The 72089-nt window shown below is 37.1% G+C and overlaps 1 long non-coding RNA gene across 1 annotated transcript; it reads right to left on the bottom strand.

Annotated features, from left to right (window-relative positions):
- Nucleotides 1–59182: 59182 nt before the first annotated feature.
- LOC149193533 (uncharacterized) lies at nucleotides 59183–59506 on the bottom strand. Its single transcript, XR_016254965.1, has 2 exons — nucleotides 59447–59506; nucleotides 59183–59233 (listed from the first exon to the last, which is right to left on the bottom strand). It is a non-coding gene; the product is annotated as an uncharacterized LOC149193533 (long non-coding RNA).
- Between the last annotated feature and the right edge of the window lie 12583 nt (nucleotides 59507–72089).

Genomic DNA, 72089 nt, shown 5'->3' with positions numbered 1-72089 from the left:
TTTCAACTTCCTCGTGAGTTAAGAAATGTCGAAAAACAAAGTCCGCCCCACGGCGATAAAGAGTATCTCCAATAATTCTGAATTGTTGGGACTGGAATCGAATTTTCCGACGTTCTGACCTTGAAATTTATGGTCGAAAGGATTGGGTCTGGAGATAAACGATGATATCCCCATACCAAGGATCTAAAGTGCTGATTAGAAACAAGTATTCGTCCGCAATGGGCTCCTCCGCCACAGTTTCTGTGTCAGCACGCGGGAAGTCACACATTAACTCCGCAAAAACTAAAGATTTCTTAGACTTAGATTTTTCAAATTCCAAGTCGAACTCTTGCAGGATGACGATCAATTTAGAGTACTTGCCCCCTAGCAATTGCTTGGTCAAAATGTAGATCATAGGGTTGCAATCTGAAATTACCGTAGTTTTACGTAGTAAAATGTAGTGACGAAAACGTTGGACAGCTTGAACGGCTGCCAATGCCAATTTCTCCACATGTGAGTATTTTAGCTTAGTTGGATTTAACGTTCGACTAAGGTAATATATCACATGTTCAGTTCCTGATTCATCTTCCTGAACTAAGACCATTCTAATGGTGGAATGAGAGGCGGTGAGATACAAGAAGTAATCCTGGTTGTAATTGGGAGGATGCAATAACGGTGCATGGGTCAACGCGTGTTTGAGTGCATCAAAAGATTTCTGAGCTATCTCATCCCAATATAATTGAGTGTTTTGCTTCAAAAACCGGGTAAAACCCTTTGTAACCTTGGCGTAGTTAGGAATGAATCGTCGTAAAAAGTTTGCTTTCCCCTGCAAACTTTGGAGTTGGCGAAGACTCGAAGGAGGAGGCAATTTGATGATAGCTTTGACCTTCGAGGGATCAACACGAATGCCGGCTTTCGAAACTACAAATCCCAGCAATCGACCCATTTCTATACAGAAAACACATTTGTGTGGGTTCAACCGAATCCGATAATGCCTACACCTCATAAAGATTGCTCGTAAATGGACGAGGTGATCAGCTCGATGTAAGGAATGAGCAGGCAAATCATCGAGGTATGGTTGCACAATGTGCTTGATGTCATGAAAGCATAAGACATCGCCCTTTGAAAAGCTGCTCCGACATTATTAAACCCAAAAGGTAATTTGCAATAAGAAAATGTCCCCCATGGACAAATGAAAGCCGTTTTTGGTTGATCGGCAGGTAGAATGTTGATTTGATTGTATCCGGAAAAACCGTCCATAAAGGAAAATATTTCGCTGCCGGCACAATCATCAATGATTTGATCGATATAGGGGGTTGGGTAATTTTCCTTTGGACAGGCTCGATTAATGTCCCTATAGTCGATGCATATTCTTATTATTCCCTGCTTTTTGTTAACCGGAACAATATTTGATACCCAATACATTAACGGGATCGGATAAATGAAACCTGCTTTCAACAATTTTTCAACTTCTGCTTTAATTGCAGCAGCTTTTCGTGGGTGAATCTGACGCAAACGTTGCCGGACGGGTTTAGCGTCTGGGTAAGTCTTGATCTCATGAACAACAATCGCGGGATCATTTCCTGGCATTTCCTCATAGGACCAGGCAAACACATCGCAGAATTCTTGAAATAGGACCTTATATATTTGAATTTCGTCATCTGTACATGAGGCACCTATATGAATGTTCTCAACAGTTCCGGGCTTAACCGAAATGTCAATAGGAATAGTTCGAGAGATGTTCCCCAAATTTAACTCTGAATCGGGATGTTTCAATGGATTATGAGGTTCCTTGACATATTCAGTTGTAAAAATTGATGAGAAATCAGTTTCAAAACGATCATCCTCAGGTAAAAACGAAGATCTGTGATGGAGATCTTCCCATGGTAAATCATCTACACATAGGATTTCACGAATTTGCTCATCAGAGTGAAAAAGTTCAGAAAACGTGGTTAAATCCGAGGTTGATGTGAAAAGTGATTCCTCACATACCACATTCATTAAGTCATTTTTGGTTGAACACGGGTCAGCAAAAGACTGCACGGCTTCATAGGCAATTTCATATGGACTCAAAGGCATGGAATTGACAAATGAGTCTATCTCAGATTCAGAAGGGACGATCCAAGGATCATCATAAACAATGGTGTCTGATGTAATCATATGAATGGTTGCGAATGACGATGATGCATTGATTGGAGGAAAAGGAAAAGTTCCCAGTAAACCAGCATATTTAACTAGTCCTACTCCAACATCCTTATATGGGATAGTCGTTTTACCAACATGCTGTATACTCTCCAAAGAGGCTGGGTCGGATGAAAAGTAAGCCAGCTGGTCTATTGTTACGATCTTTCCGTTATGTGGAAACTTTATTACTCGAAAGACCGATGAAACGACCGCTGTCATAGCGTAAGACCAACTTCAACCCAAGAGAAGGTTCTAATATAGAGGGGCATCAACCACCTCCACATCTAGACTAACAGTTTTTCCTTCAACCCCTATAGGCAAATCCTGTAGAATGCCAAAAGGATGAAACCCACTGCCATCAAAGGCCTTTAGAATCATCGGGGATTGATTTAGTGAAGGAGAACCAAGCGATCTCCAACATTGTATCGACATAATACACGTTGAGGCTCCCTCATCAATTACAGTCCGATGAATAGACCTGTTTTTGACTATCACTGGAATCTGGAAAGCCATTTGATGAAGCAAACGCGGTGTAATATTTTCTATATCGAAAATTATTAGGTTTGGGTCCTGAACATCAACAGCTCCTATAGTTGACAAAAGTAATTTACATTGTGCTGGGCATGATTGCAGCACTTCCCAAGCCGGTATAGCCGAGGGTGAAACAGCTAAATCCTCAACAATGTTATAATTCTGAGCCACTCTCGCATGTGGATTGAAAGCTGACTTCCGAAGTATACCCTTGGCGGGCGGTTTGATTACCAAGTCTGGATTAGGTTTCTCGATCTGTAGTGGATTGGAACTGGGAGTTGAGGTTGATGGATTAGAATGAGAAGATTCTGCTTCTTTACCATCAACAGGACTCTTACTACCATAATATTGCGATCGAGTCGCAATCCTAACATGGGACATCATCAATATGGGTTCTTCATTGGCACTCGAGGATGAACCTATCATCTTACTGTCTTGAGCCGGAAAAGGATCCTCCAAAACAGCAGGAGTTTGGGAACCCTTGACAATTTTTGCAACCTCTACACAATGAGGGCAGTCTCTTGTAAAATTTTCATCGTCACAAATGAGACGAGGATAACGAGGTTTGCGCTTTTCGTCATTGGATTCCGCCTTTTAAGGTTTCTCCTTTGAACTTTTGTCCGTTTTATTCTTCTTCTTTCCTTTCTTCTTCCCACCGAATTTTGATTTGGCTGTAGATGACTCTACAACGTGAATATCAGCACAAATCTCTACAGAAGAATCTCCTGTTGGGGAATCAGGCAAGGTTATGATAGGGGAAGAATTCTTGGAAGACTTTTTCTTACTTTTAGTGTTAACCGTGCCAATCATACCATCGACGGCATGAGATCCCGAAGGAGCTGCAGCGATTTGATTTTGCTTGGGAAGATCGGGGATTTTTTCGTGTAACGTACCCGACTGAGTATACACCAAGTCAAGGTACTGTGCTTGAGCAATGACTTGCTCCTCAGTAACCACTCCGGCTTTAGCAACATCTTCAGTGATCTTTGGCAACAAAGATTTTACAAACCACTCAGCCAAGATCTGATCCGGAATAAATACCTTCACTAAACGACGTCAACGTCTCCACTCATGAATATGATCTGAAATGTACGTGGATGTCGATTGTTTTAGCGAAGTTAACAATTCCGTGCCATTGTCATATCAGACTGGCAACTGAAAATGAGTTAAAAACGAGGTAGCTAACTGACTAAAATTATAAAAAGTGCCTCGCGGTAACTCAATGTACCACTTGGCCGCGAGACCAATTAGAGTGCGCTGGAAAAGTCTAAGACGGATTGAATCATCTGTGATGGAGTTAGATGCACACCAGAGGTGGTAAGTCATCACATGGTTCGACGGGTCCTCTCCTGATTTACCTTCGAACTTGGGAATGTCACTGGGCAACTTATTCGGCATTGGTGGCCAAAACGGAAGATAATTAATGGGATCGTTCGTTAGGCGCGACAAGTCAGGCAAGTCCAAAGTTGCGATAAACGGTAACTGCCGATTAGGATCCCTAAAACTCTGGGTCATGAGACCAGCCCCAGGAGGAGGATATCCAGGATAACTAGGAATAGGAATCGCGTTCGGGATATTGTATCCTCCCGGAAAACCAGGATTAACCGGACCGTACTGGGGTTGTTGAGGTTGTTGATAAGTGTACCCAGGATACGGTTGATACTGATAAACTGGCTGCTGGACAGCAGGACCGAATTGGTACTGTCCCTGGTACGGTTGATAGGTGAATTGTGGTTGACTTGTGACAACCGTACCTAAACCAGGTTGTCCTACAGGCATCTGAACTGAAGTTTGAATCATAGATCCAGATGGTGGTAAAGATGTCTGAGGAGTAGATACAGGAACAGTAGAAACCGGAGTTGTCGATACTCCAGAAGTAGGTGGGGTAGATTGAACAGATGTAATGGTAGTTGTAGCAGTCGTTTGAGGCGGAGTACGAGGTGTACTGGGCCCAGGCTAAGAAACTACCAAAGGTACAAAAGTTTGAATGTTAGACTAGACTGGTTGCTGGGGTGTACCAGAAACTAGGGGTTGTCCAGTTTGGGATGACAACTGTACACTTGGCTGCAACATCTGTTGGGTTTGCGATGGATCCCACACTATATTCATTCTGGGGTACTGACCCATAACAGGTTGAGAATACTGAGGACCATAATCGGGTTGAGGGTAGGATTGATAATTGAAAGGTACATTTCCCATTCCTTGAACAGACGTTTGACCTTGGGGTGGTTGGAAACCTTGGTTCGAGTATTGACCTTGGGGTTGATACCCTTGACGCACATACTGATACTGGGGTTGACCTTGAGGTATAAATTGATACTGGGGTTGACCTTGGGGTACATATTGAGTCTGGGGTTGACCTTGAGGAACGTATTGTCCCGTAGGTATGTACTGTCCTTGAGGTTGCCCCCAGGCGTTAATTGAGGCTGCCCCACAGGCGGTAACTGGCCACCTTGAGGTTGAGGATTGGGAATAGAACCTGACATCATAAGAATGTCTTCTACGCTCAACGACTTTGTACCATTGTTTCCAGTTAATAACCCTTTCTCAATGGGTTGAGGAGATGCTCCCAAAAAAGTACCAGAAAGAGACTGATACCCGGAGGGAACAGAAGGACCGTCGTACAAAAAGGATTTGGGCGATTGAGTAAACATGGACGACTGTCCTTCCATATTGACGGGAGTATAAAAACCTCTAGGTGTTGAGTGATAAGGAGCACGAGGTGGTGAAAAACTTAACCCTGAGTTTTCTAAATAATTAGTCAAAAAAAGATACCAAGAACTACTCCTAGGTGGACTGTAAAAAATTGATTCACGCTCCCTTAGTTCAATGACAAGTTGATTTTCAGGGATAGGGATGCCTACTTCTTCTTCTTCCGGAGCAAGTTCTTCAATAGAAATAAGTCCAGAAGGAAGATCTTGAGTGATTACTCTTTCTACCCTAGGTGAACCAGTACGACTAAAAGTTCGAGAAACAAACCCCGATGTCGGAGTAGCAGCAAATTCACTTTCACGCTCAGATATTTTGGGTTCTTCACCTATATCACTAGTAGATGAAAAGCTACCAGCGATTTCGGAGACAGACACTGACTGTGGATTATATTCTGCTACTGGCGTTTGAAAATCAGGATGTACTATCAAAGAAGATTCTCCTTCTTCTGGTGACCCTACTCTACTATCTCTAGGAGTTACGAGGAATTTTAAGCCTACAAGTTGGCTTGGTACTTCCTCAGGAGGTTGGCCCCGAAGTCTACGGGACTTCCTCAATAACTCAGCCACATTTATAATCTCAGGAGACTGGCCCCGAAGTCTACGGGACTGTCTTGGTAATTCAGCCACAATTAAAGACTTTTAACTATTTCACACACAAACAAAGTAAAATCTCAATAAAAAGCACCTAAAGTCTCTAAAGAACCAAACAAATTTGAATCACACACCTAAAGAATCTAGGAGATCAAACACACACAAACAATAACTTTCCGGACCGAAAACACTAGTTGGTGATGAAATCCAACGTCGCAGAGTTCAGTACAGAAATGGCGGTTGGAACAGTTACCCCAGTAACCTGCTTAATGAATAGATTGGCACAAGTTCTTCCACTTAACTGTCTCGAGTGAAGTGAACCCCCCAAAAAATCCAAGTGAGTCTAGCTGACGTCTGCTCCAGGTACAGTGGGATCTTCCCACCACTGTCACCTCAGGAAGAGTCCTAAAGAATATGGCCACTAGGGTTACAAACTGAGACAAACACACGTGGGGGAACAGTCTACGATCCGATACACACGCAAGGGCAGAGTAGCAAGCTCAATCCCCTTGAAGGCTCCTTGACATAATCCAAGGTTTACCAACAAGTGACCCCAGGCTCCTCGACAATGGTTAATCCGAGGTTTACCGTTTTTAATACGTGAATATCTAGCGTCGTTCCCAATGAGGAAGGATTGATTCCGACACTGGTTCGGACACGATCTCGTGCTTCTCCTTTAAGAGGAGCTTTCCCAGAGCATAAATGCAACAATTGGATTTCTTCCCTACCACAAGATACAGCTACTTGTTTGTTTTTACTGTCTTGGAGATTTAATTACTCTCCTACTCCAAGACACTAGCCTAAGCTAAGTTGGTGTATCAGAGCCCTAGAAATAAAAATGTTACTAGGTGAATTTTACTTTAAGCGTTAATTTTAGTGGTTTTTGTTTAAGTCCAAAGGTGCGGAGATGAAACTCGTAGTATGAAGACTCGACTCAAAATCACTAAAAATGCACCTAAGATTATCTAAACAATCTTTTTCTCTTCGATGAACTTCTATACTAAGAAAGAGTTTGAGAATGCAAATACTTTGTAAACACAAATCTTTCTCAATTAAACAAATTAAAAGAAGAGCTTTTCCTTTCCAAAGCACTCAAAACGATACAACTAATTATTTCACAAAAATTTCCCTTTTTTGTTTCAAAGCATTCAAACACTACAAAAAAAAAACTTTTTTCAAAAGAGATTTTTTTTTTTTTTTTTTTTAGTTTGTAAATAAAACACTCAAAACTAATGAAAATAACTAACCTTGAGAGCTACAAACTATAAAAACCTATTTGAAGTCAAAGCCTACTAAAAGTCCTTTTTAAGGATGTTTTACTCAGCTAGATGCAAGCTAAGGACTAATTTATGCAGAATCACAAATCAGTCAAGAACAACCAATTTTGTTTTCTTTTTAAAAATGAAAATTCAAACTCTCAAACACAAGCTTTTCGAAGTTTTGTAAAGAGAAAACTCAAAGCGGATTCCTCAAACAAGGGGAGATTTCATTAATGGTCAGACTCATAAGAAAGCTGGTAGACACTAAGGTGATCTGAAGTCCCTACAGCCTCTAAGCTCAGAGCCACTACACAACCAAAACGAAAAACAAACCCAACAAGCAAAACTCCTAGGAATTTCACCTAAAACCCTAACACTAACGAAATCAATCCAAGGAAAGCTTCTGACAAGTTATATGTAGGTCTGGGCAGTGGATAACAATTTCTAAAGACAAACTAAGCTGACTGACAGAGGAAATTTTAAGGTTTTCAAAATTTTGAGAGGGTCCGCAGGCCCACAGTTGGCACAGGTGCGGTCCCACTCTGTGCTAAAAGCCAAGCTGCGGGTAAGTACGCACTGTGTCAAACGGATAGGGTGCGGTCCTCTCCCAAAGCTATGAAAAACGAAAAATAACCCTGGATCTACAAACTCTACCCAATTTTACACACAACAATCCAAAAACAGAAACAAAAATAGAGTTTCTCAGGTCAAAGTAAAAACAAGGAAAACAATCAAGTCCCCAGCGGAGTTGCCATTTTGTCGCACGGAATAAGTCGATCTTGCGGACAAGATAGACCTTCCTAGAATCTAAAGAAGACCTAATGACAAGCAAACCAACCAGACACTATCTTTCTCTAAATATGCTTTAATAAACAATAGCAAACAAGTGTTTTTAGGGCCTACCTTAGGTCCAACGCTAGCTTGTGGATGCCCTCGCTCCTTCGATCCAAATGAGCTCCTTTTCGCGAATCTGCAAACACAAACAAGGCAAACAAATTAAATAGCATCTGAAAAGCCAATTGCATAAAACATATTTAACATGAAAGTCAAGGAGTCCATGAAACAAATAACATAAGATACTTTTTGAGAAAAATGAATTTGATTGTATTAATTCAAAAGAAGAAGAACCTTACAACCTTTGCCTTGACGCTGTACAAGCTCCTCCCAGGGTCCAGCAAGAAGTCTCCTCTACTTTGACAAGTTTCACTCACTCCCCAATGAAGCCAAAAAGATGTGTGATCTCTCCTCTTAAGCTCAAAACAATGTAAACTTTGAAATGGGAACTGATACTGTTACCCGTTTCGTAGAGATAGCAAAAAAATGACCCGATTTTCAAAAGTGGTGATGCAGAATACACATGTTTTTTTTAGAACATGGTTTTTGGAACTTTAATTTTTTTCATGTTCAAGGATGAAATCAAGTTTTAGAATGGTAGTGATTTTCATGCTGATTTTAAAAAGTGAGTATTCTGCATCACACCCTTTTTTTAAAAGACCTATTTTTTTACTTTTAATTTTCTAGTGTGTGAAATGTAAAAAATTATTTTCTAAATTTGATAGTTTTTGAAGCCGTCATTTTATTCATATTTTCTTGTTCTCTATCTTAATTTATTTATTTTTTTTAGGGGGGTTTTTATTGTTTTGCGTTTTTAAATTAGAAAGTCGATAGTTTGAATTTTAGATAATCTACATATTTATACATCCTTAATTAATTTTTCAATCCACATGAAATAATTGTTTCTAAAAAACAACATTTTTTAACAATGGACATAAAAATAACCATTTTTAACATAAATATAACAAAAAAACTAAACGTTTTGATAATTTTTTGCTAGAATTAACATGTCAAAATCACAATTTTTATACAAAAATATTAACTAAAAATGGTCAAATAATAGTTTTTTTTATGAATTTCATGTCAAAAAAATAATAATAACAACTTTTTTTTTCAAAAAATAATAATTAACTTAAAAATCAATGCGAAAATCACAAATTACAAATATTGAACACATAACAACTTTAATTCATTGATTATTCTTTTCATGAAATGTCAGAGTCAAAACATTGCAAAGTTCGATTTCCAGGTATAACTTAAATTTAATCAACAATGTCACGTAATCCAAACTCTTCGTCCTCTAGAGTTTCATCATTGTCATCCTCCACAATATTTTTAGCTTCCTTTTGCGCAATTTCCTCTTCTAATGGGTCTTTGATGTCTGCAAATCTCCCAATATATGTCTTTCCAAACATTCCATGTAATGGTGGTTGGGGTTCCTTTGCCTTTTTTGCCACACGTGATTCACTAAAGTCCCCTTTCCTCAACCCAATTTCTTGCATTTCATCTGGAAGAAATTGAAGAGCATTAATTCTTTGCTGAATGAAATTGCATTGTAATGGATCTTTCTCAATTGCAATGCAATTTCTTCCTTTTTGAAGGTAGCATGCTAGTGTTGTACCTAATTATCAAGCACAGAAAAATAATGAAGTAAATTAGTACAATGACATATTAATTAAAAAAAAGAACATATTGAAATTCAATTCCATGTGGCAAAACCTACCTGAGCCAGAAAATAAATCCAGAACCCAATCTCCTTCATTTGGCGGGAGGTCAGGTGAGGGATAATGAGGCTAAGTAGACATTTAGGCAAGTATGGGCGAGCCCCTACCCACGCGCCCCCCACAACCCCCCTCCCTACCCCCCCTCCCCTTCCCTCACCCTACCCCCTACCGTCCCCACACACCCCCGCCCCCAAAACCCCCTGCCCCCCCATCCCCCACCCCCAAACCCCCTACACCCCCAACACCTCCCCGCGGCCACCCCTCCCCACTGCGCCCACCACTCCCCACACCACGCGCCCCCGCTACCCCATCCCCCCCCCCGCCATCCCCGCGCCCTACCCCTTACCCCCCCCCCCCCCACCCAACCCTTATCCCCCCCCCCCTACACCCTACCCGCGCCCTACCCTTACCCCCCCTCCCCACACCCTATTCCCCACCCGCACCCTACCCCATTCCCCCCCACCTCCGCCCCCTACCCTACCCCTACACCCCCCCCCCCCCCCCTTTTTTTTAGTTTGTAAATAAAACACTCAAAACTAATGAAAATAACTAACCTTGAGAGCTACAAACTATAAAAACCTATTTGAAGTCAAAGCCTACTAAAAGTCCTTTTTAAGGATGTTTTACTCAGCTAGATGCAAGCTAAGGACTAATTTATGCAGAATCAAAAATCAGTCAAGAACAACCAATTTCGTTTTCTTTTTAAAAATGAAAATTCAAACTCTCAAACACAAGCTTTTCGAAGTTTTGTAAAGAGAAAACTCAAAGCGGATTCCTCAAACAAGGGGAGATTTCATTAATGGTCAGACTCATAAGAAAGCTGGTAGACACTAAGGTGATCTGAAGTCCCTACAGCCTCTAAGCTCAGAGCCACTACACAACCAAAACGAAAAACAAACCCAACAAGCAAAACTCCTAGGAATTTCACCTAAAACCCTAACACTAACGAAATCAATCCAAGGAAAGCTTCTGACAAGTTATATGCAGGTCTGGGCAGTGGATAACAATTTCTAAAGACAAACTAAGCTGACTGACAGAGGAAATTTTAAGGTTTTCAAAATTTTGAGAGGGTCCGCAGGCCCACAGTTGGCACAGGTGCGGTCCCGCTCTGTGCTAAAAGCCAAGCTGCGGGTAAGTACGCACTGTGTCAAACGGATAGGGTGCGGTCCTCTCCCAAAGCTATGAAAAACGAAAAATAACCCTGGATCTACAAACTCTACCCAATTTTACACACAACAAGCCAAAAACAGAAACAAAAATAGAGTTTCTCAGGTCAAAGTAAAAACAAGGAAAACAATCAAGTCCCCAGCGGAGTTGCCATTTTGTCGCACGGAATAAGTCGATCTTGCGGACAAGATAGACCTTCCTAGAATCTAAAGAAGACCTAATGACAAGCAAACCAACCAGACACTATCTTTCTCTAAATATGCTTTAATAAACAATAGCAAACAAGTGTTTTTAGGGCCTACCTTAGGTCCAACGCTAGCTTGTGGATGCCCTCGCTCCTTCGATCCAAATGAGCTCCTTTTCGCGAATCTGCAAACACAAACAAGGCAAACAAATTAAATAGCATCTGAAAAGCCAATTGCATAAAACATATTTAACATGAAAGTCAAGGAGTCCATGAAACAAATATCATAAGATACTTTTTGAGAAAAATGAGTTTGATTGTATTAATTCAAAAGAAGAAGAACCTTACAACCTTTGCCTTGACATTGTACAAGCTCCTCCCAGGGTCCAGCAAAAAGTCTCCTCTACTTTGACAAGTTTCACTCACTCCCCAATGAAGCCAAAAAGATGTGTGATCTCTCCTCTTAAGCTCAAAACAATGTAAACTTTGAAACGGGAACTGATACTGTTACCCGTTTCGTAGAGATAGCAAAAAAATGACCCGATTTTCAAAAGTGGTGATGCAGAATACACATGTTTTTTTTAGAACATGGTTTTTGGAACTTTAATTTTTTTCATGTTCAAGGATGAAATCAAGTTTTAGAATGGTAGTGATTTTCATGCTGATTTTAAAAAGTGAGTATTCTGCATCACACCCTTTTTTTAAAAGACCTATTTTTTGACTTATAATTTTCTAGTGTGTGAAATGTAAAAAATTATTTTCTAAATTTGATAGTTTTTGAAGTCGTCATTTTATTCATATTTTCTTGTTCTCTATCTTAATTTATTTATTTATTTTTAGGGGGGTTTTTATTGTTTTGCGTTTTTAAATTAGAAAGTTGATAGTTTGAATTTTAGATAATCTACATATTTATACATCCTTAATTAATTTTTCAATCCACATGAAATAATTGTTTCTAAAAAACAACATTTTTTAACAATGGACATAAAAATAACCATTTTTAACATAAATATAACAAAAAAACTAAACGTTTTGATAATTTTTCGCTAGAATTAACATGTCAAAATCACAATTTTTATACAAAAATATTAACTAAAAATGGTCAAATAATAGTTTTTTTTATGAATTTCATGTCAAAAAAATAATAATAACTTTTTTTTCAAAAAATAATAATTAACTTAAAAATCAATGCGAAAATCACAAATTACAAATATTGAACACATAACAACTTTAATTCATTGATTATTCTTTTCATGAAATGTCAGAGTCAAAACATTGCAAAGTTCGATTTCCAGGTATAACTTAAATTTAATCAACAATGTCACGTAATCCAAACTCTTCGTCCTCTAGAGTTTCATCATTGTCATCCTCCACAATATTTTCTGCTTCCTTTTGCGCAATTTCCTCTTCTAATGGGTCTTTGATGTCTGCAAATCTCCCAATATATGTCTTTCCAAACATTCCATGTAATGGTGGTTGGGGTTCCTTTGCCTTTTTTGCCACACGTGATTCACTAAAGTCCCCTTTCCTCAACCCAATTTCTTGCATTTCATCTGGAAGAAATTGAAGAGCATTAATTCTTTGCTGAATGAAATTGCATTGTAATGGATCTTTCTCAATTCCAATGCAATTTCTTCCTTTTTGAAGGCAGCATGCTAGTGTTGTACCTAATTATCAAGCACAAAAAAATAATGAAGTAAATTAGTACAATGACATATTAATTAAAAAAAAGAACATATTGAAATTCAATTCCATGTGGCAAAACCTACCTGACCCAGAAAATAAATCCAGAACCCAATCTCCTTCATTTGGCGGGAGGTCAGGTGAGGGATAATGAGGCTAAGTAGACATTTAGGCAAGTATGGGCGAGCCCCTACCCACGCGCCCCCCACAACCCCCCTCCCTGCCCCCCCTCCCCTTCCCTCACCCTACCCCCTACCGTCCCCCCACACCCCCGCCCCCAAAACCCCCTCCCCCCCCATCCCCCACCCCCAAACCCCCTACACCCCCAACACCTCCCCGCGACCACCCCTCCCCACTGCGCCCACCACTCCCCACACCACGCGCCCCCCCTACCCCATCCCCCCCCCGCCATCCCCGTGCCCTACCCCTCCCCCCCCCATCTCCGCGCCCTACCCCTCCCCCCCCCATCTCCGCGCCCTACCCCTTACCCCCCCCCCCCCAACCCTTATCCCCCCCCCCCCTACACCCTACCCGCGCCCTACCCTTATCCCCCCCCCCACACCCTACCCGCACCCTACCCTTACCCCCCCTCCCCACACCCTATTCCCCAACCGCACCCTACCCCATTCCCCCCCCCTCCGCCCCCTACCCTACCCCTACCCCCCCCCTACCCCCGCCATTCCCCCCCCACGCCCCCTATCCTACCCCTAACCCCCCATCCCCGCACCCTACCCCTAACCCCCCCACCCTACACCTACCCCTACCCCCCCGATTCCCCCCCCCCCCCCCCACGCCCCCTATCCTACCCCCCCATCCCCCCACCCTACCCCTAACCCCCCCATTCCCCCCCCACGCCCCCTACCCTACCCCCCCTGCCCTACCCCATTGCCCCCCCCCGCCCCCTATCCTACCCCATTCCCCCCCCCCCCCCCGCCCCTATCCTACCCCATCCCCACCCCGCCCACCCGGCCCACCCCGCTCACCCCCTACCCGGCCCACCCCGCTCACCCCCTACCCGGCCCACCCTGCCGCCCCTCCCCCTCCGCCTCCCCCTCTGCCGCCCCTCCCCCTCCGCCTCCCCCTCCCCCGCGCCTCCCCCTCCCCCTCCCCCGCCCCTCCCCGGCCCCCTCCGCCTCCCCCTCCGCCCGCGCAGGGCCACCCCCGGGCCGCCCCGCCCCGCCTGACCGGCGGCGGGTCGATTCCGGGAATCATTTTTCAATATCATAACTTCATCCATTCAATATCATTTTCTATGTATAAATGTAGTACATCCTACACTGGACTACACATATGAAAAATAAAAAATCATCAACAATTAGGAACCATGGTAAAGATTATTAATGAATGGAATAGTACATATTAAATAGGTATGATGTAGACAACAATGAATAATCAAAAGTATTATAGATCTATACCATCTACTTACCTTTCACTTTCCTCATTCTAGCCTTCCCCAACAACACCTCCTTTCGAATCTACTGATGGAGTTGACATCTAAAATGGGAGGCAAATTAATATATGCTACTAATTTATCAAGATACATACTAATATACACCAAGGATTGGTATACCATATACCCCTCCACCGTAGAACCCTTAGGATGTGCTCTTTGTTTAAAAAGATCGTTCAATAATTTCAAATGCTTTTCCCCTGTCCATATTGAATTTCTGTGTATAGGTCCAAACATTTCAATATCCTCAACTTGGTCTATGAGTTAGTGTACTTAAAAATGATGGTGGTAGATACCTTCACATTTACACATTAGCCTAGCAATTTATTTACTCCAATACTTCGTATCATTTTTTTAGGATTCTTTTAGATGTCAACCACGTAGACATTATGCAAGTAAATTAAAAGTTTGAACAATTATGTATATAAATTGCAAGTAAAACAACATATCATGAAGTTCTTCAGCTAACATTTTTCATAAAAATCATTGCTCACCTCATGTAATTGCTAAGATCATATATAACTTGTTTTATGTTGTTTCAAAGAGTTAGAGGTAGAAAATACTATTGAAAAAAAAGGGGATCATTACAACGATTAGAGGTGGAATATACCATAATAATATAGTTAAAAAGAAATAATAAAAATATGTATACCAATATAAAAATACAACAAAACAATTACCTTAGTGAAGGTATGCTAGTCATGAGCTTTTACTCTCCCAAGCTCACCCTTTTTTGTCAAGATATTATTTATGTTCGAAGAAAATCTTGTGGGGAATTTAATTTTCCAAATGAACTATTTTAAAATGTTGGTTTATTGCTCTATAAATGACCATGGAATACTCTCTCAATGTCCATCAATATTTGAATGAATCACATTTTGCATTGTATATTTTCCTTCATTAATGGCACTACATGTTTTGATAAACTTTTCCTTGTCACTCCTTCCATCTAAGATTTATCACAATGTTTCTATTAGATTCCTCCCAATAGAATTGTATCGAACCAATGTGTTATTTGTAGGTGCTCATAGTGGGACAACATACTAAATTTTATACGGTAAATTTCTATTCCTTATGGAAACCCATTAATGCCTTCACAATGTGTATGAAAAATTTATGAAATTACAAAAATAATTGTTAGATACCAAAAAACAACTAAACACAAATAAACATTATAAAATATTATATATCATAATTTCCTCAACATTACGTGGCATATCTAGTTAATGTAAATTCTATTATTAATGTACTCTGAATCAACTGATATCAAGAAACATTTTTCTCAAGAATTAGTTACAAAATAATTTTAATGCCCATGAAACTGAATGTATTTTGAGGAAAAAGAATATTTGGTGACTCTGCTTATGCGAACTGTGGACACATAGTGCTACAATGTAGTTGTCACAGAATCATAAACATTAATGGTATTGAAACAATGATTTTCGTAAATCTTATTTTTTATGACGAAGTCATTTTCAAGGGATGGATTTTTCTTAGATATCATCGTCTCAAACAAACACTTCTTTGTATGCCTTTTTATGGGTTATTAGACAAAGGTGTGATCGTAAATTAAACCCATGAACCATTCACCGGCCATGATCAATGTATTACTTCAAAGCTCTAAAGTTGCATTTTCAAGCTTGATTCAAACTAAAAAGTTTGAAAGATCGATCTTGCCAACTTATTCTTTAATCAGGCAGTATGACAATAAGGCCAATGGGAGTAGCTCATGGAAATTTGTGTCTTGGAATTTTAAGAGGGATGCACTCGGCCAAAGCATAAGCTCAAGTCGCCAGGAAGATTAGGCGCAGCGCCACCCCCGGGCCGCCCCGCCCCGCCCGACCGGCGGCGGGTCAATTCCGGGAATCGACCCGCCGCCGGTCGGGAGGGGCGGGGTGGCCCGGGGGTGGCCCTGCGCGCGGCAGTGCCACCCCCGGGCCGCCCCGCCCCGCCCGACCGGTGGCGGGTCGATTCCGGGAATCGACCCACTGCCGGTCGGGCGGGGCGGGGCGGCCCGGGGGTGGCCCTGCACGGGCAGAGGGGGAGGCGGAGGGGGCTGGGGAGGGGAGGGGGAGGGGGAGGCGGAGGGGGAGGGGCTGGGGAGGGGGAGGCGAAGGGGGAGGGGCGGCGGGGTGGGCTGGGGGAGGGGGAGGCGGAGGGGGAGGGGCGGCGGGGTGGGCCGGGTAGGGGCGGGTCCAGGTGGGCTGGGTGGGCCGGGTAGGGCGGGTGGGCCGGGTGCGCGGGGTGGGTCGGGTGGGGGAGGGGGAGGGGGAGGGGGAGGGGTGGGCAGAGGGGTCGGGGAGGGGGCGGGGGAGGGGGAGGTGTAGGGGAGGGGCCGGCTGGGGAGGGGTTGGGTTGTTGTTTAAATAATAGTTTCTTCTCTGCAGTTGCAGAAGAAGAGGCGACATGAATCCTGGATCTGCCGATGAAGCTCTCAATTCTCTTACTAATGTCGATATCGGCTGGAAGCAACAGATTTACGCCGCCCAGACAACACCGCCGGACCCCGGTCGATCAAGCAGCACGACGGGGATGGAGGTGATAAACATCGTGAACAACGCCGCCAAAACGAAACCGCCGGAACCCGGTCGGTCAAGCGGCAAAATAGAGATGGATGCGATAATTACCATGAACACCGCTATCAAGAGCAGTCGCAGGATCGCTACCACAGGCATAGATATCGGGGCAATGGGAGTTTGTGGTTCAGGGTTGGGAACGAAATCTGAACTAGAAATGCAGCGGGTCGCAGATTCGCTGGTTAATCGAGTACACGCCACGCCTGTCACAACCACGACGGTTCCGAGGAGCACCTGCAACCTGATCATCAGCAATTTTTCTGAATCTGCAAATACCTCCACGTTACACAAATTTTCCTCGGCGTTCGGCAGCGGTAACAAAGCGGTGGCTGCACCCGGTGGTTTGTGCCGTGCGGCAGGCGTGGTTAAAGTGAAGAAGAAGCGCGTGAGACCATCGAGGCGCTTACCGACTACGATGGTGAAGACAGATACCACCAATTTCAAGGCCATGGTTGAACAGTTCACTGGAATTTCCCCCACCTGTAACGCTAGTCAAGAATCCACTGCATCTCCATCTGCCGCTGCCTCTTCCCGTCAGACAATTAGGTTTCCATTCCTCACCAAACCCCTCCCTCACCCCGTCCTCTTCAAACTTTCAAACCCCAGCGCTCTAGCTCCTACTTCTGCTCATCCGAAAGAATAGACCACGCATCTCTTGGACGCAGCTTCCATTGACAAACTTTGTAACAAACAAAGTATGGGGATTAGGTTATAAAAACTGAACGAATATACGGAGAGGTAGGTGCTGAAAGCAAGGTAATGTTACTGCCGCTGTATTGTATATATTTATAGGTTCCTTAGCTTCATCATTGTATATCCATTTTTAATGTGGGATCACTTGGAAGTGGACTCCCCCATTGTTAAATGTGCAGTTGAAGTGGATACAATATAGCTCAATTCATATAGCTAGCGTTACTGGCTTTTTGTTTTCTTTTCTCTTCTTTTTTTTTAATTATTAAATTTTGAATATAGTTAAGTTAGAGTAAAAAATAATAAAGATATATATGAATGGAGAATAATGTGTTTCTTAGTAGCTATACAATACTGCTACATTTCTATTCTGTTGGTTGGTGTTTTCTCTTCACAGTTGCTACAGGTTTTATGCGTATTCCATTTTGAAACTAAAACAATAATTTTGTTAGGATTGATTTTAGATGCTTCTATGTACATCATATGCAAAGCAACATTTTTGTCAATATATCAATGTTAAAGAATCCTTGATGGGAATAAATATTGGTAATGGATTTAGGAGGTCTCGCACAAATGGTGGGCATGTAGGGCCAATATTCTCAAAGAATATTGGAATTCTTGGAATGCGTAAGCAACTGAATTGTGCATGCATAGTCACGAACTTGGTGTGCATTATGAAAAATAATGAATGAAAAGTTGTAGAGGCTCTACAAAGGTTGGGAGTATTTCCCCACGCCCCCTTATATTAGCAATGTCAACTATAGTGTCATTTACAAGTGAATTGTTGAAAGCAAATGTTCACAGTGGTTTTTGGTGTTGATGAAATCTCAACTAATGGTGTTGTTATTCACAATGAGAAAATGCTTGTATAAACACCATATGGACTAAGACAAATGTTATGTGTAAAAAGTACAACAATTTATTAAATACTAACCTATTATATTTTTATAACAAACATGATGTTTGAAATTCAAAACAATTAAAGTGCAAATTATGAATGCTTAATGGGGATTACATCTAGTAAGTTGTTTTGTTGGTTAGGTAAACCAAATTCCAACAACTTACAATCTATATATCAAGCCTCTAAAATTACTCTTTTGCATACCTATTTTATAAAAGGAAAATGTTGCTTTTTGTTCTACCAAATTTCTAAGTCTAAGAAACAATGTACAATGTAATTTTTCTTCACATCTTAAGTTTTGAAGAATTTCTATTAAGTTCAAATCATAAATAAATAGTATCACCACATCACTTATATATATATATATATATATATATATATATATATATATATATATATATATATATATATATATATATATATATATATATATATATATATATATATATATATATATATATATATATATATATATCTTATGGTATTGATATTTATATTTTGATTATCTATATGAGTTGAATTTGTAAAAATTTAGAACTATTTTCCTTATATATATCTTTACTCAAATCCAAAAAAATAAAATAAAACAATATAATTAGAAATTAATAAAACTTATCTTACAAAATATAAGATGACATTCATAACTTCTTGCCTAAAATATTTATGCATAACAAAAAAAATATTATTATAAAACCATGTTTTTTTGAATTAATACATATTTCAGAATAAAATTTTATTATACTAATAATAATTGAATTTAAAATCACATATTAACTAAATATGAAATCTAAAATATATAAAACTTATATTTATATAAAAGAAAAAGTATCCGTGTACCGATTTTTATTCACTTTAATTTAAAAAAAAACCTCAACTAATACAGCCTCCAAATTCTAATATTTCAGAATGTTTCAAATATTAAAAAAAACAACATATCTTAATCAATTCCTATTCAATTTATTTAAAATAAACCTTTTAACTATAAATTAAATTATAAATACAGCCTCCAAATTCTAATAGACACCTGTCCAATCATGCTTCTTGAACCGTTCAAAAACTCAATGTCGTCTATATCGGCAGGCTGGTCCTCGTAATCATTACCTCGATTTTGGTGAGAAAAATTTGGACTCAGTGTACCTATTGTTAAAGCCCCCCAACTTACGATGTGTTAAGAGTTGAATGGTGTCACATGTCCATATATTAAACACAACATTATATAAATAAAATAAAAATTTGTTTACATCTCCAATCCTAATTTTGTCTCTTTAACTCCTTTTGGCATACTTATATCATTGATGATTATAAATCAAAATAATGAGTTTATTATTAACACAAGCGACAGTAAGTGCCTTAATAATTCATAACAACTGGGATTTGATTGATATCCACATCGATTATATGTGTTCTCAAAATTTACTTTGGATTTCTTTTAAAAAATTTACATTTATATGCCAGTGCTATGTTGGACTTTATATTTAATGAGAAGCTCGACCTTAGTCTTGAAAACCAGCGCCAAATTTAATGATTCTGGCCTTTTGGCTTAGGTGCCAGTTCTTCGTGCTCCAGGTTGTCACTTCCTGCACTGCCCTCGGGATCCGTATTCTCATCAACGACTCTTGGCTACTTGCTGCATCGGGCGGCTGCTGGTGAAGTTGTTTCTACATTTCCTGGGAATAGCATCTCTGTCAAGTCTTTGTGTCATTCCAGAGCGAGACCAACTCTATTCAGGGTTTCATGGTTGTGCTCAGTGCCTTCTGGTTTGTTCGACCATGGATGTATTATGTTTGCTTATCCTCTTCGTCTTCCATCGCTATGGTTTTGTCTGGGTTGGTCGGACATAAAGCATTTGATTCTTCTTAATGTTGTCAGAGTTCCATTCCTCAGCAATGGGGTTCTCACCATGCTTTGCGAGGATAAGTACTTCTGAAATCATTTTTGGTCTTTCTATTCTTACAAATGACTACAATTTTGTTCGTACGAGGGTTTCTAATGTTGTTTCCATCCTCCGTGGTAGATTTCCTTTACAGGTTCAGGGGTTTCTGCTGCGCTGTGGAGAAACTCTCAATCCGGCTTCGATTGTGGCTGAACCTACCTTGCACCGAGTACTTACTCCTTTTGCTTTTAGTTCTAAAGAAGGTTTTGCAGCCAAAGTGTTAGAGTTTCTAAATTGTAGAGATTAATTTCTTGTAGGGTTTGTCCATCGTTTGGAGCTATGGTGAAGCAATTTTTATAACTTAAACATCTATATCTAGGGTTGCCTTATGTGGCTTCGACCCATCGCTTTGTAAATTTGGGCGTATTTAGGCCATTGCTCTGTGTAATAGGGGTTTCGAAATAGAGGCATAGTTTGAACTTTATGTAACATTTATTTACATGTAAGATCTATGGTTGACTGCTATAGACTCTTATTTCTAAAGAGCGTATAATTTTACTTAGACTTTTTATGTCCATAGGTGATGAACTTATGATTGTTTTGTTTGTTTATTGCGTTGAACCTCAGAACATATTTTAATACATGTTTGAGCTGTCAATTCAAAAGTATTGAGCCTTCGCAGATCAGCTTTTTCTCTCTGGTTGATATTTAGCTAAAATGAGTGTTGTTTTTCTCTATTTATGCTCAGAAATCTAATTCTCAGTATCTTTGGCTGAGGTTGTAGTCTTTTGTAACCTCCAGAAGTCATGGTTTCCTATAATACATTTTAATCCTAAAGCTTAAGCTTCCATGTTACTCTTTGTGTGAATATGTGGTAATTTTCGTAGTTATTATGCATATTCGACATGCATTTATTTGACTAGGGTTTAAGAATTGAAATGTATATGGAACAGAGTTGTGAGGGTTCTGATTTCGAAAGCTTTAGATGTGTTCATCCTTAACCATATTTAATGAAGCATTTTTATGTTGTTGGATTATGTCTTAAGTATGATAAATTTTATTGTTTAAATATCTACAATGCAATATCAAATTAGAGATATAATGTCTGTTTTATTCAATATACAAATAAAGACTTTTGATTTCATTCAGTGATATACTTTGTTCATAATGTCATGGTTTTTTAATTTTATAGTTGAAAAAATTTCAATTTCTTTTGTATCTAGCATGGTGTGGTTGAAAACATGTTAAATTTATACTTAGGAAAGAAAAATGATATTCTACCAGAAACATTAATGTGTTTTTTCCTTAAAAATTAACTTTGTTTGAGACATAAAAAATTGGTTTTATTAGCATTTTTTAAAAAGTTTGAAAATTGACCCTAAAAAAAAAAACGTTATTCCAGTAGCATCACTTTCGTTTTGAAGCTATATTTTGCACGAAAATTTCGTAGTAAATTTCGTAGTCACCGCCATTTTTAAAACACGTTCAAAATTCACACCTAAAAAAAAAACATCATTCCAGTATACACACTTTTCTTTTTTAGCACTGTTTTTTATGTTTTTTTGGGGTTTTTTGGCCAGAGTTCCCGTTTTGAGTTTATAGTTCCCGTTTCAAAGTTTACATTGTTTCAACTAGGAAGTCTTGATTTCACCAGCATTTACCCTAAAAAATGTTCAGCTTCTAACCTCCCTAGCAACCAGCCCAATGCCTGTATTTATAGTGCAATGGAGGGAGGTTACTAGGTCCTCCTTCAAAGGGATAAATCCCTCCTTCAAAGGGATAGCTCCTCTCATCAAGGGATTAGCTCCTTCTCTTTTGGGATGCATGAACCACCTCAGAGCGAACAATCCACATCAAAATTCCTTCTAGAAACCTCTAGAATTAACCCAAAGTGAGTTTTTTAAGATAAAACTTGCACCTTTTGACTTTCACAGGGGTCCGCACCTACACCGTTAGGGATAGAGCGGGCAGGTCCGCAGTTTTTGTACACAGAAGGTGCGGGACCGCAGGTGACCATGAGAGAAAGTGCAAAACCAGAGTTACATTGATTTTTAATGTTTTTCTCTCATTTCCAAAGCTTGATTTGAAGAGCTGAGGTCTAAGACTTGCTTAGGAGGACAGTACAAGTGATGATAGACCCATACTGACTGCAAATAATCATGGTGACGATATTTTTGTGTAACAGGCGTATAGGACGACAATAAAAAGACTCCATAAGCAAACTCTATTTCAACTTGTATATGGAAGGGAAGCGGTAGTATCAACAGAATCTATACTACCCAGCATGTTCATCTCAGAGGCAACGGGAATGACAGACAATAATGCCTTAAGAGAGTGATTAAACCAGCTGATGGAACTTGACAAAACTCGGTTTTTAGCATAATTCCATCAATCAGTAGAGCAGCGAAGGCAGAAATCTTGGCACGATATGCATATCAAGAGGAATTCGTTTGGAGTAGGGGAACAAGTTCTCCTTTATGACAGCAAGTTCCAGAAGTTCCCATGGAAATTGAAGATGCACTGGCTAGGTCCATTCATAGTAAAAAAAAAAAAAAAAAATAGCAATAATAATAAATAAATAAGTAAATAAAAAATAAATAAATTTAAAAAAAAATTAAAAAAATATAATAAATAAATAAAATAAAAATAAAAATATGGGTGGCAGAGACTAATAAGGTTGCGGCACAGTTTTCTCTTACCGCAACTCATTTATGGTCGGGGGGAGAAGTAGCTCAATAGACACACATGTAGTCCCCGTCAACAAAGTCAGCGGGGGGGGTAGCGTCAGTGGATACACATAAAATCCCATTTAGTAGAGTCAGTGGCCACATACATAATCCTAATCAGCAGAATACACCTAGGCATGCACTTTTTCCAACATTCAGGAAGTACCCACAATTTTATTCATTGTAAGGTAGCAAAAGAATTGAATTGCTACCTATATCCAGCACTAGAGTGTCAAGTGATGGTTGCAAAAGGAGGAACAATAAATTTCTCTGGAAAGTGCCATAATATCAAGCTACCCATGGGAGAATATGTATTGACTAGCCCAATGCTTTCCATTCCAATGGGAGGTGCTGATGTTGTACTAGGAGTCCAATGGCTACAATCCTTGGGTGCAATAGCTTTTAATTTTCAAGAACTTTTCATGAAATTTTCTGTGGAAGGAAAGGAAGTTGAATTAAGGGGTATTGCAAGGAAACCAAGAAAGATAATCAGCTCTAACAGTATGACAAAGCTTCTAAAAAAGGAACAAAGAGGTGTAATTGCACAATTATGTTCTCTAGATGTTTCCACATCGAAATCATCTATTTCTCAAGATCTCCAAAAAGTCTTGGACAATCATTCCAAGGTATTTGAGACTCCCAAAGGTCTCCCACCTATTCGTGATCATGATCATGCTATTCATCTGATTCCAGAAAGTGTTCCTCCAAATATCAGGCCGTACAAATATCCCTATGCCCAAAAGAGTGAAATTGAACGTATTATTGCAGAAATTCTAGAAGCTGGGATAATTCAACCAAGTCAAAGTTCTTTCTCTGCTCTAGTAGTATTGGTGCACAAGAAGGATGGATCATGGTGCATGTGTCCAGATTATAGGGAGCTCAACAAGCTCACTATTAAAGATAAGTTTCCCATCCCTGTCATTAATGAATTACTGGATGAATTGCATGGATCAATTTACTTCACCAAGTTGGATCTTCGTTATGGATATCGAAAAATCAAAATAAAGGCTGAAGACATTCCGAAAACAACATTTAGAACTCATGAGGGTCATTATGAATTTTTGGTCATGCCTTTTGGCCTTACCAATGCACCTTCTACATTTCAAGGTTTGATGAATTCCATTTTCAAACCCTTCCTTAGAAAATTTGTGTTAGTATTTTTTGATGATATACTAATCTACAGCAAGTCTTGGAAGGATCATGTTGAACATGTTGAAAGGGTGCTACAACTATTGGAGAAGAAACAATCATATGCAAAAAGATCCAAATGTTTCTTTGGAATACAAGAGGTTGAATATCTGGGTCATATTGTATCTCATGAAGGAGTTAAGGTAGACCCTAGTAAAATTAAAGCCATTAAGGAATGGAAAATCCCCACATCCATAAAGCATCTGCGAGGATTTCTCGGGTTGACAGGGTATTATCACAATTTTGTTAAGAATTATGGCAGAATAACAGCACCTCTAACCACATTATTGAAGAAAGATTCACTTTCATGGACTCTAGAAGCAACAAAGGCCTTCGAACGTCTTAAAGAGGCAATGTGCCAAGCACAGGTCTTAGCTACACTGGACTTCACAAAAACCTTTATTGTGGAATGTGATGCTTCAGGAAATGGAATTGGTGCTATTTTAATGCAAGATGAAAGACCCATTTCGTTTGAAAGTCGTCCAATCAAGGGAAAGTTTTTACACAAAGCTATTTATGAAAGGAAATGTTGGCAATACTACATGCAATTAAGAAATGGCGACCCTACCTAATGGGAAGACACTTCAAGGTAAAAACCGATCATGATAGCCTTAAATACTTTTTAGAACAAAGATTATCCTCTAAAGAGCAACAAAAGTGGGTCACAAAGATGTTGGGTTATGACTTTGAAATCATCTACAAAAAAGGAAAGAAAAATGTGGTGGCAGATGCACTCTTAAGAGAGGATGAGGATGTGGAAGCATTGTTGTGCGCCATTTCTATTATCCAACGAGATTGGATAAACGAAGCAAGGGAGGAATGGAAGAATGATGAAGAAGTGTGGATGCTTATTCAAAAGTTACAAGAAGATTCTAGTACATCTGATACATTTAGTTGGAAAAGTGATTCGTTATGGTACAAAGATCGCTTATACCTCTGTAAGAATTCCCAACTCAAACAAAAGATTCTTATGGAATTGCACACTTCTCCCTTAGGTGGGCACTCGGGATTTTTAAAAACTTACCACAGGGTTAAGAAAGAATTTTTTTTGGGATGGCCTTAAATCGAATATTCAAAAGTTTGTGGCAGAATGTTTGGTTTGCCAACAAAATAAAGTTGAAACAATTAAGACTCCGGGTCTATTACAACCTTTATCCATTCCAATCCAACTTTGGGAGGAGGTTTCAATGGATTTTATCACAGGTTTACCCAAGTCTAAGGGAAAGAGTGTTATCATGGTGGTAGTTGACAGACTTACCAAGTATGCACACTTTTGTGCATTATCACATCCATTTAAAGCTAGTACAGTTTCTACTACATTTATGGAAACAATTCAAAAGCTACATGGAAACCCAAAGATTATTGTAAGTGACAAAGATCCCATTTTCACTGGAAATTTTTGGTCAGAATTATTTTCTTGTCTCGGTACTCAGTTAGCTCATAACTCATCTTATTATCCTCAATCTGATGGGCAAACTGAGATAGTAAACAAATGTTTGGAAGGATATCTTCGTTGCTTTGTATCTGATAAACAAACACAATGGATCAAATGGTTGCCTCTGACTGAATGGTGGTATAACACTTCCTTCCATACAACAACAAAAATGACCCCATTTATGGCACTTTATGGATATCAGCCACCATCCATCTCATCATATTTAAGAGAAAATTCTAAGGTTCAAGCAGTGGAACATCACATCGAGCATCAAAAACAAGTCCTCCAACTCTTAAAGGACAACCTCGTGTTGGCGCAAAATAGAATGAAACAACATGCAGATCAACATTGCAGTGAAAGAAGTTTTTATGTAGGTGATTGGGTATTCCTACGGCTACAACCATATAAACAAATGTCCCTCAAGCAAGCTAAGAAGGATAATAAATTATCACCAAAGTATTATGGTTCGTACAAGGTGTTGCAAAAGATTGGTACTATGGTATACAAATTGGAGCTTCCTGTAGCTTCTCGAGTGCACCCAGTTTTCCATGTTTCATGTTTAAAGAAGGTTATAGGCGAAAAGCTCCCAGTTCAAAAAATATTGCCAGAACTTGACGAGGAAGGAAACATTATATTGGAACCAGAAGCAGTCATAGAAACAAGAACTTGACAGCTATGAAATCGATCAATTTCGGAGTATCTCATCAAGTGGAAGAACTTATCCGCTGAAGATTCCACATGGGAGGATGAGAATTTTATCAGAAGCATCCAGAACTACTCAAGCGTTGAGGACAACACTTTTTTGAAGGAGAGGGGCATGTTAGGTCCCTATAATACTAGTGATTACCCCATTACTATTGTAGTTATATCCCTTATTAATATTTTTGTGCCCCTGTTGTCCCCATATTGTTATTACTGTGCCCCATAGAATCCCTCTATTGTTATTTTTGTGCCTTTATATTATTATTGTTCGGTCGGCTAGGTTATATTGAGACTCCTTAGACTCCTATATATAGAAAGGAGGTTTTTTCATTTGAATCATCCAAGAATCATTCATTTTTGTAATGTAAAGGAGGTTGCCCCCTCGAAGAGGCTGAATTCTAAGGCGTTGATCTATCTTTTCTATCTTTTTGTGAGCTGGTTTCATAACAACTTATTCTATTCTAGCCTCCTATCACACCTCCTATAGTTGCTTCTATTTCTCCAGAATGAGATGCTTCTCCTACTTCATTATTTCATAACTCTAGGCTAGTCATTCCTTCCTTCTATGCACAACCTTGGACTACCCAAAGCTTCACATATATATTACAACTCTCTCCTCCTCCTATTCTCTTGCAAATTATTTTCCTACAACATGTCAATTATCCATGCCCTTTTTAGTGCCCTAAAATATCAAGCTCTCCACAACATGTATGCATCCATCACAACTTCCCCTCATCTTCCACAACTGAGTAATATCTCTCCCCTAAACCTTACCCCGAGTACCTAGGGTTTTAAACTGCCATGTTGGTTTCTTGAAACGGTAACAATCTCTCTTCAACCATAAGGACCTTGATCCACATGGGGATTTATTTTAACAATCTTCCCCATAAATTGTACTTGAATAATCCTTTAGCTTTGGAAAAGGACTGATGGTTTTCTATAGTGAATTCAATAATATAACCTTCAAATCTTGCTTGGACCCAAAAGTCAACAACTATGGTTAACTCAATGTCTAAAAATTCAATTTGACCAAGTCAATTGTGGTCCAATTTCTAATTATGCAACCACAACATCCAATTCTAGCTTTATGCTACCATCTACTCATCCAATTGTACAAATTTTGAGGAAACTTACACCAGAAAATTTCGTATTGGTTGTTGGCGGGTTCTGCAAACAAGATCTCTTCCTTAATCTGCTCTAAGTTCTTATGTCTTAGCTAATCTTTTTGTAGGATAAACGAATCAAGCTTCTTGTACCACAACTCTTGAATATCACCTTTGAGAATCCTCAACACCGTGATCTAGATCCCCTCAAAATGCTTAGGTCTCAGTAACAAAAGCATTTGTTGGAAACAATTTTTACTTTATAGACCCTAGCTTTTACCTCAAGTTTCCAACAAAGATCCCATTGTAGTCTAGTGCAACGTTGGCATTTTGATTCCTTCACAAGGGAGAAATGTCTCACCCAAGGTGTGCCGAGATTTCTAAAGATAATGGGAAATGCTAAATAGTGGAAAAGTTCGAATTATCACATACATTGATCATTATTAACTTATGTAGATAGGGAATTGAATAGATTGTGCACAATAAACAAAACCATAATATATGCAGAGAAGAGTATCATAAAAATATTTAAAAGTTAGCATAACAAATCAACATACATTCCATGGAACACAAAATAATACCCCATAACACCTTCTTCATATTATCAGCAATGGGTCATTACATTACATATCTGTGTATTGAAAAATGTAGCAAGAAAGTCACAATTTGATTTTTCCTTACTCAAGTTGAGGAAATTTAAAATTCCACATCAACAGACAACTTGGAGGAGTTAACAGAGGTGAGATGCCTCTTGTCACTCAGTTAAGAACACTCAATTCGAGTTAATGAGTTGAAGTTTAGCTTTCATGTGATGGTTCTTGTTTTATAGGATTATAGCTCAGTTAATTAGAGTTAGGGGCATGAAGTTCAGTTGTATGTAGTGATTCCTAAATTTTAGGAGTCTGGGTTGAGTTGATTTCAGTTGTAATCAGTTAAACTAGTTTTAACTATTAATAGAACTAGTTGGTGGTCAGTTAAGTAGTGGGACATCATTCTAACTTAGAGATCATCTAGTTAACTGACCAAGCACCTAATAATTATCTCATGCATGAAAATAATATGATTGCCAAGTTTCGGTGGAGTTTCCAAGGCAGTGAACTAGCAATTGTAAACTAGTTGAGTGTATAGGTGTTGCATGAGTTGAGATGGACCATCCTCAGGAATTACGCAATGAATTAGAAGAATTTCCTATTTAATAGGGGCTCAAGTAGAGGTAGAAATTGACTAAGTCTGGATCAGAGGCCTTCAGTGAGTAAAGAGATAGATTATGCACTTGCAGGGTGTGCTCAGTTGAGAAAAGAAATTGTAATACATCTCTATTCATCAGATTAATGCAAGTAGGCATTAGGGTTTTTAGCAGTTTTCTTTCCCCGGGAAAAATACTATTTTCATGTGTGTGATTTCTTATTGCATGTCTGACATTTTTGTTCCAAATTGTGAATTACTGTCTGCAGAGTAGTAGAGTAGGTTTGTGTGTTGTGATTTTGATTAAACTTCATGAGTAGTTGCAAATATACAACCTAATTTCTACACTGCAAAGATACACAACATCTTTTATGAGAAGATTAGGTTAAATCGCGACATAACCAAATTACAATCAAAATACAAGCGTGAAGCTTCAAGCTTCATTCTAGCAGTATCTCGGCATAGTCTTTATCTCTCTCTTTCTGGACTCAATCCATGTGGATTTTATAGATTCACTCCACTACTTTGATCTTGCTTGCTTTATTTGGTCTACTTTGAACCCATGAAATCCAGGTGCTTTGGCCCATATCCTCTTGATCCTTTCAAAACTAACACTTAGTTCTTTCTTCTGCGACTTTAGCAAGTCCCAAGATAACTGCATTAGATCTGTGCCTGCCTCTTTCTCTTTTCTATTCTCGACTTTTGACCTTGTTTACCGTTTTCCTTCCCTACTTCTTTGATCACTCTCGCAAGTCTTTTTTTTTGGCCAGAATTGATAAAAAATTGTCCAAAAAAAAAAAACAAAACAAAAAACCCCATAATCATAATCAAACCCAAAATAATTATTTTTCCAAACTTTTTTACCTCTAATATTTCTTCAATATTTACACCAAAATATATATATATATATATATATATATATATATATATATCCCAAACCATTCAAATGAATTCACCCTAAATTTCAATAAAGTTTTCATAACTTTCTTCTAAAATAACCCAACAACCACTTAGTTTTCACTAACTAAAACAACTAATAAATTTCACACTAAAGTTCTTTACTATGTCAACCTCATTAAAAAATGAAGCAGGTCCTAGAGCATAGTTCATTGCCTTGTGTCAAGCTCGTTAAAAAATGAAACAAGTAATCCGAGCAGAGTTCCTTGTCTTGTGTCAAGCTCATTTACAAGTGAAACAAAGTCCCCTAGAGCAAAGTTCCAATTCGAGTCTTTGATTAGATCTCGTAAAATCACAATCGAGTCTTTCACTTGATCTCATAAATTAACCTTTATTCCATCCACCTAATAACCATGAGTAATCTACTTAGGTGAATGTAATGAAGCTTGAGGGGCATGCACCTAGAATCGATTCATGATGCTGGGGGCATGTAAACCAATCTCAAGCATAGTTTTTCGTTTCAAGCTTGTGTAAACATGAAACTGAATCCAAGCATATTTCCCTATGGTTCAAGCTTGTGTAAAAATGAACCCATCTCTCAACCTCTTTTGTCAGATAAAATTCACCTTAAATTTCAATAAAATTTCCATAACTTTCTCCTAAAATAACCCAACACCTAGTTAGTTTCCACTAACTGAAACAAGTAATAAATTTCACACTAAAATCTTAATCCACCATCATTAATAACATAATTGAATAACTGAAGTAAGCATTATAACTTAAATATTGTATAGGGTGCTATACAGCTTGCCAAATCCACCATCTATTCAAACCCAATCGTTTATACACAGCGGACTACAACTAGCATTTGCACCAAATGTTGCAAAGGAAACGCCGTAAGGCATATATTGAAGAACGCAAAAACAACAAAAAAAGATACTTTCATAAAGAAAAAAAATACTTATAATGAATTTATTATTAGATATTCCTATATATTGCACTATATATTAGCCCCACTAATTGTTTCCCTTTCTTAATGTAACCTTTCACCACTATGGTCACTAGAATATCAAATACAATATGCGTCTCTTAACTAAAAACCGTTATGAAAGTCAAAATACTTATATGTCTCATATCCCATATAAACCATAATATACTTTGATCACTCTTTTAGAATTACAAACCCTTCCAAAATGCAACTTCTAGCCACTATTACCATTAAGAAAAAGTGGCATTTATTACCTTATAATCCTTAAGGGAATAACTCTATTATTAAGTAAACCATAGTGCAATATGATTTTTAACACAATGAATTCTAAAAATTATGACCCCTAGTACACTCTCATCATAAACACATTGTAACTCCTAAAATGTTAGGATACATAAACTTTAATACCTAACACGTTAACTATAACATTAAAACTATAACCTATATGTACTTAAATTGTCTTAACATAGTGAAGGTAAAGAAGAATCAAGTGTGGCTCTTCAAATTCAATCCCACGAAAAACGAATATAAAAAATGTTGACTATTATGTAGATGATATTTTCACTATTGACATTGACCCCAAAACCATTTTATGGGAGAAACCTATGGTAATGATGTTGATGGGTACTCATTATTCTCCCATTAAATGGTATAATGGTGGCCTACATTTTGTAAATAATTTAAGGTCTTAATGTTTGTATCTCGAGCCCTTTTTGACTACTATGCTTTCACAACCTTAATTGTATGCATTTAAAATTTTAGAGATTAGTGAGTTCTCTTCTAATTTAACCCTAAATGCAATAACATTAAGGAATATATGCATTTAAAATTTTAGAGATTAGTAAGTTTTTTTCTAATTTAACCCTAGATGCAATAACATTAAGGAACAAATATAAGTATGCCTAGCTGGAGAAAAAGGTAACAACATCTAATAGGGTATGTCACATCTTATTTTTATTCCTTACAAACCACCTAGATCGAGAAAAAGGCTAAGACTAGTTTCCTTTAAAGCACCATAGCTCAGAAAGGTAGGAATTAAAAGCAAAATCCTACAAAAGAAAGAAATAAATCTTACAAAAGTAGGACGGCAAAGCCTACGAAAGAAAGAAATAAATCTTACAAACATTATGATGAAGAAGGGAATTCAATACCCATTGAGGAGATGAACAGAAGAACATGACGTCCATTTTTACTAAAATCACCACAAATATTGGTAGTTATCCTAAGTACACAATGTCATTAGGATATTAATCCAATAGTAGGTTGTTCAAAAAGTCTCTTTCTCACTAACTTTCTCCCTCTTTTATAGAAATTTTCAATAGTGACACTTGGCATCTCATGCAAAAATAATTATTTTCTTTATTCCAATAATGGCTGCAATAAAAGGTTTATTTTACGCAAATCAAAACGAAATTTATTCTCTGCTGAATGTAACTAAAACCAAAATAACAAAATAACAGGGTTGCTGAGCACATATAATGTCAGACTTGGGAACTTTACAGCTAATTATAGTATTGTTTTGGCGAGAGAAACACAGAGTCAATTACAGCAATGAGAACCAATTCCATCTCACTACAAAGCATGGTGGATATGTGAAGGAGACCCATTAATCGATGCAGTCCTGCATGATCACTCTCAGTGTTATATCCCCATTTCCTTCGATGAAAACAGTGGATTAATAGTCCCATATAAGAGAGACAGGTTAAGCCACATGGACAACCCTTAACATAAGGCTACATTGAAAAAAATTATAAGTAGCCATTGCAACCCTCCTGAGGATACTAATAAACATGAGTTGCATTTGAGCCCTGAACTTCTGCAAAATAAAAAATTCCCAGACTTTTATATCAAAGTTAAATCATTTCTTCTCAATAGGTGATTTTCCAAAGATGGGTGTACAATTGGAAGTATCCCAAACGAAGCAAATAACAATAGCCACAGAGGAGAAAGAAGAACAACCCACTGCCATGAACCCTCCACTCTGCCCTGAGGGCTAAGCCGGGCAGCAAACCTAAACACACAACCCCCAACAATGGATGTCGCAAGAGTTAAAAAGTACAGATCATCTGTCAAACCAGGCACATTATTGCATCCGTCTTCCCGAACAATGCATTTCTTGATGACATCAATTGTATTCAAAAGGGCTACCTGATAGCCCTCTTTCGATAAAAAAAACTGATTCCCATACCTGGACTGCCACCCATCGAAGAATTGACGAGGAAGCCTGGAACCCACTATTAATCCTATGCCAAAATTCAAGATGTTTGGGGAAGAGATGTCCTCTACTATAGTCACAATCCTATCATCAAGGCACCATAGGTCCCTGAAGGATTTATCTGAAGGAGATGGGGATGGCCCAGACCTTGTAAGGATTCTCGTTTTCCACTCTGACTTGTCTTCCACTCTGACTTGTCTTCCAAAGCCTGCAACTCTTGTGAAATCTTTAGGATTGGGGTAATTGCTAAAGATGGTGTGAACTGCACTTGCTGAATCAGAAAGGTGAACAAGAGCATGGATGCCATTGACAGAGTTTGCTTATCCATATCCTTGAGAATGTTGTTTTTGTGCTATGCATATATCAACTGAGAAATACCCAGGTTTTTGAAGGTGATCTGAAAGGGGTTGAAGTTGTGGGTTATTGAATCAGGTGTACATTGACTAACAGAGTATGAGTGTTTTATGCGATTGAAGGTGGGCTTGTAATTGAAAATGGAGAGGAAAGAGAATGACTTAAAAGAGATAACGCAGCAGGAACTGAGTGGCATTTTAACTCGGGGTGGAACCAATAGAGTTTTGTAATATTACTCAAAGATGGACGAATACCTCCTAATAAATCATTTGAATTCATGTCCCTACCAAAATCAATGAGGATTCAAAGTGTTATGTTCATTGAAAATAATGTATGACATCCAACTGAAGCGTTTTAACTGGGGGTGGAACCAGTAGAGTTTTGTAAGATTACTTAAAGATGGACGAATACTTCCTGATAAATCATTTGAATTCATGTCCCTACCAAAATCAATGAGGATTCAAAGTGTTATGTTCATTGAAAATAATCTATGACATCCAACTGAATTTTTGATAAACAGGAATATTTTTGGTGGGATTTTATAGAGTGCGATGGTGTTTGAATTTTAATAGAAAAGAGAATTTTTATACACGTTGTTACCCAAGATCAAAACAATTGACATTCTGAAGGGAAAACTAAACTATTAAATTGACATTCTGAAGGGAAAACTATTTTCTTAATGTGATTAGGCTGATAATCAAAATTAAATTCTTCGTCTTTTGTTGGGAGAGAGAGATGCTTTGTAAATAATGTACTAATTCTCTTTAATGTTAACCACCTCCATAACGTGATTAAGGTAAAATAATCAATTATTTACCAAAGTATTAAATTTCTAAACTAATTCTCTTTAATGATAACCCCTCCATAATGTAATTAAGGTAAAATAATCAATTGTACTAATTCTCTTTAATGTTAACCACCTCCATAATGTGATTAAGGTAAAATAATCAATTATTTACCAAAGTATTAAATTTCTAAACTAATTCTCTTTAATGATAACCACCTCCATAATGTAATTAAGGTAAAATAATCAATTATTTACCAGAGCATTACATGTCAATCTTACTCCATTCATCATTTAAACATATATTTTTTAATAAGAATGTGTCAACTTATCACAAAAATGTACTCAGGTACCCCCATCTGCAAAAAGCCATTCACTATTTCATGAAAGTTTAAAATTTAAAATGTTCACTATTTCATGAAAGTTTAAAATGTAAAATGTTTAATAGTCCGCACCATATTGAGCTAAATTTCGCAATCATATAAAAACTAAACTATAAAAATGATGTAACGTAAAAATAATAAGAAAGATCGGATTCGAAAGATTTCAAGATTGATTGGTATTCAAACATGATAATTAATTAAACAATTTGAAAGATTTCAAGATTGATTGGTATCCAAAATATAATAACTTAATTAATTAAACAAAACTTGGGTACATAAATCCCAAGCGTTAAAAAATCATTGATTGGTATCCAAACATGATAACTTATTAATTAAACAATTTGAAAGACTTCAATATTGATTGGTATCCAAGACATAATAACTTAAAGAACCTTAAACCCCAACTAAGAGGTGAAGGCATGTATTTTATATCACTGATGGAAAATGAAATCGAAAACCGTGTTTATGTTTGAATTTTTTTCCAAGACATGTTATAAGGTATGTAAATAACTACAAATAAAATAGTTTAAATAAATTCCTTTGTAAAAATTTTGAGGTGGCCAATACCCACACCGAAAAGTGTAGAATGATTTGAAATATAAACTCAAGCATAGATTATATGTGACAAGAACATAAACTAATAGAAGCTGATAGGTATCTGTTTTTGTGAGTTGGGGGAAGGGATTCTGATAACTTGCAGGGATTATCTTTTGAAATCTTATGGATCAGACCTAGAGTACTTTATATATGTTATTAAGTCTTGCATGGTCTTGTCTCTCTTGAAGAGAAGAGCCACCAAGGAGGTCTGCCAGGCTTATCTCAAAAGCGGCAAATGTTAGTTTGAATGTCAACTCCAGGGTTGACACTCTCATCATAAACACATTGTAACTCCTAAAATGTTAGGATACATAAACTTTAATACCTAACACGTTAACTATAACATTAAAACTATAACCTATATGTACTTAAATTGTCTTAACATAGTGAAGGTAAAGAAGAATCAAGTGTGGCTCTTCAAATTCAATCCCACGAAAAACGGATATAAAAAATGTTGACTATTATGTAGATGATATTTTCACTATTGACATTGACCCCAAAACCATTTTATGGGAGAAACCTATGGTAATGATGTTGATGGGTACTCATTATTCTCCCATTAAATGGTATAATGGTGGCCTATATTTTGTAAATAATTTAAGGTCTTAATGTTTGTATCTCGAGCCCTTTTTGACTACTATGGTTTCACAACCTTAATTGTATGCATTTAAAATTTTAGAGATTAGTGAGTTCTTTTCTAATTTAACCCTAGATGCAATAACATTAAGGAATATATGAATTTAAAATTTTAGAGATTAGTAAGTTTTTTCCTAATTTAACCCTAGATGCAATAACATTGAGGAACAAATATAAGATTGCCTAGCTGGAGAAAAAGGTAACAACATCTACTAGGGTATGTCACATCTTATTTTTATTCCTTACAAACCACCTAGATCGAGAAAAAGGCTAAGACTAGTTTCCTTTAAAGCACCATAGCTCAGAAAGGTAGGAATTAAAAGCAAAAGCCTACAAAAGAAAGAAATAAATATTACAAAAGTAGGACGCCAAAGCCTACGAAAGAAAGAAATAAATCTTACAAACATTATGATGAAGAAGGGAATTCAATACCCATTGAGGAGATGAACAGAAGAACATGACGTCCATTTTTACTAAAATCACCACAAATATTGATAGTTATCATAAGTACACAATGTCATTAGGATATTAATCCAATAGTAGGTTGTCCAAAAAGTCCCTTTCTCACTAACTTTCTCCCTCTTTTATAGAAATTTTCAATAGTGACACTTGGCATCTCATGCAAAAATAATTATTTTATTTATTCCAATAATGCCTGCAATAAAAGGTTTATTTTACACAAATCAAAACGAAATTTATTCTCTGCTGAATGTAACTAAAACCAGAATAACAAAATAACAGGGTTGCTGAGCACAGATAATGTCAGACTTGGGAACTTTACAGCTAATTATAGTATTGTTTTGGCGAGAGAAACACAGAGTCAATTACAGCAATGAGAACCAATTCCATCTCACTACAAAGCATGGTGGATATGTGAAGGAGACCCATTAATCGATGCAGTCCTGCATGATCACTCTCAGTGTTATATCCCCATTTCCTTCGATGAAAACAGTGGATTAATAGTCCCATATAAGAGAGACAGGTTAAGCCACAGGGACAACCCTTAACATAAGGCTACATTGAAAAAAATTATAAGAAGCCATTGCAACCCTCCTGAGGATACTAATAAACATGAGTTGCATTTGAGCCCTAAACTTCTGCAAAATAAAAAATTCCCAGACTTTTATATCAAAGATAAATCATTTTTTCTCAATAGGTGATTTTCCAAAGATGGGTGTACAATTGGAAGTATCCCAAATGAAGCAAATAACAATAGCCACAGAGGAGAAAGAAGAACAACCCACTGCCATGAACCCTCCACTCTGCCCTGAGGGCTAAGCCGGGCAGCAAACCTAAACACACAACCCCAGCAATGGATGTCGCAAGAGTTAAAAAGTACAGGTCATCTGTCAAACCAGGCACGTTATTGCATCTGTCTTCCCTAACAATGCATTGCTTGATGGCATCAATTGTATTCAAAAGGGCTTCCTGATAGCCCTCTTTCGATACAAAAAATTGATTCCCATACCTGGACTGCCGCCCACCGAAGAGTTGACGAGGAAGCCTGGAACCCACTGTTAATCCTATGCCAAAATTCAAGATGTTTGGGGAAGAGATGTCCTCTACTATAGTCACAATCCTGTCATCAAGGCACCATAGGTCCCTAAAGGATTTATCTGAAGGAGATGGGGATGGCCCAGACCTTGTAAGGATTCTCGTTTTCCACTCTGACTTGTCTTCCAAAGCCTGCAACTCTTGTGAAATCTTTAGGATTGGGGTAATTGCTAAAGATGGTGTGAACTGCACTTGCTGAATCAGAAAGGTGAACAAGAGCATGGATGCCATTGAAAGATTTTGCTTACCCACATCCTTGAGAATGTTGTTTTTGTGTTGTGCATATATCAACTAAGAAATACCCAGGTTTTTGAAGGTGATCTGAAAGGGGTTGAAGTTGTGTGTTATTGAATCAGGTGTACATTGACTAACAGAGTATGAGTGTTTTATGCGATTGAAGGTGGCTTGTAATTGAAAATGGAGAGGAAAGAGAATGACTTAAAAGAGATAACGCAGCAAGAAATGAGTGGCATTTTAACTGGGGGTGGAACCAGTAGAGTTTTGTAAGATTACTCAAAGATGGATGAATACCTCCTAATAAATCATTTGAATTCATGTCCCTACCAAAATCAACAAGGATTCAAAGTGTTATGTTCATTGAAAATAATGTATGACATCCAACTGAAGCATTTTAACTGGGGGTGGAACCAGTAGAGTTTTGTAAGATTACTCAAAGATGGATGAATACTTCCTGATAGATCATTTGAATTCATGTACCTACCAAAATCAATGAGGATTCAAAGTGTTATGTTCAATGAAAATAATCTATGACATCCAACTGAATTTTTTATAAACAGGAATACTTTTGGTAAAAACTAAACTATAAAAACGATGTAGCCTAGAAATAATAAGAAAGATCGGATTCGAAAGATTTCAAGATTGATTGGTATCCAAAATATAATAACTTAATTAATTAAACAAAACTTGGGTACATAAATCCCAAGCGTTAAAAAATCATTGATTGGTATCCAAACATGATAACTTATTAATTAAACAATTTGAAAGACTTCAATATTGATTGGTATCCAAAACATAATAACTTAAAGAACCTTAAACCCCAACTAAGAGGTGAAGGCATGTATTGTATATCACTGATGCAAAATGAAATTGAAAACCGTGTTTATGTTTGAATTTTTTTCCAGGACATGTTATAAGGTATGTAAATAACTACAAATAAAATAGTTTAAATAAATTCCTTTGTAAAAATTTTGAGGTGGCCAATACCCACACCGAAAAGTGTAGAATGATTTGAAATATAAACTCAAGCATAGATTATATGTGACAAGAACATAAACTAATAGAAGTCGATAGGTATCTGTTTTTGTGAGTTGGGGGAAGGGATTCTGATAACTTGCAGGGATTATCTTTTGAAATCTTATGGATCAGACCTAGAGTACTTTATATATGTTATTAAGTCTTGCATGGTCTTGTCTCTCTTGAAGAGAAGAGCCACCAAGGAGGTCTGTCAGGCTTATCTCAAAAGCGGCAAATGTTAGTTTGAATGTCAACTCCAGGGTTGACATGAAACGTTCTGGCATTCATGATGCTAAGCTGATTTTCCAGGGACCGGACGAATTCATGCCAGGTCTTGAAAATAATCCCAAGATCAAGCGTATCAGTCCACGGTTCGAGAAGAAACGTGCAATCAAAACGGGTGGTAAAGTGAAGAAAGCCAGGGGAAAAACGTGCCGGAATGGTAAGGGCAACATTACAGGTGCAGGTTTTGTGATTAATCTTCTAGAGGCCATTGCCAATGGTGGAAGACTTGAGGATGCAAAGGACAAGGAATGTGTAAAGTTTTTATGTGTTATTGATAAGGAGAAGAGCAAGCAGGGTTCAAAGGCTTCATCTGCTGATGGTAAGGAAAAGGACGAGGAAGGTGAAAAAATTTCTTTATCAGATGGTGCAAGACATGATCATGTAGGGGATTTGGTGTCACAACTCCTTGAGAATCTCGTTATAGGAGAAAAGTTGGATGAAATTGATCGAACTGAGAAGAATAACATCATTCCAAAGTCCCCACATAAGGCTAAGGTATGGGTATTGTATCATATTTCTATACTTGAGCAAAATGTTTTACCATGAAAAAACAGACAAAAAGTCCAGGCCTATCAATGAGGTTATGGTTCAGTAAAGGCGAAGATGGTGGCATGTCAGGTCACCCATCAAGGTTTCATTTCCCTGGAGGCATGGATAATGGATAAGGGGATAGGGCTAGGTGCAATTCTTGGGTGATTTTCCCAGAAGAATACCCCTTGTGGCAGCTGCTTAGATGAACCTCCGTTCAATGGTTCACCCCTTCAGGATTGTGTTGCTGCTGTTTGTGGTGCCCAACCTCTTTGGACATATTGTAATGCTTCTCTTGATTAAGAAACACTTTCAAAAACAAAAATCCTAGCTCAGTGAGTAACAGGTTTTTTCAACTTCCTGAAAGCGATGAGGGGCAAACCTCATAGTGACCTGCTTGCATAGACGAACTGGTACCCTGGTGGGTTTCTGGAGAAGCCACTTCCCTGCCCATTGAACCACAATTCCATTGACCTGAGTTTAATTTATCGTTAACCAGGAGAAAAGAAAATCGTTGAAAATACGAGTTTATACAGAATCAAAGAAGGGAAGCTCATTACCATAATGCCTGTCTACCACAAGTTACAACAGTTTATTAAATGCTAATGGGAGAAATTTTGCAGGTCGTTGAGTCAAGCCAATCCCTAGCACCTAGCAAAGTTTATCAGCACAGCCCCTTCCTGTGCACTGCCCTTTCTCAACCGTGCCAGCATTAACATTTTTTGCCTTAAAAGTGATGCTTTCACAAGATAGATAGGAAAAATTGCATACAACAGGCTGCAAGGGGTGAAAGGGGTCTTCTTGAGCAGGAAAATTAGCACAAGAGGGGTCAACCACAAAGTGCCCACCGAGGGCAAAGCCAATGCACATGCAGTCAGTTTACAATGTTAGTAAGGAGAGAGAATATGAAAGTTGTTGAATGAACTTTCCAGCGAAGGGTGGAATTCAAACAGTTACCATGCTAAACTAAATTCATAAATAACCATAACTATAGGTTGTGAAGTAATTTAGCCAATTAAAATAGCTATTTTACCAAAATTGTGTAATCTATCCAATCTTAAAAACAGTTAAGGGGAGACAAACAGAAAAGCTTTGACAATAACTATTATTATTCAACAAAACATAGGCCTTCTTTCTCGCTACCTTTGTACGAGAGTAGAGAATGTGTTCCCCAGGGTGCCAATAGCTTTTCGAGAGAACTTGGCCCTTGGTCCATAATTCTGACATTCGGCATAGAAAAGAGCCATTCTTGTTGCGATGGGTGACCGTCATATGCACGGAAGGTTGTGGAGGAATTTAGAACCACAGTTGGAAGCAAAGGATCGGTTGCAGGCATCACCCCTGGGGTTCGATGAGTTTGCCAAAATAAGAATTCAATAATATTGTTCTTGATACATTTTCCACAGTCTGCCACACTCTGTGAACATCCGGATTGGAATTGAAATCCCTCGTATATTCTTTGGTTCCATCCACTCTGCAATGTTGGAAGACCAACCATGCTCAGTGAGCAGGGTCCATCCCATCGCTCGTTGTTATGGGATTCGTCTCACTAGAATATGATTTAAACTAACGGGGCGCACCAGAATTTGATTTAAGCTAACAGCGGCGCAGCAGAATGGAATAGTTGTCGAAAACTGTGGCCAGCAGTGCAGCAGAATGGAACAGTTGTCGAATACTGCGGCCACCTATAACGAAATTTTGTGCATGAGCGGTTTGCAATTCAAATCAACGGCCTATCAGAATCTAATCATCTAACATGAAATCGAACGGCGCAAACAGAGGACACGAGGGCAGCAAAGGAGTTGTTTTCACATAAGAACGCCTTAGGGCGTAAAGATATACTATTCAATAAACGTGTAGAACTGTATTGAGGTGTTTGGTTAAATTTTAGCAATAAGGTTGGTGTATTTTAGTCTTTCTTTTTTTAAATAAAAATTAACCTGTGGCACGGTAATGGTCATAGAATTGGTAATTGTCATAGAATTAGTTAGGAAGTGTGTTGTTTTTTAAAGTTTTATAAATTTTATTTTAGATGAAAGAATAAAGATTTTAATATCTAAAATTCGAGATATTTTGATTTTTCATTGGTTTTTAAATAAATTTATCATAAAATTAAGTTTTATTGAGTTTCGAAAAATAAAATTATCAAAATATTAGAATAATAATTTATATTTTTATATTTAAATGTTTTAAAATCAATTTATAATAAAAAATTGATATTTATTATACACGATTTTAATATATATTATTAATATATAAGTATTTTTGACACGTGGCACACTGCAACTTCATGGAATTTGCTAGAAAGTGCAGTGAAAAAAAGATTCTAATCCTCAATGGAAAAAGAATGATTCTAGCCTTTAAATCTTGAGATAATTTTATTTATCATTGGCTTCTAAATTAATTTATTATAAAAATAAGTTTTATTGAGTTTTAAAAAATAAATCTATAAAAATAGTAGAAAATTATATATATATATATATATATATATATATATATTTAGATGTTTTAAAGTGAATTTATAATAAAAAAATTAATATCTATTATGTAAAATTTCAATATATATTATTAATATGTAAGTATTTTTTATTATGATTATACTATATTATAATATTCTAAAAGAGAGAATAGAAACCCAAAGATGTGATGGAGCTTCACCTTGAATATAAGGAAATATTTAATTCTTGTATATTAATCATGGAGTATTATTGTTTTTGTGTTGCCTTATTTTAATCAATCTCATGGACTAGATGTGTATATCAAAACATGGGTAAAAATCAATGTCATTAGTGTTGCTTTTACTCCAAAATGGGAAATTATGGGGACTTGCACGGTGATTTGAAACATTCAAGGGTGTTTTGAAACATTCAAGGATTGATAGTTTTAAACATTCAAGGGTGTTTTGAAACATTCAAGGACTGATAGTTTTATTGGCAAGACCAAGCCTGAAATAGTTTGAAACATTCAAGGATTAATACTTTTATTCGCAAGTCCAAGAATGAAATCACAATGGTGATGAGAATTTGAAAGGCACGAACTAGAAATTGGTTGGTGAATTCAAGATTGTCTACTTTAGAAGATAACTCCTATTCCAATTTTTTTTATGTAATAGCATTCACCACAAGTGAGATGTGCTACCGCATTTGTTTTAAATTTCTTATTTTTCTTCTAAAAGGACTTTTATATTATCACGGTTCTGTATTTACAAAACTTAGAACCTAGAAGCTCAAAATTGGCATAAAAATTAACTTAACCAGAAAACGAAATTATTATATTGTTTTTCCTGAAATAGTGTCTCTTTCCACCTCTGGAAGAGCATCACTCTACTCCAGTACCACCTCCTATGTTGTCATTCCCATTCCTCTTGATCCAACAGTGTTGTCATTCCCATTCCTCTTGATCCAAGAGTGGACCATACCGAAGGAACTGACAATGACATCTTTTTGAATACCCAAAATGTCTTGTCCCATCCTAATAGAAGCCTAACCGAAGGAACTCACAATGACATAATACCCAAAATGTCTTCTTCCATCCTAATAGCAGCCTAATTCTTCTCATGAGTCTTCAGAGATTTAAATGCCCATTTTTAAGGTCTTTGGATGGCTTTAGATATGTGTGATCTAGATATACTCATAGAAACATTTAACAATTCTTGCATTGGAGTAAGTGGCAAGATAATTTTCCCAAATCTTTTATTCTTTTAGTGTATCTTTACACTTTTAAAAACAATTACTTAGTTTTAAACTCTTTAATTTAAACTAAATGGAAAAGGCTTATTTTCTAAAATCTAAATTCAATGCATATATAAAATCACATACAAACACATTTTAATTAAATAAAACTCATTTAATAAACATATTGTAAAACTATAGTTATAAAAAGTTCGTTTGATGATATTGTCACAATACGTCTTCAAAATACCGTTGCCCTCTACAAAGCTACCAGCATTGCTAACAAGAAAATAATGGAAGGGAATTCTCTAATATGGTTCAGAAAAGGTGTGAGGATTCATGATAATACATCTTTGGAATATGCATGCCAGAATGCCAAGCATGTGCTTCCTGTGTTTCTTTTGGATCCATGGTTCTTGGAACCTGACGCAAATGCACCTTCTCCTGGTTGTGCCCATGTGGGTATCAATAGAATTCGGTTTTTATTGCAATGCATTGCTGATCTTGATGGTAGTTTGAGACAAAGAGGATCTTGTTTTCTCGTGTTCAAAGGAAATCCCGTCGATGTCATTTCACATCTTCTGAAAGAACTGTACCCACTGCTTGTAACTCTGTATTCTCACCTTTTCTAAGTCAATTTTGATTTTGACATTTGTAATCTATTTCGCAGACCTAAACTTGCATATAAATTAATAGGAAAATCATATATTTTTTTCAAATACAATTATGATTTTAAACTTTGTAATTAGTTTCGCAGAACTTAACTTGCGCATAACTTAATAGGAAATACATTTCCCTTTTCAAGGTCAGTTATGATTTTAAATTTGTAATCAGTTTGGAAGAACTAAACTTGCATATAACTTAATAGGAAAAAACATATTTTTTTTTCCTCAAGTTCAAATACATGTATAGGAAAAAACATATTTGTTTTCTCAACTTCAAATACCTCTATAGATTAATAACATATTAATAAATATAAAAAACATGGAAACCTGTTGTTAGATTACGACATGATCTGCTTAGATTTGAGTAGAAAAACTTGGAGTCAGAGAGAATGTAGTGGAGCTGGGCGAGAGAATGTCGTAGAGCTGGGCGTTGGGTTTGAGCAGTAATGAAATTATTTTAAGGAAAATTCAACAAACTTGCTTCCGTTGACATCCCAGATGGGGGCATAAGCGAACCCTCGCTGGAACATTGTTAGAATTAACAAAAATGAAGAAACCTCATTAGAACGGTGATACAATTAACAAATGAATGGGATTAATGATACGACAGCTTTATGGTTAACAAATGAATGGGATTAATGATACGACAGCTTTATGGTTAGCACATTCAATATTCATTATTCAAAATAGGATTCATTATTCAAAATAGGAATACATGTGAAGTTACTGATTAGTCAACGTCTGGATGTTGTTAGGGTTGTGGACACGGATGGCAAGGCCACCGTCCAAGAAACGCTTAAAATAGGTATCCGAGATGCACACCTTGGCTCTGTTTGGGTAAACCTTTCCGATTTCCGTACACAAATTATCGACATTTTAAATTGCCAACCAAACATCAAGACTATTATCATCCTCGAGCAAAGTTATAATACCATTGATATTGAAGGCATCAACGCAATCTGTCCCCTACAACACACTTGGCCGTGGTGAACTGTCCCAACCTGTAACTGGTGATGGAAATGGGGTTCAATATTTCAACAGGAGCAAAGAAAGCTGCAACATTTCTACCAATAGGCTCTGTAAGGGAGAAGAGTTTTCGAATAGAGCCTAGCGGCACTTCTTCCATTATTTGCCAGAGAATATCATGAATTCCAACCAGGGCTTGCCTGTCAAACCTATCACAGGCTTCTATTGTCATTAGATAATTTGGAAATTAATGGGCCCAATACAGAGTGAATCAACAATACAATGTAGCAGGTGAACCAGTGACAACCAGATCTAAACTGCAACAATGACGCATATAACCTAACTGAGTGGAATCAGTTGAGAAATGTTTGCTTGTGTGTACACCAGAACTGATCCAACCCTGAGATTTAAAAAATTTGAGTCTGAAGTCATTCACAATTCGAGAGTTAAATCTATCCCCAACAAACTTTATTATCGATATCCCCCAAACACTAACAAATATGATCAGGCAACTGTAAACGAACCTGTCGATTGAAATAAATTGTAAAAGGAACCTGTCGCTTGAAATAAATCTTCTTTGAATAGTTGTCGAAAACTGTGGCCAGCAGCGCAGCAGAATGGAACAGTTGTTGAATACTGCGGCCACCTATAACGAAATTTTGTGCATGAAGGCGGTTGGATTCATGCCCCACTATGGAACAGTTGTTGAAGACTGCGGCCACCTATAACGAAATTTTGTGCATGAAGGCGGTTGGATTCATGCCCCACTAACCAAGGTCGATCCGTTGCCACTTAGTTAATCGGCCTATCAGAATCTAATGTCTAACATGAAATCGAACGGCGCAAACAGAGGACACGAGGGCAGCAAAGGAGTTGTTTTCACATAAGAACGCCTTACGGCGTAAATATACTAAAATTATAATATAACTAAAAATATATACTAAATATGATCTACGCTTGCTGCGAAATATGATCTACCTGCTGCATCCTTCTATTCAGTGAATCCAGAAGGAGGCAAAGTCCTACACTGAATTTTGGAGCGTCGGCACATATGATGAGCCTGTAGCATCATCTCCTCAACCATCAACATCAACGGAGGGCCCGGAATAAATTTCAAATTTGCGTTCTATGGACGACTATGTGGGGGTGATTCATCAGATAGAAACATGATGCATATGTTTTGGATGGACCAGAAATAGAGATATACTTCACCAAAGAATGGAAAGGACGAGAGGTATACTTCGCCAGAAAGCGGAGAGCGGAAAGGAAGTCAAGATTGCGCTTACCAAGGAATTGTCATAGGTCAGAAATAATTATTGGTATTTCAAATATCATTGAAAATAAGGCTTGCTTTTATTCACTGTTGCACAGTTTTTGCAAAACACTCAAGGGGTTAGACGATTAATTTTACACCAACAACTAGACTAGGAAGAGGCACGACTCCCACACCCAAACCCACAGGAGGAGTCGGAGGAGGCCATGGCACATGGTATTCATAAAATATTTATAGACCCTTAATCACACCAAGAAGACCTACGTTGACACCTATTCAAATAAGCACAATGCTTATGACAACGCATCATTCAAATCTACCAATTCCTAATACCCACTTTAATGGATTTCTTGGTCCTGAACCCCACATGAATGGATATGGCCAAGTTCGGAGGGACTACTTGTCCAGTGATGGTATGTTTAATTCTACAATAGTAATGCAGCCAATGCCTCATTCTCAATCCCAAATTAACACATCCCAGCGAAAAATCGCAACAAGCAAGTCTAGAGAATAGTCAAGCTCACACCAAAGTGGGTAGAAAGAGAGAAGTCAGACATAAATAAAAGAAACAAGTTGCGTTCAGTGAAAAATATTCTCGGGCCATAATCTACCCCAATGCAGTATTCAATAAAAAAACCATCTAATGGTGACACTACTTCTGTTGATTATGACGATAAAAGAATTAGAATGGATCAGTTGTAGACAACCCCACAGCTAAATCAGTTGGTTTCCCAAGGCGTTAATTTTATTCGTGACGTTGGAGGAACTTACAAACCACAAATCCTTTATTGGGCCTTGCAACCACCTGTACACAATGGCAGTAAATACTACAAATCAAATGAGCTCCTTGACTCCTACTCCTAATCCTGTTCAAAATATAATTGGACAAGAGAAAACTCCTACACGGTCGCCATTGATGACGAATCAAACATTATAGACAAATGGTGCAGGAGTGCAGAGCAACCCTCAGGGCCAGTTAAATGGTTCATGGAAACTTACTGGGTTTAACGAAATCCAACTTCATCAAGAAGTTGATAATCCACTTCAACCAAATGGGGTACCTATGAACAAGGTGGTCAATATTGAAATCGAAACTCGAAAAAGGCAGGAGCACGAGGGCTCTACCTTTTTTCATAAGGTTGGAGGAATGTACGAAGCACAAAAACACTCTCGTGCTTCGCAAATTCCTGTCAAGAATGTCGGTACAACTGCAAATAATGCAAATCAAATGAGCTCCTGGACTCCTAATGACCATAATACTGCTCAGGCTATAATTAATCAAGAACAAGCTCCCTCTGATCACACTTCTATGGAAACAATAATGGAGCGTCATGATCCAATCGAGCTAGTTCAAGCAGCTCGCAAGGGCAGAAGGAATACAACAGGTGAATGACAGGAAAACTGATTTTAATCGTTCGGCTTCCAACGATCAACGAAACTCCTTTTAATCGTTCGGCTTCCAACGATCAACGAAACTGTTTTTAATCGTTCGGCTTCCTACGATCAACGATCAAACTTTGTTTAATCATCTAACACCATAAATCTACGGTCGACAATAAGACACGGCGTCGGCTGGGGCAATTCCTTTCAAAGGGAAACGCCTTACGGCGTAATAATTAATATCTTATAACTGGGTAAATAGTGTTCATCAACCTTTGGTAATTAGGGATTGTGAATGTGTTGTGTAGTCATAATGAATAAAGTCAAATGGGCCGCTTACATTTCTCGATTGGTATTTCATAAACAAACAACACATTGTCTGTTAGCACCAATATTTGGACTAGATTCGTGTAACCCAAAAACGAAAGAGATTATTTGTCTGCTTACGATCTATAAAAATGGATAAACATATAAAAGATTTTTGATGTGTTATAATCTATTTTCTAATTTTGATGTGTTATAATTTATTTTCTAATTTTAAGAGAATTATCTAAATTTGTTGAGTTGAGAGGTTTATTTAACAACCCAGTATAAGAGACATGTGTAAGTATGTCATGTTCTCAAAAAATAATAAAAATAAATTTGGAAAAATCAAAATTTAAATAACCATATAAATAAACAATTAAAAATGGCCACAAGGTCGATTCTACAATCTATTATGAGAGACACATGTAAATTTCCTAAAAAAAATAAAAACAATTTTTGCAAAAAACAAAAATTAAATAACCATATAAATAAACAATTAAAAATGGATTAACAAAACAATTAAATGAGTTGTTGATATTTCACTTTCATTTTACTTAGTTCTTTGATATTTCTCTTTCACTCTTCTAGAAATAAATAAAATATTTAGATGCCTATCTTAAATAATATAATTTTATGGATATAAAGTAATTAAAAAAAATCTATTTCTCTTATAAATATCTCAATATAGAATTTAAATAAATGGTTTGAATATCCATATTAACTAATATATTTCAATATAATATATATGTGTGTTTTAATGTTTACCTTAGTAAAATATACTTAACATATTTCAGTATACAATATATGTGTGTTAATGTTTACATTAGTAAAATATTTCAATGCTTGAAAAAAAAATTAACTAAAAATAAAATAAATATTTATTTTTTAATAAGAGGAAAATATGTAACTTATTTAATTTTTAATATAAAATATTGAAAACGATAAAATATTTAAAAATACAATTTAAACAATGACAATTTAATCCAGCTTAATCACATATTTGCACTAAAAGAGAATAAATCTCTTGACTTGTAATTTTTATTTCAAGTTTGAGATTTGATCTCTCTCAACTCTTAGCAAATTCATGGTTTAAATAGATCTATACTAATAATCAAAGATCTGAAAATAACAATTTCATTGTCCATCAATCTATTCTCAAAACTGAATCAACTAGATTTCTATAATGAAACTGAAAAAGATTATTTGTACATTATGATCCCACTGTCAAATACAACGCCACAAATTTGTGTCTTTATGTGCTGGACTAAATCAGCACCTTATGAATTTCCAAAGAGAAAACTTCTTTCCGCAGATATTTGTCTTTAAGTGCTGGACTAAATCAGTACCTTATGAATTTCCAAAGAGAAGACTTCTTTGCCAACATATTTGTCTTTAAGTGCTGGACTAAAACAAGTCTTCTTTTAAGAAATTTATGAATTTCTAAAGAGAAGACTTCTTTGCCCTCATATTTGTCTTTAAGTGCTGGACTAAAACAAGTCTTCCTTTTAGAAATTTATGAATTTCGAAAGAGAAGACTTCTTTGCCCACATATTTGTCTTTAAGTGCTGGACTAAAACAAGTCTTCTCTTTAGAAATTTATGAATTTCCAAAGAGAAGACTTCTTTGCCAACATATTTGTCTTTAAGTGCTGGACTAAAACAAGTTTCGAAAGAGAAGACTTCTTTGCCCACATATTTGTCTTTAAGTGCTGGACTAAAACAAGTCTTCCTTTTAGAAATTTATGAATTTCGAAAGAGAAGACTTCTTTGCCCACATATTTGTCTTTAAGTGCTGGAGTAAAACAAGTCTTCTCTTTAGAAATTTATGAATTTCGAAAGAGAAGACTTCTTTGCCCACATATTTGTTTTTAAGTGCTGGACTAAAACAAGTCTTCCTTTTAGAAATTTATGAATTTCGATAGAGAAGACTTCTTTGCCCACATATTTGTCTTTAAGTGCTGGACTAAAACAAGTCTTCCTTTTAGAAATTTATGAATTTCGAAAGAGAAGACTTCTTTGCCCACATATTTGTCTTTAAGTGCTGGAGTAAAACAAGTCTTCTCTTTAGAAATTTATGAATTTCGAAAGAGAAAACTTCTTTGCCCACATATTTGTTTTTAAGTGCTGGACTAAAACAAATCTTCCTTTTAGAAATTTATGAATTTCGAAAGAGAAGACTTCTTTGCCCACATATTTGTCTTTAAGTGCTGGACTAAAACAAGTCTTCTCTTTAGAAATTCATAAGATACTGTTTTAGTCCAGCACTTAAAGACAAATATCTGGGGAAAGAAGTTTTCACTTTGGAAATTCGTGAGGTACTGATTTAGTCCAGCCCATAAAGACACAAATATCTGTCGTTGTATTTGACAGTGAATCATAATGGACAAATAATCTCTGTCAGTTTCATTACAGGAATCTAGCCACAAGTCTTCTCTTTAGAAATTCATAAGATATTGTTTTAGTCCAGCACTTAATGACAAATATCTGGGGAAAGAAGTTTTCTCTTTGGAAATTCATAATTAAGGTACTGATTTAGTCCAGCACATAAAGACACAAATATCTGTCGTGTTGTATTTGACAAATAATCTCTTGCAGTTTCATTACAGGAATCTAGCCGATTCAGTTTTGAGAATGGATTGATGGACAACGAAATTGTTATTCCTGTTTATTAGTCTAATCCTATTAGAAAATGGATTATAACATATCAAGAATCTTTTATAAGTTGTTTGACAATGGATCGTAAACAGACAAATAAGCTCTTTCGTTTTTGGGTTACACGAATTTAGTCCAAATATTGGTGCTAAGAGACAGAATCTGTTGTTTGTTTCTGAAATACCAATCGAGAAATGTAAGTGGCTCATTTGACTTTATTCATTATGACTACTTTACAGCACATTCACAAGCCCGATTCACCAAAGGTTGATGAACACTATTTACCCAGTTATATGGTATAGGATGGTATTAATTGTTGATTCTCAAAGGTATATGCTATTAAGTTTGAATAAATGGTAGATTTGGCAACATTCAATATTATAATGTTTACTTGTTTATTTCATAGTAGTTATTCAATTACATTATTAATGATGGTAGATTAAGATTTTAGTAGGAAACATTGTCCAAGCTGGCAAACTTATTAGTTGTTGTTAGTTAGTGGAAATTAAGTGGTTGTTGAGATATTATAGAAGAATTAGTTATTAGTTATTCAATTACATTATTAATTATGATAGATTAAGACTTTAGTATGAAACATTGTCTATATTAATACACGCTGGCAAACTTATTAGTTGCTGCTAGTTAGTGGAAACTAAGTGGTTGTTGGGATATTATAGAAGAAAGTTACGAAAACTTTATTGAAATTTAGGGTGAAGTCATTTGAATAGTTTGAAATGAAAGTTCTGTAAATTTGTTATTATTTTTAATTAAATGGTGTAAAAAATAAGAAAAAAGAGGTAAAAAATTTGGAAAAAAATAATAATTTGGGTTTGATTATGATTGTTAGGTCTTGCAAGATAGAGTTAACAAAATCTATGATAAAAGATGAAATATTTATATTGTAATATAATTATTAGGTCATTGTATTTACGTTATTTCATTGAGATGCAACTCTAATACTATTGTTAATTTGAAGTGCAAATAATTGTTATTAGTTAATATTTTTATATTTACTTTTAAAGTTGTATTATTATTTTAAAAGTACAATTATTTGCCATGATTTGCCTAAATAAAAATGTGTAAGTGTAATTTTATTACAATATTTTACTTAGAGTTGGTTTTTGTTTCATCTCCCCAATTTAGACAAAATATATAAATTTCAAGATATAAAATATTGTTTTTTATAAATATCAAATTATAAAATATTATTTGTTAAATTTATTTCGAATAATATTATTTAAATTTATTTGTTTGAATCAAAATATAATAATCACTAAATTATGTTGATACAGTATTTTATATTAAATTTATATAATTGAAATTTCATAATTTATGTGTAGATTTATTATCAGAACTTCACTCCTACACACTAATAATATGTTAATCATTATTATCTAACTTTGATGAAACTTCATACCATACAAAATGAATTAGATAGATACATATTACAATTAGCTACAATCAATATGAAATTAACATGACCCCATAAACCATCAACATTTATGTGAAGAATCAATAGTAGGTATTAGTAATGATTAACTGAGAAAAAAGATAGAACTCTAAGGTTGTGCATTGACTTTAAATGAGTGTGCAAAGTTACAATAAAAGAACAAGTACCCTTTACCAAAAATCTTTGACCTTATTGATTGGTTGAAAAGAAAAATTATTTTCCAATATTTATTGCAGGTTACCATCAAGTGAGAATTAGAGAAGAAGGTATTAGCAACATTGCCTCACAAACAATGTAGGGTCATTATGAATTTTTGGTAGTTCCTTTTCGATCGACAAATGTGCCAACTAATTTTATGTGTATAATGAATGGATAATGTCACAATGGTCTAAAATATGTTTTTGAGTAGTCCACACTAAATGCTAGACAAACAAGATGGCTAGAATTCCATAGTGAATATGATTTTGCATGAAGAACGTTAAGGGAAAAGAGAATAAAGTGGTTGATTCATTTAGTAGAAGGGTGTATGAGATGCATGCTACAACCATTAGCATGTATAATTCAAATTTAAGAAGTAAAATTTTGGAGGTTGTAATAGTAGACTAGTATTATGTGTAGGTTAAAGAAGGTTTATAATAGGATAGTGTATGGAAAAAATTTAAATATTACAAGATGGAAGAGGATGGAGTCCTCCTATACAAAAACAAAATCTATTTTCTTAATTCTCTAGGATTAATAAAATTACCACCAAAGGAGATGCATAATATACCTTATGCTAGACATCTAGCATATCATAAAATAGTTACAACCATAAGAGGCTAATGCTTTTAGCTAGCAATGAAAGATGATGTGGCTAATTACATAGCAAAATATATGTAATGTTAAAATTTGAAGGGTCAACACAAACATCTTATAGGTTTGCTATAGCCATTTTTCATTCTTAAATGAAAATGAGAAGATTTATTATAGATTTCATTACCAAGTTTCCAAGGAGAACAAGGCAACATGATTCCATCATGGTAGTGGTGGATAAGCTTACATAGCTTATTCATTTTTTTCTAGTTAAGATGGCTACTAAGGAATCCAACATTTTAGAAATTTATATGAGGAAAATTGCAAGGCTACATGATATGTATAAGGAAATAATGTCAGATAGAGAACCCATGTTCAATTCCAATTTTTGGAGGGGTTTTTTTAGAGGACTTGGGACCAAATTGAATTTCAACATGAGGTATCATCCAAAATCAAATGGGAAAGTACAGAGGATTAACCAAATAATTGAGGATGTGCTAAGAATATTTGTTATGGACAAGCCTTCCAAGTGGGAAGACTATCATCAATTGGTTGATTTTTCCTACAATAATGGGCATTAGACATCATTCAAGATGAGTGTGTTTGAATCCTTGTATGGGGAAAATGTAACACACGAGTGAGTTGAGATAACTTAGTACACATAAACATTACTAGGTGAGAAATATTAAGAGAAATGAAAGAAAATGGTAAAGATAAAATAGAATTTAAAGGCTGTAGAGGGTGGGAAAATAACAATGTGAATAAAGGCAGGGCACATAGAGAATTTAAAGTGGGTGAGCATTTTTTATAAAAGTAAAGGTAAAATGGAACTCATCAACACTGGGAGCTACCTAAATTTGGAAATAAGATATTACGGGTCATTCAACGTTCTACAAAGATATGGCATATTTTCATACATGTTTGCATTGCCTACATCCATGATAATTCATAATGTATTCTATCTGTCTCTATTGAAAAAGTATGTTCTTAATCCTAACAATCTCATTGATTTGACTATGATCTAAGTGCAACATGAAGGGGATTTTTTATTTGAGCCAATGTGCATCATGGACAAGAAATTCAAAGTTCTCAAGAGTAGATTTGTTAACCTAGTAAGCAACTAGTGGAGTTCCTATGATCCCAAAAATTCCATGTGGGAGCATGAGGAGGCCACACATGAAGAGTACCTCCATATTTTTGCAAATTTTGGAGAAATATGAGTGCAACCTTGTACATAAATGCATAAGGACTCCATTTTGGGTGCAATTGAATTTCTTAGAATGATAAATTGAGACTTCTTGTCTAGCATATGCTAGAGCCCTAGAAGGGAATTGGGACAACCCAAGGAACTATGATGTAGAGAAGGGAGTACAACTCCTTAGGTTGTGCAGGCTGAAGGTGGATGATAGAAAATTGGATGGAATTTCTATAGGATTCATTAAACTAAGACATTGTTGATTTTTGTGATGTAAAATTTTGTATATGTATACATGTACACATATATAGTAAGGTGCATTAGGGATAGTAAAAAATCAAGGGGGAGAGGAATGTAACACCTTAGATTTGGGCATGAGATTAGCAATGTATAATTGTCTATATATTGAATGATTTAGGGCCTAGTGATGTAATATGTAAACATTTTACATGGAAAACAGTAAAAGAAAATACATCACTAGCTGCGAGAAAGATAAAGACAGGTAGTCATAGTGGGGCTATGATTCCACAAGAGAGGGGGATTAAATGGGGGTCCAAAGGGAAATCCATAGGCCTATAATACCATGTCATTTTCCTAATAAATTACCCTTTACAATTTAATCCTCTTTGGCTTATTAAAACACAATCGTTGAATGCATATGTAAGGTTGATAGAAAAGTACCCTTAGAGAGTTGTTAAAGAATGGGACTAAGTAAAATCATTTAACAAATGGGTGAGGGAGTCATCTCACATAGTTATGACAACATGGGGTGAGTACAATACTCCTTGGGAAGAGTTAGAGTCAATTAATCATGGGAGGAAATTCAAGTAGAGGGAATTCAAGTATAGGGGTATGTATATATATATATATATATATATATACATATGTATGTATACACACACACACACACACACACACATATATATAAAGAAGAGAATAATTATAGAGTTTATGGGAGTGTTGCAAGAGGTTGTAGCTTTATATTATGTTGAAAACTAGTTTTTATAGCTAGATTTTATGTTGAGGACTATGTTGGTATGCTTTTGAGGAGTCCTTGTGGACAATTACTTAAGTCTTTGTATAAAGGTTGATATGAGCACTTCTATAATAGTTGGATTTCCTAGAGCTCTCGGGTGAGAAGCTATTGGCTGATTTTGTATTGTAGTCTTAGAGGTGATGGAGGTTGTTTGATGGATTGGGATGTAGGAAATGCAATGTCATTCCTTGGGTTGCATAGATTTATGGGAATAGAGTTGGGTGCATGGAATTGTTGCAGGAATCATGTCACTATGTTTTTACTGGTTTTTGGACTATGTGAGTGGACAATAGACATGTATGGGAGATATTAATATTTGTGGACTTGTAGCCCTCGCTCAAGGGTGGCTTCTTATAGAGAACATTGATGCAACAATGCATATGGTTGGGTGGAGCATCTAACACTTGCAACCAATTTTGTAAACATTTTAAAGATAAGAATTTATTCATTGTTTCAATTAAATATATTTATAATTATATGTTATTTATTGTTTGCTAGTGTTTTTGTAACTTATGAGACTAACCTCGGGTCTAAGAAATTGGAATCCAAGGGCATATAAGTTGTGAAAATTACCTAAGGATTGCACCTGGCTTGGGCCACCCCAACCTTTAACATGGATGGATTTGGGGTGTCTCCTCCCAGCGATTGTGGATTTTTGGACATATTTTGCCTTACGAAATTAAGCCCTTCGAAACTGATCTCACTAGTAAGATTTGATAGTTTTAATTCTATGTTGAAATGCTTGAATATTGTGTGTAACTCATGAAGCGATATCCATGTATTTAAATTATGATATGCAGATTTAAATTAGTTTCATTCATGCTTTTAAGAATTATGTTAGTTGCATGACTTTATGCACATTTTCACTTTTAAACTAATACCATAGTCACTTTTGGTAGTAATATGGCCTAATATGAGGTTTTCATAAGTGACAATTGGAAAAATCTCAATCAATAATCTAAATTATAGAAATAGGAACTTCCTTAGTAAAGAATTGATTTCAAAGCTTGTCATTTGTTAACCAAAATGAAATTTAAATTTTTCTTTACCCCAACTAATGAAACAAATTTTACTATTAAAATAGGGGCTATAACCCTATGACTTCAACTTTACACTAAGTACCAAATCAAATGATAATTGATATAGCAATCAATTTAATATAAATGCAACAAACAATTTAAAAAAAACATTTAAAACTAGAAACAATGTCTTCTCATTCAAAAAATAAAAATATTACAATAATGTCTACAGTAGACTACATTAACTTCTCATAAGCCTTATATATTTCTTACATGTTTAGTACTCACACATGTACTAATAAAACCCTAACTAGTGTGTCCTTCTTCACTTAGTCAAACATAAAAAGAAGAGAATAAAAAGTAATTTAATAAACTTAATTGCTAATAATAACCCTAAAAGGAGAATCCATGTACGAGAGAATTTCACCAAGGCACTACCTATTCCGAAATAGGTCCTACACAATTGGTACATAAAAAGAAGAATATTGGATCTGTACAAGAAATCACTCCTTAAGAAATGTAAGCTATTCATACATATTAAGGAATGTATCATAAATGCATCATACTCATATTACTTTACATTAACCAAAAATAGAACTCAAATTTTAGAGTGATGTATTCACCATTCATGATCAGCTCGCCCTCTTAGAAAAGTAAAGAGGAAAGCAAAAGAAACAAGATGAGCTGCGAGGCAGCAAGTCCCTGCGTTAAGTTCATCCTGAGAATGCAAGAGTGGGCAAGTCACGAAAACCGTATTAGATGCTGAGAAGAAGCTAGAGCAAGGGAACTTTGTTTTTAAGCATTTGCCAGCTACAGTTAAGAAATGCTGCTGCCAATACTGCTGAAATAATACAGAGACCCACAAGCAGCACTAGAATTTGGTGATAGCGGCCTTCAAGACCAGCATGGCTTATAGAATGAAAGTTAAACAACAGATACTCTGCAAAAAACGCCATTGCTGCAATGATCTCCAGCACTCCATGTGGAAGAGGCAAGTACCTATTACGAAACATGGCCATCTCGATTAGAACACAACAGCAGAAAAACAAAAGCACTAGTAACTGCAATCTAATCTGACAAGCATAACATAAACAAACAATACTGAGAATAGCAAAAGAATAACACTGAGTCAAGAATTATTCAACTGAAGGTGAATAATTTAAGTTCGTAAAAGGCTTTAAGCCAACATGTACATTTTTTGCTCCAAAGTTAAAATCCAATAAACAAAAAGATTATTTCAAGGCTTTCTTGAATCTTACAAATTCATCCCACACATTGCCAACCTAGAGATCATGAGGGATTGATCTCCACAGATTAGAAGGCATTTCTGGGTTGATAGAACAGAGGAACGTAAATATGAACAGAAACAGAGTAGCATGAACAGAAACAGAATAGCCTGAACAGAATAAAGCTTACAAGCAAGAACACAAATCGGTATTTATGAACAAGGGAAGAACAGTAACATAACCTAGAAGAGAACTCAGAATAGCAAAAGAATAACACTGAGTCAAGAATTATTCAACAGATCAATGCACATTGCACATGCAAACAGAAGCTCAGGGAGACAAAGACTCAACTGACAGTGTCAAAAAGGAATTAAAATGCAAGGAATGAAATAGAATATATAAGAGATACAGAAGCCAAAATGGGTAGTTCACACATGGGACGTTGATCTGCATACTCACACAAACAGATCAATGCATTCATGATAATCGACCATATGGGAAATTCATCCCCCACAATCTATGGGTCAAAACTCCCAATCTATTAAAAGCGTTGTCTTTGGCATTGAATAGTTGTAATCAACTTGCAATTTGTAAGTTTTCTAGAAAGCCCTGTATAACACCCTGCTTACAGATACAACCGCAGCAGTTTGGAAATTCTTGTATTTCAATATAAAAAAAAAAAAAACCTTTTCTTTAAAATAAGGGAATTCACTTATGGTAACTTTAATTTCTATTTCTGACGTGTTAAATAACCAACAACATATGCACCTAAAATTGAAGTACTAGGCTTAGGAGCAAGCCAGAAATATTACAATAATAATACTAACAGATGTAGGTGGCTGCTAGCAAACATACTGAAACACTTAATAGAATGGAAGCAGCAGCTTCAGAGTTGTCCCCTCATTTCAAATTCTCTGGACTCACATGCTATTTTATGATCCTTGATGCCGCAACCAGTTGGCATCATAGGGCGATACAAAGTAAATGCAACCTGATAAAACCAAATACCCTGCAATGTAATGTAATGCCACCTAATAAATCTACCACAAAGCTCTTGGGAAATGCTGCTGCCAATACTGTTGAAATAATACAGAGACCCACAAGCAACACTAGAATTTTGTGATAGCTGCCTTCAAGACCAGCATGGCTTGTAGAATGAAAGTTAAACAGAAGATACTCTGCAAAAAACGCCACTGCTGCAATGATCTCCAGCACTTCATGTGGAAGAGGCAAGTACCTGTTACGAAACATGGCCATATCGATTAAAACACAACAACAGAAAAACAAAAGCACTAGTAACTGCAATCTAATCTGACAAGCATAACAGAAACAAACAATACTGAGAATAGCAAAAGAATAACACTGAGTCAATAATTATTCAACTGAAGGTGAATAATTTAAGTTCGTAAAAGGCTTTAAGCCAACATGTACATTTTTTGCTCCAAAGTTAAAATCCAATAAACAAAAAGATTATTTCAAGGCTTTCTTGAATCTTACAAATTCATCCCACACATTGCCAAAACTCATTGTACTATTGAAGTAAAAAACAAAAAAACTGGCTGGTGTTCCTAGAGATCATGAGGGATTTATCTCCACAGATTAGAAGGCATTTCTGGGTTGATAGAACAGAAGAACGTAAATATGAACAGAAACAGAGCAGCATGAACAGAAACAGAATAGCCTGAACAGAATAAAGCTTACAAGCAAGAACACAAATCGGTATTTATGAACAAGGGAAGAACAGTAACATAACCTAGAAGAGAACTCAGAATAGCAAAAGAATAACACTGAGTCAAGAATTATTCAACAGATCAATGCACATTGCACATGCAAATAGAAGCTCAAGGAGACAAAGACTCAATTGACAGTGTCAAAAAGGAATTAAAATGCAAGGAATAAAATAGAATATATAAGAGATACAGAAGCCAAAATGGGTAGTTCACACATGGGACGCTGATCTGCATACTCACACAAACAGATCAATGCATTCATGATAATCGACCATATGGGCAATTCATCCCCAACAATCTATGGGGCAAAACTCCCAATCTATTAAAAACGTTGTCTTTGGCATTGAATAGTTGTAATCAACTTGCAATTTGTAAGTTTTCTAGAAAGCCCTGTATAACACCCTGCTTACAGATACAGCTGCGGCAGTTTGGAAATTCTTTTATTTCAATATATAAAAAAAATTCTTTTCTTTAAAATAACGGATTTCACTGATGGTAACTTTAATTTCTATTCTCTTATTTCTGGAAACACACTAGTAGATAGGGGAAACTTAACCACCTATATAAATGAGACAAATTAGAAAACCTAATTTACTATCATATATTTAATCTACAATATCAAAAATTAATAGTAAAAGCAATACCTTATCAATAAAAGAAGCCGGATAACATCTATAAGTCTGCTCGAATGATGTAGCAGGATATCCATAACCCCCAAAAAACTGCAACCATTTCCTAATATTATCAGATCTTAGTGCACACATTGTTTGAGACTAGTTTTTTATTTTATGTGAAACCGAAACATGAAAAAAGGAGGAGATCAGATGTTCCTTTTAAGTCAATATTCTATTAGGCTGAAATAAGGCAACTAAATTCCGATAAAAAATCCATATTTGGAAAAGTATATGAGTGGAAATAAAATTCACATTGCATACCATTGTGAGAACAGTTGAATTTTTCAATCAGTTTGGATTTCCAATGAATGAACCTGCAAAGAACAATCCACAGATTCCTTCACTTCCCAAGTAAGGGCGACGTAAACTGTCTATTTAACATAATGCTGGATAAATCAAATATTAGCATACAATTTTTTAAATTACAATTTGAATTCTTAATTCAACAACGTTACAACTTACATTTCTGCATGACAACAGTGTAATGACCTGAAACAGATCTCAATGTACAGCCCATGGATTACTGACTTAAATGACCAATGAGAAAGAGCTCCCTGAACAAAGATGCCTCTAATTTTGAATTTTTAATTCAGCATTATATTTTTGCATGGCTCCTCTTTTGATGTGAATTGTGCCAATTAATAGCTTGCTCGCTCCGTATATGAATATGGAACCTCGCTTTGGAAACCATTATTGAACACCTTTCGATTTCTGTTGATCCCCTTCGGTTATGCATTCGCGTTCCCTGCTCACTCTCATAGCTATCTACCCCTCTGCAGCATTGAAATTGAGGCCATCTGTCCCGGCACTTAAGAGTGGATCTGGATATTGTGCATTTGGTCATGCTGCCCAACAATCAATAAGGGAGGGGAGCTGGAGTTGATGTTTCCGAAGTAACCAGTGGGGAGAGCAATTCAAGTCGTTTAGAAACGAAGAAAGCTCCAAAACCAGAAGAGGGTCGTTAAGTCGTATCCGTTGACAGAGGCGAAGAGTGAATCAATGGGGCAGAACCCTGGTAAGCTCTCAACTGAGAAACGACAATGCACCATGAAATTTCAAATTTAAATAAAAATAAGAAAATCAATCGATTTCAATAAAAATAAAAATGAAAATCGAAACTTTTATCCACCTTGTGGGCCCTACATGAGGGCCATGTGCCTAACACCTCTCTCTCCATAGCATAACACATGCAAGCTCTACAGCAGGCCACCTAAGGTTGCATCAGGCTAACATATGTGATCAGGCAGATTGAAACCTGAAACCCGAGCAGGAAGATTGAAACCCGAGAAGGGTCTCTAAAGCAGGCCACCTAAGGTTGCATCAGGCTAACATCTGTTATCAGGCATATTGAAACCTGAAACCCGAGCAGGAAGACCCTGCAATGTAATGTAACGCCACCTAATAAATCTACCACAAAGCTCTTGGGAAATGTTGCTGCCAATACTGCTGAAATAATACAGAGACCCACAAGCAGCACTAGAATTTGGTGATAGCAGCCTTCAAGACCAGCATGGCTTGTAGAATGAAAGTTAAACAGGAGATACTCTGCAAAAAATGCCATTGCTGCAATGATCTCCAGCACTCCATGTGGAAGAGGCAAGTACCTGTTACGAAACATGGCCATCTCAGAGCATAATAGAGCGCAGAGAGCATTTGTTCTTTGTTCTGCTCTGTCATAACAAACCCCATTTCAACTTCAGAGAAGACGACGGGCTCCAGAGCTCTGAAGAAGAGGCGCAGCTGAACAGGCGTATGTCGACGATGTTCATGGTGACCATCTCTAGAAGCCCTTCAGGTGCGCGGTCGCATTTGGTGACAACAACCAAAGTTCGTTCGCCGCGCTCGTCCACATACTTGGACCTTTTGACTGAATCGCAGGTGAACAAGTTTAGAAATCCTTTGTTTATAAATTGTTTTGAAAATAGGCTCAAGCCCTGCAACGTTTATATGTTTATTAGTCATTCAGAAAATTGCTTTGGCCCTCGAATATTTTCAAAGATTTCTAATCCTAATTTCTGTCGTTACGAACATTTTTCCTACGTTTATAAATTGTTTTGGAAGAAGTTTCAAGCCCTTCTCTATTTATAAATCAATCGTTTAAATTGTTGTGTATCTACCAGCTAACAAATCATGATTTCTCATCTGATTTTTAATAACTAAGGACTAACAACTCATGATTTCTCATCTGGTTCTTACGGAAGAAGTACTTTAGCCTGGTTCTTACAAATAGAGAACATAAGTAGTATCTAGTTCTTACAAACAGAGAACATAAGGAAAATAAATTTTGAAAGCAGGTACAGGCATACCAAGCAGGGCTTGTCCACTTCCAAACAAGAAATGGTGGAGAAGAGCTTAATCCTGCCCAAAAGAAAAAGAAATTTGGAAAGTAGGGATAGGCATACCAAGAAATGCATACGCAGGTAACAAATTTCACGCCTGGTAAGCTATTAATAATGCATTCAATTGCAATACTGATTACTGATAATATCTGGAAAAAATGCAAAACTAATTACTGATTACTAATAATATCTGAAAAACACAAAAATTCTAACAATATGAATAGCATCTGGGTGTGGGCATCACAACAACTGGATGTGGGCAGGGTTCAGTGAGTGATCGGACCCGGACCAATATCAATTCAGTGATCGGACTGAGATCACCGTGATCACTTCAGTGAGTGATCTAGCTTCACTGAATGATCGGGCAGGCTTCATCGTTCCGCAAAAATTTCAATAATTCACAAAATTCCATTGAACCGATATAGAATTTTCTGACCCACACAGATTTTTCTGAATTTTCTCAAGCGGTCAGGGAAATGTGTCAAGCGTATAAGCGGTCAGGGAAACGTGTCAAGTGTATAATAGAAGAGAAGACGCGTGGACCAGCCTTCAGAATATTGTGACCAGAGTCCGTAAAGCCGCGTGTACAAAAAACTTTGGTTAAATTTTTTGTTGGGTGTACATACGCCTCAGATCTCAATGCAATTCGATTGTAATAGTCCTTTAATGCTAGCATTAATCTCCACTTCCAAATAATGAAAACAACGCAAGTCGAAAATAACATATGCTTTTGGCCTCTTCTCCTCGGGAAGAGGCCAAATAAGATGATGAAACAAACTACCATATAGTTAACTTACGGAACGGGTTGCATAAGCCGCACACTCAGGGTTTTTCAGTGTATAAACCGCGTGAATTAATGCTAAAAATCGTGAATCTGATTACTATAGTCCCTGGCCATTGCCAGATGGCAGGGACTAATAAAAGACAAATATTCCACATAATGCTAATGGCTTTCATTATTTTATTTGAAAAGAAATTTGTACATGTGTATGATTTGCATTCATATTTTGGCCCATATAAATATATTTCCTATGAAAGTGAAATTATATTATTTTTCGAAGTAATGGAGATGTAGAACCATATTTCATTCTAAAAAGATAATATGGTTCTAATATTACATAACTATATATCTAATATCTAATAGTATATAATTTATAGGTCCCTTATATTTCAACATTTTATACATTAATGAAGTGACTTGGGTTTGTGACATTGTTACAACCACCATATAGGTTTCAATGCTTCTGTAAGTGATAAGTTTTCCATCCATGTCAGTGCTCCTTAACGAGGAATTATAAAGAAGTTGGGCCAGACTCATGTCCCTAGGTTACAATTAAGACTGTCCCTAAGTTACAATTAAGACTCTTAAAAGAATATTTTAAAGGTTATATTTGCATTATTAAATATTTATTTTTATATTAAAATATTAACTTATAAATATATATAATTTTTTAATATTTTTTTCAAACATTTAGTTTTATTTATAATTTTTTAATAATTTTTTTAAACATTTAGTTTTATTATTATATTATTTATTTTTATAAGTTTATTTTTTATTACAATACACCGTCAACAACGGACAATCATTCATTAAAACACATAGTCATTCATATCACTAGAAACCCTGTCTTATTTAGAAAATATCTACGAGTTAAGTTTTTGGCACGTGAATTTGAATACATTTCGTTCAATCATGTTCCTAGAGCCCACAATCACTATGTAGATACCATTGTTAATAACATTCTAAATTGACATTTATCACATGTAAGAAGACATCCATAAACAAATGGCAAACCATAATCATCACAAAAAAATGCATAATCATAAATATGTATCGTCATACAATGTCTTCAGTCCACTACTCTAAATACATATGACATGCTCATTCGCATGTTATCATAAAAAAAATGGGGACCCACTTATCCCTATGCCTAATCACTATCATCTGGAGGGTCCCAAGCCAATGGCTCCATCCCCCTAGTCTATAGATCTCATAATGCTTGATCGGCCATCATAATGCGCTGCATGATTCCTCGTCGCTCTGAGAGAAGGCATGTGCAGTCATCTATATATCGATCTTCTAGCTCATTCCACCCACACTCTATCACCCTAGTTAGTAGTACATCACATCTGCGTAACAGATCCTCCATTGGAGCATCACCACCTAGTCTTTGTTGTGATGAGGTACCACCCTGATCTGCAGTCCTCGACACTACAGCTCATCCCATGTATCCTGCCGACCTCACCAGTGCTATATGTGCATACCACAAAGTTTAGAAATTAGTACCACATACATATATTTATTACACTATAAATGCATCAAATATATATCAACTTTCACTTACCATCTGGGCCCCATGCTCGTCCTGGTGGAAGTGGTAAGTTAGGATCCTCTTGATAGTTCATGCCACTGTATGGATAAGCATCTATATATAGTGGCATATGCTCCCAATGAGTGAAAAACTTGGGTCATAACACTCATCTGACTCCCCCTCCTCCACCTCATCTTAGTAGTTGTCCCAAGCGGTGCATCCTGGGCTCCTGTGGGCCCCCATCACGGATCTGAACATGAGGTCAAATAGTGGGGATATTCTCAAAGAAAAGTGAGAATAAAATTGTCCCAAACGAATAGTTATCATTGGTCCCACATCTACATAATATCAACTATCGTTTCAATGACGACAACATCATATGCCCTCTAGTGATATGGTGGACGACATGACTCCCACAAATCCGCAGCACCGCTGCGACTGTAGCTCATGTCTCAAGCCTCTCCAAGTTAGTGATATGTATGGTCACGCCCTTTGCATGACTCCCTGGTACATAGTGGCGATCAAGAAACTCACCAATATGCCTCCCACGAGACAACACTAGATGTATCTCCCCTACCACTCCCAAGGGGGTCAATCCTATCAGAAAATATATGTCTTGGATCGTGATATTGATCCTGTGCCATTTTACTACAGAGGCCTCCTAATCTGGGTCCCAATAACTCACTATCCTCGACAGCAAGGGCTCTCCAGCCCTCATCATAGTGTTCTCCAAGAACTTCAACATGCCATATCGTGCTAGCACCCCTCTCACTGCTTGATTCCCCTAAACATCAGCACGGAGGGGCTCCAAATGTCGTTCTCGCCATGATACCTTCAGCTCTGCCATACCTGTAAAATACCATTATGTTTTTTCAGTCTGTTAATGGTGTTATACCTACCAACATGCCAAGGTATCTCCTCGGTAAGAAGTCTCAACTAGACCTCAGACCATTTGGAGTAGGAGTCCCAGTAGTGGGTAGTACAGTATTGCCTTGACTGCGGTTGCGTAGAGGTAAGTAAGATGTCCTTGTTGGAAGCAAGGGTGTGACCTTGAAGCAAGTCAGGGAAGACGCATGGAAAGGCTCTAACACATGGAAGGGGAGAAGAGTGTGCCCCTTACAAGACAGTAATAGTACGCAACTTGAAAGGGAACACATGATCTGAAAGACATCACAAGATGGAAAGTAGAATAGTCGACAATCCAAAGTGATGAGTTAAATAAACAACACGCTTCAATAAGATTCATACAAACACGTATGGAATAGTCCATACATACATGCATAAGTTACAACTATATACATTATTAGAGTAACCAGAATAGTCAAACTACAATAATGTTACATGCAGGAAATGTGTTGGCTCTGTTATATTAAAAGAGTGAAAGATCCAATCATACATACAACCATGACAACCACTAGCCCCAATAGTGGAATGTTAGAGTCACTGCTGTCTGCTCCTCCAAAGATATGTACTCGCTCTACACTGTGGAGAATCCAAGGCTCATTACAATACACTCCAAGCTTTCTCTAAGTTATACCTATTAGAAGCTTGGCTCCCAAAATCCTGTGCAATGAGTTATGAGGTTTTATATATAACAAAGGGTGGGGTGACCCTTGACATTCCCCTTTGTGACTCTTGAGCTACCCTTATGACTCTTCAACTTACACATGAATGTTTACATTCTACTATTGACACTTGGTCTTTCACTTTACAACATTTTTACAATACAATCTTCACATGTACCCATGTGAGACAAAAATGGGCTTGAGTAAGCCATGCAAGACATCAATGATAATCGGACAACTGTGGGAAGACTAACTCATCGACATCCTCTTAGTGATCGATGGTGGAAAATTGATGCCAAGCTTGGTATTCTGTTATGGTGTCTGTGTACTCCGTAGTGACATCCTTCTGAAAGAAAACTCTTGCCTCCGTTGCATCTGGGTACACTGATTTGGCACCTCTGTCCAACTCCTCATATAACATGCACATCAAGGTCTTGAGTAAAACCGGACCAGTGACATACTAGTGCAGAGTGTCTATGCTCATCTGCAAATCTACATTCGTGGCTATGCACATCAACTGTTCGAAGTACATGTCTAGCTCCAGTCGGACTTGGTTCTTTGCTTTCGCCTCAGTGAGTGTGGCAATGGATGGGATCACTTGCGTGTACACAATGATATCCACGCTCCTAAACACTCATGCATGTGAAGCCTAAAAGTTGGTGATGAGTTGTAGGAGCTCCTCATAATTCCAAATCTAACTCTAGATGCATGCTTTCAACTCCACTAACTTTGGTTTCATCATCTTTGGCAAGTACAACGGGGCTACTTTGTACCTCATTGTCCATATCTACATGTGATCGACAATAGTTTGTATATATGTCAAGATGTGTGCTCTCCTAGCACAGTTCTGCTGCCAAGCATTAAGATGGGCAACTGACTTATGCACAATGACGAACTTGAAGTACAGCTTCCACATGACTGTCTCGAGAGACGATGCTTCATTAAGTATCACTTTCCTCAACTCTGCTCTAGTGGATGTTGTAGCTTGCTCTTCTCCCTGCTTAGCCACTTGCAACTCCTTAGTCATGCACTCGTTCTCAACTATCAAGAATCTCACACTTGAGCTAGTGGCTTCGGCATATGCCTTTTTAGCATCGGCCAATGCAGCTATATGTCTATGCACATCGGACACGATCACTCATTCTTGAAACTACGTAGGAGATACATGGATATTTGAAGTGGACGCTCTGCATGATTATACAACTCTTTGTTGTGACTTGTCAAAGGATATGTTGTGCACATATTCTTCCGGATTGTCCTCAAGGATTTGAGTGTCTCCTTGATCACTTTGGACTTGCTCTGCTCCTAGATCTGGTGAAACTGGCAGAGTGACCTCTAGGCCTTTGGGCATGAGATCTATATCTTGATCTTGCTCTAGCTAAAGCAAATCCATGCCCATCTTCCAACATCTGTTCAATCTCTTGAGAAAGTCTTGCTCCTATCACTGCTCATCCTATTTGCTATATGCCAGCTGTGATGAGTCAATAACTTGTATTTGCGCAGTTTCATTAATGTGTGCACACTGCGTTTCTTGTTGTTCATTTTCTTGCTGCGCTTCCTTTCCCTTTCTGCATAGCTCTTGTTCTTCCCTTAGTTGTTGCTTCACCTCCTACAACTTCTTCTTTGCCTCCTCCAGTTTCTATTTCTCCCTCTGTCTTTGCACAATCCTTTTGTTGTGATGTCACTTCTTTACTTCAATCTCCAAAGCTACTCTTAATACAAGTGGATCTCCCTTGAACTTACAACCTTTCTCTGCCTCTGTGCTGTCGGCAATATTCCTCTTGCTTTTGTCATGCACAAGTTTGTCGCCCTTTGTTGGTGATGATGTTGCTTCTCTCTAAGATGTTGCTACCTTGTGCTCTGCTAACCATTCTACAACCATTGTGACTGGTTCATTGAGCTTTAAGGAGTTGTAGCAATACCTCCATAGGTCTTCCTCAGGCCAATGACATGCCCCATGGATCCAAGGATGATACACTCTCGCACAATGGTCCTTCACTAAGAAATGTGGGTCACATGTATTGAAACTTCTAGTGCCGAAGGTGAACCTCTTGAATTCCTTTGTCTCAGCCTCAGTGTGCTTGAGACTCTAGATCTCATGCAACCCAATACACAAAGGAAGAGTGAGCCAATGTGCCTTCTTCTTCCTTTGCAGTCTCACTGACAACCGTATCGAGATGTGGTATGCAACCTCTTGCATGACCAACTTTTCCATGGTAAACTTCAGTAACACATGCAGAGCCTTCTTTTCATTGTACATTCAGATGAAGGTGCCAAGGGGTGAGGCATACCAATATTCTATGTTAACCAATGCCTCCATCACTACCTGTGACATGCAAGGCGGATCCTGCTCAAAGATCATCATGTACACTGGGGTGACGAAGTGGTCAGATAACTATAGTATAAATCCACAGAAGCTGCACTCGGAGAACAACCTGCAACAGATGTGTACAGAGGTTTCTGAAGGTGTCCATGCCCTTCCCAAGCCAAGGAACTGCTGACGGGCATAGATTGCATCAAGCATGTAGGCGGACATGAATAGCTTTACTTTCTGACCCTTGGGCGAATGTCGGGCATTTGTTACTTACCCCTTCAGCTGGAGAGGCAACATGTTGGACCAATTGAAAGGTTCTTTCTTCGTTCACCAGTTGATCCAACACGATCACCCAAATCTACGGGAAGTTTTTTGTACTCTCTTGACCATACAAGCAGAATGCAAAGATGAACAAGAACTAATAAGCCTTCTGCAGTGCCTTTTCCTTGTATACTTGGTTGGGTGTCGTCCTGAACTTAGACGACTCTCTCACCCAACTCTTCAATATGTCTCTTGAGTTCGTACTACTGTTGGGGTGGGTGAAGAGTGCATCCATTTTTTCCACTGGCTGCGGCAAGTAATACATCTGCTAAAAGTTCTCTACCCTAAAGGTAGCAAGTTTTGTTCCACTAGCACTGCTCAATACCATTGTCTCTAGATCAGTATGTGAGAAAATCCAATGGATCATGTCCGCGCATGGAAATTCGGGATACCTGCATGCAACCTGGTACAAGCCAGACTTGTGTATGTTGACATAGACTCTGTGGTCCTCCAGATTCTCCTCAAAGGTGCCTGAAAAGATGTCATTGATGTCCTGCCATGTGATCTTGATCTCCTTGTCTATGAACAACTTAGTATCTTCATAGATGGGAAAGCTCATAGACACTTGCTTGACCACATCCCTAATTATGCTCTCAATGGTGTCCTTTGACCCTGCTCTCTTGAAAGCCATTGTACCTGTACTGCTGAGAGAATGATGAACACCTGTGATACCTGGAGCTAGAGAAACAACCATGGAAAAAAAAATATCAGTTGAATACCAAAAGCAACTTGAGGATTGACATGCAACACACCTGATTGATTGACTGGAAAATTGCGCAGATTTCTTCGCGAGAGGTTGGGAGATTGACTGCTGAAACTACACAGAGCATAGTCCAGGCTGCTAGTGAGCTGACTGACTGCTAAAACTGCGTAGAGCACAGTCCAACTTGGCCTATTGAGGACTGAAACTGCGAATGCATAGTTTCAGTCAGCATCACTACAACCCGGGAAATTTCACTACGCAATACTGAGGGCCAATTGAGGCACTGTCTCTCAGAATTGTGCAGATCACAACCTAGGAGGCCAGTGTGAGGTAGGCTTTGCATAATTCCTGGGAGAAAGGCAAGGTATTCCATCCCATAAATGGGCAGTGCAAGCCAGGTAAGGCAAGGTTCGGACTAGGCAGCTTAGACCTTTTGACGAGTGACTGAAAAGATGTAAGGACTGAATGCATATTCAAAGATGGGTGCAAATATAAGTGAATGAACATGCATGCAATTATTAGGTGCAGGATTGAATAATATGGGAAAACAATGAAGTGTGTGAAACGAGTCGCCGCAACGACGAACATAGTGTCATGCATGCGACAACAAGGAAATGCAATGCAAAACTCAAAATATTGCTTCTACAAGCTAATATGCATTGAAATGACAATAAGAATTTAATAAAACCGAGCAAACAACACTTGCACAAACCGAAATATGAAAAGCAACAAAAAAACATCAAAAGACATGAAAAAAAGATTTACCTGGAAAAAGTTGTGATGAGTGTGCTGAAAGTTCATATATGCGTAGGTAATTCTAGAGCTCCAAGATTGAAATGAGGAATGAGCTCTGAGGCGTCGAATAAATAGTTTTGGCAAGATCGAGGCTTATGACATGCATGCCATGATTCTAGGAAAAAGCGACACTTGGTGGGAGGTTTCTAAAATGGCTTTTGCATGTAACCCCCAGCTGCTAAAAATAGATCCCTAAGATCTAGGTATGCTTTTTTCTTTTTTCTTTTTTTTATTTTTCGGGAAAAACTGCCCGTGCATGCGAGGCAAGATTGCACAGTCCTCGAGGGAACTGGTCAATCTATGAGCACATGCAATGGACATCAAGCCTTGGGATGACTTTTGTACAGTTTTTGCGCTGATTGGCTTTGGATACCCCTCAAGCTCTGCGCAATTTCTGGACTGAAGCCGAGGCTGCTAGCCAGAACTGTGCAAATTCTAAGAGTAAGCCCAGTGATGGGCTTCTCTGCGCAATTTTCGTGGGGAAGGCAACCTGCCTACTCTACGCAATTTTGGGGAGCAGTGTTGGCTGCTAGGATGCAATGCACAGTTCTGGAGAGCAAGGTTGGTTGCCCTCCAGTGTTGTGCAGTTTTCCAATTCAGCACAAGAACTAGTTTGAGACCAAGTCATGGGAAGTCAGCTTGCGGGTGGAAGACAAACAAGTTAGCGAACACAAGCTGATAAGCCAAAGAAACTCAATTGAAAGTATAAGTAACTGGGCGGTGTAAGACATGCTATTAAGAATGGTTGGTAGGGAGGCTCCAAAACGATGCGAAGGAAAAATTTTGGAGGATAGTTGTAGCCACTACAACACAATCAAGAGTCAAAGGCATGCATGTCGAGTACTTAGCTTCAACTTCTAACAAGCCACCAGTCCTTCCCATCCCATCAGCCCAGAACATATTTTTTTTCCCTAAAAATTGCGTTGGACGGACTTGTAGGCCCCATTCCTGCTGCGCAGAAGTAGGTCCCTTGTCCCACAAACAAGGAAGTCTTATACACTAATTTGATGTTTTAATATTTAATTAATATCACATTTAGATATATGTCACTAAATACTTTTCTAATAAGATCAATGTTTACTAATAACATTTATTATTGATTTATGTAAAAACAATAAAATCCTTATAAACGCCATTGGAGATATAATTTTGGATTTACATTTGGCAATTGGTTGCAAACGTAAGTATCTCGATTAAAAAAAAAAAACATTTGACAATCTTTTTAATAATAAATTATTTAAAAATCTTGTAACATGAATTATTTTCTTAAATTTACTTTTATTTTTCATTATCTTAAAATGAAAAACCATGAACGTTCATGATGTAAAGCGAATTGGTAAAATTCGTGAATGGATAAAATTCATAGATTTCCCGTAAAGATGTTCTGAGCACAATAAGATAGCTTAATACGCCAGGGGTAATTTTGATTCAAGTATTACGTAATATTTAAGTATTTTGAAATTTTGCTTTAAGATAGCTTAAAAAAAGGTAAATTATAGCTTCTAAGCTTAATACACCACAGGTAATTTTGATTTGAGTATTACGTAATATTTAAAATAAATTAAATACATTGATATTTAATAGGGTGTGTTCCAACCAGATGTCCATATTTCCATAACAAAATCAATAATGCTATTTTCCGTTTTGGAAAGAGGAATGGATGAATGAGTGTTTATAATTTTTGAAAAATTTATTTAGAACATCAACCAAATTCAAATTAAAGAAAAATAATTCTTATAACTTTTTTTAATTGTTTAATTGATACGAGTATCAAACAATTTTTTATTTTTTTTCAGAGTAATCATGAATTTACGAATAAATTTTCGAAGTTTTCTTTAATAGCATCCCAAGTTGCATTAGGGAAAGGCTTTCCGAGTTGCATATCGTTTTCGGTAGATGCATTGATATGCATGGCGTGGTGTGGAAATTTCCAGGAGAGAGCCTCAACGACGACGATTTGGTGGATGAGAATAGTATCTTTGACGGGTATTCAAAAACAAACAAGAGCCCTTGCCCTTTAGCTTTTAGTCAGTTTCCGCCATTTGCGTTACACCTGTCACCACTGCATACTTTGGGCGCAAGAGCCTTTGGCCTTTAGCTTTTTCATCACTTTCCGCAACTTGCGTCACACCTGTCATCACTGCATACTTTCGGCTTTGGCTTCAAAGACTCGATATGAGAACTGCGATATTTATATGTGTGATTGCACACCAGGGAATTCACAGGCAACCCTTTCAAGTCGTTAGGATTGGGAAAGAGAGAATGGAGAAAGGTATTATGGCAATGACGATTCTTATGTGCTTTGTGAGCCTCGCATTAACTGCTGTCCCTGCAGCCAGTGTTACTTATTCCTCACATATTCACAGGCAACGTGGTTTATTCCATGATCAGCCGTATATGGGTGGAAGTGCTTCTTTTCGGCCCCATGATTTTGTTTTAAAGGAAGACGAAGGCAATCTGGAGCAGTCTGAATTCAGATCTTCATCCATGGATACCGGCGATCAAAGGGACTTAGAGGCCCTTTTGTCTTTCAGAAAGGCGTTCACATCGGATCC

Source organism: Pinus tabuliformis, chromosome 2_2, assembly GCF_031772625.1.
Source record: "Pinus tabuliformis cultivar Carrire ecotype Pingquan chromosome 2_2, CPIR1, whole genome shotgun sequence".
Classification (NCBI taxonomy): domain Eukaryota; kingdom Viridiplantae; phylum Streptophyta; class Pinopsida; order Pinales; family Pinaceae; genus Pinus; species Pinus tabuliformis.
This window is presented reverse-complemented; position numbering and strand designations above follow the sequence as displayed.